Source organism: Parasteatoda tepidariorum, chromosome 8, assembly GCF_043381705.1.
Source record: "Parasteatoda tepidariorum isolate YZ-2023 chromosome 8, CAS_Ptep_4.0, whole genome shotgun sequence".
NCBI lineage: Eukaryota > Metazoa > Arthropoda > Arachnida > Araneae > Theridiidae > Parasteatoda > Parasteatoda tepidariorum.
Genome location: NC_092211.1, coordinates 24,395,997 through 24,468,085, shown reverse-complemented (window position 1 = coordinate 24,468,085; position 72,089 = coordinate 24,395,997). Strand labels below are relative to the sequence as shown.

General features: G+C 28.6%; 1 protein-coding gene across 1 annotated transcript; it reads right to left on the bottom strand.

Moving 5' to 3' along the window:
• Positions 1-21,475: 21,475 nt before the first annotated feature.
• LOC107455059 (SANT and BTB domain regulator of class switch recombination) lies at positions 21,476-51,335 on the bottom strand. Its single transcript, XM_043039310.2, has 14 exons — positions 51,235-51,335; positions 49,314-49,437; positions 46,535-46,601; positions 43,727-43,953; positions 41,002-41,155; positions 40,861-40,926; positions 39,473-39,622; positions 37,398-37,442; positions 37,024-37,309; positions 35,028-35,246; positions 31,702-31,771; positions 26,616-26,691; positions 23,521-23,594; positions 21,476-23,412 (listed from the first exon to the last, which is right to left on the bottom strand). The coding sequence occupies exons 2-14, from the start codon at positions 49,435-49,437 to the stop codon at positions 23,306-23,308; spliced, it is 1,665 nt and encodes a 554-aa protein (XP_042895244.1). The 5' UTR covers positions 51,235-51,335; the 3' UTR covers positions 21,476-23,305.
• Between the last annotated feature and the right edge of the window lie 20,754 nt (positions 51,336-72,089).

Here is a 72,089-nt window from a genome sequence, read left to right as displayed (position 1 = left end):
TTTTTACGAAACTGTATCACAATATTAAAATTCTGATACCACCATTGTTTATACCATCTTTGTTGTACATTTTAAAAAATTACCTAAATATTTAAAGCTTATTGAAATTAAAATATTTAGTATATATAGTAGTTTTCAGTATTTAGGAATTGAATTTTTTTTTCTTTTTTTTNTTTTTTTATTTTTTTTTTTTTTTTTTTTTTTTTTTTTTACAAAATTTTATTTTTATTTATTGGGGTTTTCCGCAATTTGATTCTTCTAACTTATAATTTTTTTCAAAATGACTTAGTGCGCTGTGCTTAGCTTAGTATAGTTGAATAATTTATCAATGATTTCGTGTCTTGGAACTTTTATTTATTAAATTATCAAGCCATGAGACGCATGCGAAAATATTATAAAATATTTAGAGGGTGCTTCCCAGCTTTAATGCATAAAATTTAAATAAAAATTAAATTTAAAGTGTGTTAATTACTTAAAAACTAAAAGAAAAAAAGAGAAATTATTAAATTATACATACATACAGAAATTATTATAATAACTTAGTCGAAGATTTTATTCCGTTCGTTTGGGAATTTTAAGAGCTTAAAAATGATAATTTTCCTTTAATAACTATTATAAATAACCTTTTTTGTATTGCTCTGAAGATTTTGTTATCAAGAAAAAGATTAAATAGATTTATGAGGATTAATTGATTGTATGTTTAGCCTTAAAATTTTCGAAGCACAGAATAAAACAATTTGATTAAAATTGACGAAAAAAGCTTGCTCCTTTGCAATAATTATCATTATCTTAACTACAAAAAATATATTTTTTATACTAAGCACTGCAAAACAATATGATTCGCGTAATCATTTGCTTTACATTCCACAAATCCGAGTAGTTGTAAGTTACGTTTCACTAAGCCTATTACATCCCACTATTGCCATCTTTCTAATATGATATACGCTTGAAACTAAATGCATTAATCAGATTATGGTTATAATCTAGATTAAGCGGCTATCCACAATATCTAGAAGAAAAAAAAATCGAAAAATCCGCAGCTTTTACCACATTAATCACTTCACTGCATAAAAATTATAAGGATCTGGTCCTGCCACCCCTCTCAAGGACGACTTCCCCCCTTTTATTCATACTATTATGAGTGCCAGGTTAAGCGTTATGAGTCTCTGTGAACTTTAATAGATATTGCGTACTTTTACCGGGGTAAAAAAGTAGCCCCAGTTCATGAACTATTGTTTGCGTGCTATCTTATTCAAAAATCAAGTGGGGGTACTTATGATTAATGTTGGCTTTAAATTTTTAAGACTATCTGCAAAAAATATCGTAAAATTAAAATTTAAAAATAAAATCAGCAATTTTTATTCCGTGAAATTTATGCAAATATTTAATGATCACGCCAAAATGTAATAAATGACCCTTTTCTCTACAATGTCGCCTCTGAGGCACCATTAACAGTCACCGCTGTAATAATTTATACGTTAATAATTATCAACCACATTATTTTAAGAATTTTATAAGAAATATTGTATTTTATACACTATCCTACAGAAGAAACACAGTTTTAATTTTCTTTTTTCAATTTCTCAAGAAATACTTAAAGTACTATTTTGTAAATTTAGAAGTTTTTAGTTCATGCGATTTTTCATATTTTGCAATAAAATTTTAAGCTCTCAGATGCTTGAGGGATCGACAATAAATTAAGAAAGAAAATAAGTATTTTTGAACACCCTATTGCCAAAAAAATGAGCAATAAGCTTGTAACTTGTATCAATTACTTTTGTTGTTCACAAACACGTTTTATATAGAATATTCCCCAGTTGAAATTCTAAGAAACTAAATTTAATTATTAATAACTTTAAAAAAGGAACAAAAAAATTTACAAATATTATTTCCATTGAATTAATTAAAAAATTTAACCTTTTGATTATTAAATCTAAAATTCCAAAGAAATTGAGACAAAACATTAAAATATAGAAATATTTCGAATCTCAATTAAATTTTTTTTAAATTTATTCTCGAACTATTATTTACATTTGAAATGCATGATTTTTATTTTAAAATTTTAAACCATATATTTAATTCTGTTATAAAATTTAAAGTGTTTGCTACATTATAATAAATTGAATTATATCGAAATTATTTTTTTCCTTTTCGATGCATGCTAAACCGTGATCATATCATTTAAACTATTCTTATATCATGTAACTTCAATCATACGATTTAACTTCCATCATTCTTCTCATTGAATTTGATTACTTATTAATTTACTTCATTTTTTAAGAATAATTCTCTGAAACTAATTATTTAAAAATTCTTTTTTGAGTGATATAGTTATAATTTGGAATGGGACCAATCAATTTATTTGATAGCCTGAAAACCAAAATTTTCCATTTAACAATTCCAAGCGATTTTACCAAAAAGTATCATTGCTTCCTTTTCATGAGAAAGATACGGAACAACTCAGAAGAATAAATTTAAATGAGGTCGGCACCACCGTAACCTAATCCATCATAATCGCTGTCGCTTTTTATTTCCATATCGCGTTTTATAATCTTTATTAATCGCAGCGCCATCTGTTCTGAGTAAACGGTTCATTATATAACGAACCTACACCTCGTCAAAAATCAAGTTGGGGGGAAAAGATTTTCGAAATCATAATTAAAAAGTATAGAAAACTTCCAGCGCCATCAGCAGTATGCATGTAAGATGAAAAATAATTCCAGATGAATAAAAGAAATCTGTATGTTTAAGGCATAGCACCTTTGGCAAGCTATATTATGTATGCTTTTTCAGATAAATAAAGGAAAGCTGTATACTTATGCTATATTATTTATGCTGTCTTTTTCAGATGAATAAAAGAAATCTGTAAGTTTATTGCATATTTTCATTCCTATGCTATATTTTCCAGATGAATAAAAGAAATCTATATGTTTAACGCATAACTTCATTATATTATTTATTCATATTAAATATGCTGTCTTTTCTAGATGAATACAAGAAATCTGTAAGTTTAATGCATAATTTCATTCGTGTGCTACATTAGGTATATGTCTTTTCCAGATGAATAAAAGAAATCTGTAAGTTTATTGCATAATTTCATTCGTATGCTATCCTTTCCAGATGAATAAAAGAAAGCTATAAGTTTAACGCATAACTTCATTCGTCTGCTATATTAGGTATGCTGTTTTTTCCAGATGAATACAAGAAAGCTGTAAGTTTAATGCATAATTTCATTCGTGTGCTATGTTAGGTATATGTCTTTTCTAGATGAATGCAAGAAATCTGCAAATTTAGTGCATAATTTTATTCATAACCTATAATATATGATGTCTTTCCTAGATGAATAAAAGAAATCTGTAAGTTTATTGCATAATTTCACTCGTATGCTATCTTTTCCAGATGAATAACAGAAAACTATAAGTTTAACGCATAACTTCATTCGTATGCTATATTAGGTATGCTGTTTTTTCTAGATGAATACAAGAAATCTGTAAGTTCAATGCATAATTTCATTCGTAGCTGTCTTTTCGAAAGGAATTTCTGAATAAATAGTATACAAAATATATAGATATTATGTCTATACATTGTTTAAGAACATATGTTGTAGCTTATTTTAACAACACTGGTTAGTGTTTTCTTGCAGCTATTTGCTACAATACATTAAAAAAAAAAAGAAGAAGAAAAAGCTCAATGTTCTGAATATTTTCCATGGTAGATATTTTTTTAAATATTTAAGTTATAAAAAAAAACCTTATTGCCTGAAAAACTTGTTCATAGAAAATAAATCGAAAGCGCACAAAGGATGTACAAAATCGGATAAATTATTATAGTTTCTCCGTATTTTTAAAACTATATCTATATCTATTAAAGGATAAAAAGTTTAAGAATTAATTAACTATATAAAAGAAATAATAACGCTCTTTTTTATAAAATTCAAAGCTAGTGTTTTTCAAAAAATGTATCAGTTGGATCATATTGGTTTCGTAATTAAATAAAGAATATAATATCAGCAATTTTTACTTAATACTCAATATAATGGATTTAAATTTATTATCAGATACAAAAAGTGTAAAATTTTTCATCCGGGTTGCAGCTTAATTTTTTTTACAACAGATATAAACATAATGTTACACAAAAATTTGAAAAATACTTTTATTTGCTTCATAACTATTTTTTCATAAAAATTTGAGAAGCCACTTAAAAAATAATTAATTTTATTTTATATCATTATTTTTGTACTTTTTAGTTAATTTAAACATTTCTTTCCAATCTATTTCAATAAAAAAAACTTGTTTTTTATTCATTAAAATACACCTAGCATTAAATTACATAATTTTTGTACCTCAAAAGAATGCTGAGAAATTTGCAAAGATAATGTTGGCTAAGTCGCTACAAACAACGAATATTAATTTCTACTCATTTTATTAATGAACATTATTTTAAAGTTTCACGTAACAATTACTAAGCGCATTTTTTATGGCTCCCTTTTTTTATTAATAAAACGCTCATTTTAATAAAAATTTCTAGAATATCTTATGACACACAAAAACTGATTCCATTTTATTAGAAGAATTGTTTTATTACTTGAAAATTAGTCACAAAAAATATAACTACTACAAAGATAGCTGTGATGCTTCCTTTAATAGTTAAAGTGTAATTTCTACGTTGAAAACTGAATAGTTTCTGGTATTGCTGTTTTAAATTTTTTTTTACATTTTGTTTCCTTTAGCGAAAATTTCTTAAAATAATCAAACAATTGCTAGTGCCACAGTACAATGTGTTACAATTTGTCATTTTCAGGGGAAAATTTCAACATAAAAAAATATCCATCATACAGCCTGTTCTTAAATTTTGTTTTACTCTTTTTAAAACTTCGGTACCAGCAATGTTTATTATCCATTATACAGCCTGTTCTTAAATTGTGTGTTACACTACTTAAAACTTCGGTACCAGCAATGTTTATTGTCCATTATACAGCCAGTTCTTAAATTTTGTGTCACACTACTTAAAACTTCGGTACCAGCAATGTTTATTATCCATTATACAGCCTGTTCTTAAATTTTGTTTTACACTACTTAAAACTTCGGTATCAGCAATGTTTATTATTATTTATAAATATTTTGGTGGTGGCTCAGGCGATAGATTGTTCACCTCCCAAAGAGGTGAACCAGGTTCAAAACCCAGCGATGGCTGGTTGATACGAATTCTGCTCTTGGCTTGCACCGACCACAGGCTGACGTAAAATATATTCAATGGTAGATGGATCATGGGGTTAGAATATCCTTGTCATCGTACTAGTCGTGGTGATTCTTCCTCTTCACGTTACGCAAATGAGGGTTACTTACATCAAAAAGTCCTCCTTGAAGGCCATAGTTTGTTCTAATGCTTGATCCAGTAAGCTACCTTGTCATCTGAAGTAGGTTCAAAATTACAAGGCTACCGAATTGAATATGCCGGTTATTAAATGCCGGTTATTCAATGCCGGTTATTAAATAAAATTAAAAAGAAAAATGCCTTGCACTTTCTTTCGCCAGGTGAAAAGCTCTATATTATTATTATTATTATTATTATTAATGATAAAAAGAGGCCGGGATAGCTTGGTCGGTACTGCGCTGGGCCCATGTCCGAGAGTTCGAACCCCGCCGGCCGAAGACTCCCCGTGTAGTAAAGTGACTGATGCACGCTAAATCTGTCAAGTCGCAAAAGTCCTCCATGTTCCCATAACAAATCAATACCTCTGGGTGTACTGGATTGGAGATCGATCGTTCTCTGATTCAGGTCAAAATTACGATCTGTGGATGTATGAATGGGTTCGCCCTATAAACGGGTGCGACGTATTGTGTGGCAGAAGTCGAATTCTTGGCCATAGATGGCGCTACTAAAAAACAAGAAACTCACACTCGGTTTCACCCCGCAGGCTTGCCCGTGTGGCAAGTGGCATTAGAAACAACAACAATGATGAATAACTGCTAGTTTCTAACAATAGGTTATCCTTTGTTTCGATAGAATAAGATTTCTATGTTGAAAATACGAACAATATCTGGTATCTCAGTTTTCATCATTGTTTTACCTTTAGCTAAGCGGAAATCTCTATACCCTATCTCTAATAAATAAATAAACAATAGCCATCTTGTTTTGTCAGACAAAAGTTTTACAATTAAAAATTTCGAGATTTGGAAGGTGCTCCATAGTTTGTATAACACAGGTTGTGTAAGTAAAATAGAATAAAAAGATTCAAAAATTAATTAGGTAGAATTAATAAATGTAATTCTACCTAAGACATGTAAAATGTAGAACAAGAGTTATTTACAACCTACAGAAATTTTGTCGAGGACTCATTGGGAAGCAGAAAACAGTAATTAGTGAAAAAGACCCCTTAATTTTAAAAATTAAACTATCTCAATACATGTCTAAACGTAGTCTATATTCATATATATCTCTATATGTAGTCTAAATATAATAATAATATATAATTTCAAAATATAATAATAATATATAATCTCAACATATAATAATAATATATAATCTCAACATATGTTATTGTTAATTTTGGTAACTAATATAAAACTATACATTTATAATAACTACACTATGTGCACGTTAACGACGTTATTTTGTTTAAAATATTCTTCGTGTTCACAATTTCTTTTTTTTTACGTATTATTTTTCAAACGATTTTATTTAAATTAGCAGTTTTTCTAAATAAATATCCAAGCACAAAATTTGAGATTTTTGCTACGATTCCTTAAAAATTTATATAACATTAGGAGTCGTAAGAAAATAGAAGTAAGACTTAATAACACAAAAAATCAAAACAAGTTATGCGCAAAGAATTATTCAGTAAATTTTTGTTGCTTCAATTTTTTTTTAAATTTATAATCTATAATATTTTCCGGTAAAATTGCCTGGTAATTCTGGTAAAATTACCGTACAGTATGTAAATGACATCTTCGGCAAAATAGTAATAAATATTCTAGCATTACAAGCCAAAATATACAATATTTAAACCATTTGTTTGGTAATTTTTTCGTTTAAATAATAACGGTCCCCTGGAAATTGGATTTCAAAGTTTTAGTTCTTATTACCAAACAATTAGTGAAAATATCGAACGGAAAAGTAAATTTAACAGAATTTTTTTTTTATTCTGTGCTCTATGGTATAGTAATTAAATTACCTAGTTTTACTTCAGCCAGTAAATTGTAACACACATATAATAAAAAGCTATTTTATTGTTAATTTCTCCGAAATAATTCCCAAAGCACTGTGGTAAAAATTATCGAGCTTCTTGATTTTCCCATCGATTCAAAAAACACGGTAAATTTTACCATACTCTGGCAATTTTGACCATTACTTTTTGCTCAGTAACGGAATATATCCAGAACTTGTTACAATATTGAAAATATCCTTTAGAGAAAATTTGGAGTAGTATGAGCAATTTAATGCAATAACAAAATTGAATTTTAAAAAAAAAAGCAATACAAAAAAAAGCGATGAAAGTTATAGATACGAATGGTTTCTTCAGAGAAATTCGATTATTGATAAAAACAATCGTCTGTGACTGTCGGACATTTCGAGTCAAACTATGCGGAAGACCCCTCTACTCGTATTGCTATTGAGATAATGAAGAGCAGAATCCCGATCCTCAAGGGGGTTAGGGGACACCTGAATCGAACAACTAACGAACCTATTTGAAGCCCTAAATTACCACATCTCCTATGCATATCTTCCGTTTCTGAAAATCGTCTGCTTTCCCTCGCGCTTTTACTACTAAAACATTGATTTCATGATAATGATTAAGTTTCCTTGAAAAGGCGGGGATTTTACGAAACCGTAGTCTTAAAAAAAAAGAGAGAATTTGAGAATTGATGACGTTTAAAGGCTTTTTATATTTTAAATTGGATCTACTTTTATAGAAATTGGTATTTTCATTGCTTCCTAGAATATACATTATTTTTGCTTTAATATTTTAAACATAAATTAACCTTTTATCTCAGAATTTAAAATGGAAAGAAAAAAAAATTATATTTTGATTTTAATTTTCTTCCGATTTCAGTTTATTTTTTTCTTCTTTCTGTTTTTGATCTTGCTTAGCCAATAGATATAGTAAATACAAAATTTTTGCGTAAAAACAAATCAAATTATGAAAATAATGTATAGGAAATTCGACTTAATAGTTGAACACATTGGAAAACGATGTCATGTACTGCAAAAAAAAAAAGACGAAAACCAGATTAGGTTCGAACATGTGGATCGGCAAGCTTTGTGAATCAACAGTAATATTTTATAAAATAAAAATAAAATTGCATTACCTGCAGTTCTTTTCGTGGATAATATGTTGTTCATATTAATTGAGAATAACGAAAAATAATAGAATTCCTTAATATAAAACTAAAAAAATTAAAGATTATATTAAGTTAAACAACAATTTTATGCAGAAACAATGCTTTTTGTATAATTAACAATCAATTTTTTTAAATAGCTGAATTGACATTGCGAGAATTTACAATGGTTTTAAGGCAACAGCTTCTTATAACAAAAGTATGTTACAAAATGGTCAATTCATTAGTAACCAAAATTTTTATTTAGAAACCAGAGTTCAGCGAAGAATACAGCAATCGATTACAACTGTAATTGATAAAAGGCAATTACTGCAATGTAATAAATTACTTGTTATAGCGATTACAATTAATTAAGATTACAAGTTATCATGAGCATGAGAGGTCATGATCACTTGTAATCACATCAAGAAATAGTAATTACAAGTAATTAAAATATATGATTACAGGCATTCATAATTACATATAATCGTGATTATTACCAATCTAGTATCCGATTACAGTATGAATTGCAATAATCAGATATACGCATGATAGAAAATACAAAAAAAAAGATTGTCCTTAAAGTGTATTTATATACAATGTACGCAAGTATAAACAATGCATGGATGTACAAAAGCATGTAGAAAAGAAACATACAACATAAATGTATATAAAATACATATATGTGAACATGTAATGTACAGTAGTTGTACTAAATAGATGCATTGCTGATATCCATTCAGATATTCTGAGAAAATACACGTGTACAACAAGCCTTTATGAATATACGATACATGCATGTCCAATGTATGTCAAAAATTTTTGCACACAATTTTAAAATTCGTTTATCCAAAGATAATAATTCCATACAAAAAATAAGTTTTAGTATAGATTTATAATTTTATTTAATTGTCAAAAGAAATTTTATTTGAAAGGTATACAAGTTTTAAATCATTTTAAATAATGTAATTTTACATGGCAAAATATGAAATTTGGGCGAAACCAGACGAACCTGAGTGATCGAATTTTAAATATACGATTTCTTTAAAATTCGATTTCTCAGTAACTATTCAACCAATTTTGCATTGTCTGTAAATTTGTCCGAATGTATGAGGTTATTATCAGACCAAGAATATAGCGTGGTGTGATATCGGATTTTTTGTTCATACATTTATTACTTAACACTTTAAAAATGTACAAAATAAATGAACTAACTGATTTTTAAGGCTAGAATCAGAACGAGATTATAGTCCTAGTATATCGAGATGTCCTTATCCGATTCTTACTTATTTATTTTTTTAACACCTTAAACCTATTCAAAATATATAAACTTGTCTCTAAACTTGATGAACTTAAGAGGTTATTATTAGAGTAATAGTGTCAGACAACGACATAGATTATCTATATACATCATCGAATTTGGAATTCGAATTTTGGAATATCGAATTTGGAATTTATACAATTGATTTATAAAAAACTTTAAAACTATGCAAAATAATAAATAAACTTGTCTATAAACTTGGCAAATTTTTAACGGAACTATCAATCAGACCGAGAATATTGCTAGATGTGGTAAACCATTTGCCTACATCTGAACATGTTTCTAATCCTTCTTATGTGAAATAAATAAACTTTTGTGTAAATTTGCCCTGATTTAATAGGTTGTTATAAGACCAAGAATATATATTTCACTACAGTGAAATATGATATCGGATTTTTAATCGATACATTTGATTTATTATTTCACTTTAAAAATGTACAAAATAAATGATCTTGACGATTTTTAAGGTTAGAATCAGAGTAAGACTTTAGTCAGATTCAACACCTTAAAACTGTTCGAAATAAATAAACTTGTCTAAACTTGCTTATTTTTTTGAAGCTACTATTAGAACAACTAGATAGATTATCAAACAACTAGATAAATTATCAAATATTTTATAATGATTATATTTTATCATTTATAGAATTATTAATTTATAGAATTATTAATTTATAGAATTATTAATTTATAGAATTATTGATTTATAGAATTATTGATTTATAGAATTATTAATCTATAGAATTATTGATTTATAGAATTATTAATTTATAGTTAATAATAGAATTATTGATTTATAATTAATAATAGAATTATTGATTTATAGAATTATTAATTTATAATTAATAATAGAATTATTGATTTATAGAATTATTAATTTATCATTAATAATAGAATTACAGAATTGATTTGTAAAAGACTATTAATTCAATTTATAGATTTGATTTGTAAAATACTTTAAAACTGTGCAAAGAAGTAATAAAGTTGCCCGAATGTTAAGGTTACTATCAATCAGACCGCAAGTATTTGTCAGATGTCGTGATAAACCATTTGCCTATACCTCATCTGAACATGTTTTTCTCGTGCTTTCAATGAAATAATATAGTACAATAGATTTACCACACTAAGCATAAAAACGAAGGAACTTTAAAACTTCGAAATACAATAGAATTATGGGTGCCGGCGAAGAGTGTTCTTTTCAAAGTTCTCTTTACAGACTCCAAAAGCGGAAAACGATTGGGAGGGAATCGAAGAAAAAGTGACATGCATGAAATAAATAAATAAAATAGCGAAGTTGTTCGCAAAAGCGCATATAGTAATTCAGTAGTTAGAGAATTACATTCAATTTTGTTCCTTTCGCTGTTTGGCTTTCTGTTGAATTTGGCGAGGAAAGAAAGTCGCCAAGAGTGTAGAATTTCAAACGATTTACTCGGGTTACTGGAGTGGATGGCAAAAGAAACTGGATCCTGGAGAAATTTTTTTTTTTTCCTTTCTTCGTCCTCCTTCAAAATTTTTGAAAGAGGAGAACCTGTAAGAAAGGGGATCGCCGTAACATCTTCTCCTGTTTAATTTTCTGTTTAGTGTACGTTTTTAGAAATATTAAAGATTCCTAATTAAAAAATCCTAGTTGTTTTAAAGGTAAAATCCTAACGTCATAAGATTCGTTTTTAACAAGAAAGCTCAATTTCTTAATGATAGTGATAATGTTTAGATATTGTTTTATAGATTAATAGTTTTTAATTAGATTAATATTAATGCAAAAATTACAGGGCATTTAGATTAATTCTCAGTAAATACTCTAAGTAATGTTGATTTTATAACATAGTTTATTAATTTAAGTTCATTATGTTTGCTTATGATTTTAAAAATAAAATCCATTATGTAAGCGGTTTTCTTCTTCATCTCCTCCCCATCCTCTCTCTTTTTTCTTTTCTTTTTTTTTTTTAAATAACATACTGCAATAGAATGAACAATTTGATTTTTGGGAAAAGAAATAGATTAACTTTTTAAACAAAAAATCCTCAAAGGATTTTTGAGGAATAACAGATTACTCAGTTTACAATAAAATCATGAAAATAAGTGTATTGTTAATGACACTAAATTTTGATTAAGGGTTAAAACTGTGTATAAGCAATTGAAACGTTAAAATATTTTATTCTTCAGAAAAAAATTTTATTCTTTAAAAAAGAAAAATCCAAAATCTTACAAATTTTTTCGAAAATAATACAAGATAAACATGATTGCAGTTATATTTTTTTCAGATATTTCTAAAAAACTAAGTAACTAAATAAAAATTTTAAATTCTGAAACGAGACTAAATTTTTTCCCCTTTCCTTTTTTAAAAAACAAAAACAAAAAAAGACAAGCATGGTTCTTGAAACCTAGAACAATCACAATTTTTTACAATCTTTAAAATTGTGCTCTATATTTCGCATTTACACTATAACTTTTTTTCTTCTTCTTCAAAACGGCAGAAGAATGTCAAGTCTTATAGAGGCGAGAAACGTGGCTGAAAATCTGAGTAATTTCAACGTCGCAATTGTGTGACATCTTAAAAAATGGTAACGCATAGTGAACAAATGGTACCGTGAAACTTACGTTTCGTGGAAATCAAAATTCGTAAGGAAATTCGTTGTTCAGAAAAATACTATTTACTTTAGAGCTGAGCTGAAACATTGTCTGAAAATTAGAGCTAAAATCTCAAGCCTTAAATGAAAATGGACGTAAACGTGAACTTTATTTAATCCATAAGTTTTCATCGTGANGAAAAGCTGGATTCAGTTCGCAAAAAACAAAGTATTGCAATTTGATCATATGTAACTAACTGTAGAGGGTTCACCTTAGAACATATCAAATTTTCATGCCATTTGAATGATTTTTCGCAGTAAATGAACATTTGAATTTAGAACTTTTTTTTGTAGATTTCAAAATTTTCGCAAACTTTTGACCGGTAGTGTATAAAATAAACACACAAAAAAGTTTTTTTACAACAATAATTATAAAAAAAATGACAATTTTGATTGCAAATTTTCAACTTCATGATATTTTTATGAAGAGAATTTTATATTCCTGGCCCCTATACTCTGTAAAGCTTTCAATTTTAATAATAATAATAATAAACCTAGAGATGATTAAGCTATGGTTTTAGCAATGATTCAACTATGAAATTCAAGTAACGATTTTGCAGTTCAAAGATGAAATAGAACTTCTAAAGGCGTTTTCTTCTAACGTCGAAAATCCCAGCATTATCCTAGTTTCTTTAAGGGATATGATAAATTTAGATTACTAATTCGCCATAATTTAAAAGCTATTCCTGTAGAAAAATTTGTTCCATGAACATTTTCTTGGTTTGTTTAAGAAAACGATTTAAAATTCAAAATTTTAAAACGATTTTAAAAATAAATCATTCATACAATCGTTTGTTCAAAACATTTTGCTACTTTTCTTTGTCTGCTTTCAATTTCAAATATTATTATTGCTATTTAATAAAATAAGGAATATCATGGATATAGTTTCGCGTTACAGAAATACATTATAATATAGAATTCTAGTAAAAAATTTAAATGCTGAACTTGTTATAACTCATTACGGGAAGTATAAATGCAGATATAAGCTGTTTAACTATTTAATTAAGTAACATTAAAGAAAGCTTTCATAGAGTAGTAAAAGAATCTTTCATTGAAAGGAACACGTCAAATAAAACATACGATAGTAATTTGAGCAAAAAAATAATATTAATTATTTGCATGAAAAATATGGAGTCAGTTAACAAATATTTTCGGATTAAAGAGAAATTGAAGCTCTTTGTAAGAAAATAAAAATTAAAATTCTCTTAACGATAATTCTTTTCGTAAGTAAACAAAAATTACCTTGATTTCATAACGAAACTTTTGTTTATGACCAAAGCTATTTATAAAATAAAAATCAATTATTCACTCTTTCATGATTTTTTTTTTTATTTTTAAAATCATACTATCTCGCCGACAAGGATGATAAATGAAATTACCTCAATACGTCGCTCACAAATTACACTTGAAATCGGACACCACTGATAACTAAAAAAAGGGCGAAAGCTCGCCATATATGGTCGCCAAGTCGCCAATAACACTTATTTAGCAATAGAGCAACGGAACTACTCCCGAAAAAGAAAAGGGGGGGGGAGAGAATAATAATAAAAAGTGAACAGAAATACGAAGGAAATAAAAATAATAACAACTAAAATAAAAAACTACATCGCTCGCGAGGCGCTTTGGAATTGCGTCTCGTCCGGACTATCCAGCTCTACAAAGGGAGAAGGGCACCCGGACTGTTATTAAACCGTCCAATCTCCGGTTTCCTAGAACCTGCAGTCATTACGGGATCAGGTTTCGTCGGAGGCCTAATCACTCCTGTTGCTCCTGATCTTCTCCTGTTACATTCGACGGGGATTTGTTTTCGAAAGGGGGCCGTATACCTTGTTACTTGACTCCTTTTAACGGTATCGCGCCCAGGTAGTAGATTAAATTTTGGGCCTAGGTTACAAGATATCTTGACTTTTTCGCTACGGCGATACCAAAAATCCGATTCACAGGTGTTTTGGGAGTCAGCATGAAAAACGGATTTAGATTTATCCAGATATGTGCGTTCAAATGGAGGGTGATCGTTTTAAAGAGGATAATTTTATTTGCTGGCGGAATCTATTTCAGAAAGAGGGAAATTCCTGAAAGTTATTGGCCCTAAAAAGTAACTTTATCTTCTTGCAATCAAAGTTTTAACTGTTTTTAAGGTATATTTCTTATAGTAAAATGATTTTTTATTTATTTATTTTTTTGGTTCCCGTATTCATATAAATAAATAAACATATATTCTTTTTCATCGTTCTAGATGTTATATTTGGATACTAAGTTAATAATTAGTTCTTAATAGTTTTTTAAATCTAATCATATAGTCAGAGCCGGATTATACCTTTCGTAGGCCCTAGGAACAGCCGTTTTTGGGCCCTCCCCTCCTTCCCCCACTCCTCCCCTCTTTTCAAAATATATGCTAAAATTTTCTTGCATATTAATAATGAAACAGATTTTCTNTCTATTGAATACGACATTTTGCGTAGTTTGGAATTCGACAGCATAATACAAGATTTCGTTGAATCCAAAAATCGCAAAAAAGTAATATATTAGATCATAAGATTCTGCAAAATAATTTATTACCGAAAAATATTATATTTTTATTTGTATCTTCATAATTTTGTGCAAAATACACTTGTTTTTAAAGCTAAATTACTTTTGTCAAAAAAATTTTTTTCTCCCAATTTTTTCGCAGGCCCCTGAATTTCGTAGGCCCTAGGCACGTGCCTAGTGTGCCTGTAGGTTAATCCGGCCCAGTATATAGTAAATGAATTTAACAAATTTGTTTACACTTAAGACGCATATAGATATGCGTTGAAATGAAGTTTCAGTACGATCGTGTTTAAGAGGATTATCTTTTTGGTAGAGAAATTTATTTCGAAAAGATGAAATTCCTAAAAGTTGTTAGCATGAAAAAGTATTGTTTTTTAAAATTGATTTTTCACTATTTTCAAGGAGTATTCAGTAGTGAAATTATTATTAGTAGTAAAATCTTTTTGTGCGTGTGTATGTATCTGTATGCAAGACCTGATTACTGTTTAGGCCCGATAGGCCTGTCGCTTTTGAATTCTGAGGGGCCTTCATTAGTATTTATTTTATTTTATATTATAACCGTCGTTAAACAGCCAACCCAATCCAGAAGACAAGGAAACTCCTGGATTAGTACCCGCAGAGGCATGATTTGTTATGGGAACATGGAGGACTTTGAGACTCGACAGATTTAACGTGTACCAGTCACCATTTACTACACGAAGAGACTTCGGCCAGCGGGGATCGAACCCACGACCTCTTTGACATGGACCCAGTGCCCTAGCAACCGTGCTATCCCGGCCCCTTTCAATAGTATATTTTATTTTATATTATAACCGTCGTTGAACAGCTGAACCAATTTTGGGTTTACGACTACTAATGTTCAACTCCGTAGCCTTGAAATTTTGAACCTAATCCAGAAGACAGGGGAACTCCTGGATCAGTACCGCCAGAGGTATTTGTTATGGGAACATGGAGGACTTTGTGACCCGACAGATTTAACATGCATCAGTCACCATTTATTACCGGTGAGGATTGAACCCACGACATTTTGGATATGGGCCCAGTGCCCTACCAACCAGGCTATCCCAGCCTCTCATTGGTATATAGTAAAAAATATTGCTGAAATATATATTTCGTAGTGTAAAAAATATTGCTATTTTCTACACTACGAAATCATGCACAAATTATTCCAATTTTCTTTTTTTTTTTTTAAATTTATTATATCTCGCACTTCTTATTGTCGTTACGTTATTACATTAAACTAAACATGTCTTTAGAGGTTCATCCCATCATGATAAATATTAACTATATTCAGCATCATTTGGGATAATACTCTTACTTGAGATCAACTCCTAATAGCCAAAAAGTATCATAATCAAAAATTTTCTAATTTTACTAATTTTAGGTTTTTTTTAATACTAAATTTAGGTATATAAGGGCATTTTGTGGATTAAAACTTATTTTCGAGCTGTAATTTATATGTTCCTCAAATAAGTTTTAGCATATTTTTCTTTTTTTTATCTTTTCAGAAATTATAAATAAAAATTTTCTTATATTTTGCAGTAGGGGACAAGAATGTCAATATTTCACGTGTTTAATTGATTTCATTTATCCCAGAATTGAATCTGTTCCCACAAAACATTTTATTTCTTGGAACAAGTTAGAAGCAATTTAACTACTGTTTTTTTTTTTTTTTTTTTTAACTGATTCCTTTATTTTATTGAGAGCGGTCGGATGGGTGAGGAAAAAGGGGTAAAATCTCGTTTACCATCATACTATTTATGCATTAAATCATGAAATTTCAGTAATTACAAGCAAAAAATGAAAAATAAATAAAAGGTGCAAAAAAATAAACTCTATCGAAATATGATCGAATTATACCTTAAAATATTTATAAATTTTGAATCGATAAATAAAAAGTACATTTTTAAAAAAAATTCGAGTGGGACGGAGACGTTAATTTGTTCGAAATAATTAACTTTGTAACTGCTTAAATTTGATTTTTGGGGAGAGGGGTCATTCTATTGTATCAATCGACTTTTGAAATTTCAGCTGCAGACGAAATTGTTTGACATCCTTAAAAAATTTGTTTTTAAGATAAAAAATATATTGCATTGAATTTTTGGATAGTTAAGACTAATTATACATTATTATTTTTTCAATCTAAAAACCATAATCATTACTTTACGATTAACTTATTTTAATACCGCATTCAGCATTTTAATTTAATATATTGTGTTACTAGCTTTAAAAATTCATGTCACTAAGTTATTCATGCATGGCAAACTATGAGAAGGCTCGCTTATTTTTAAGTACAAGTAACATGTAAACTTTCATCACCATATTCATTTTTATAAAGCAAGTGTTTCTTGCTCTCAAAAACAGGCACCCGATCTCAAGATTCTCAGACGTGAATGAGGAAAGCAAAAGCAACCTGAAAGAAATGTAATGATTCTAAAGAAAAATGGAAAATAAAAGTGAAAAACAAAATTCGTAAAACCGCGGTAGCCGAGATTGTAGCAAAGCATGAATACGTTGCCATTGCAACCTTGGCTACATCGGACAAAATAGACTCTCTTTAAAATTTTGACTAAAGGAACATCGGCCACCATTTCAGTTTTTAAGGACCTTAAAAACTCCGATTAAAAGGAGTCTATCGTATCAGAGATGTAAAGGTATTGATGGTGAAAATCGCAAAATAAGTTTGTGAGAAAAGGAATTAAGCAACAAAATTACAGTATGATAATTATAACAATAATTATTATCACATGTATCATCAATATTTGATGATATATGTAAACTGATTGTAATTTATGAACATGTGGAGCGACGTTTTACTTTGCGAAAATCCGTTCAGAATGTTTAGTAACATCAGGATGAGGATACTATAAGTAAATTATCTTTTTTCCAGAGAAAACCATGTAACTCACATATTTGGCAGAATGATGCGATTTCTGAAATGATGAATCATACAATATTCTTAAATATACTTTCATCAATGTTTTTAAAATGCCAATTAAAATTCACAAATTTTTTTAATTATGGAAAAAAGAAATATCATGGATTGTATAAAACTTCGTGAATGTGTATAATAGATATATAAAAAGAGTTATCTTTTCCAGATGCTCCACATTTTTTTTTCTTAGAAACCTTCTTGCTAAGAAGATTTAATCAAAGGTGTAAAGATGATTTGCTCTACAACTCTGTATACAGTTAAAAGATTTAAAATGAAATTTGGTTTTAGTATAAAATCTTTAGACTTAAAAAGGTTAAAAACAACGTAAAAACCACAAATAATGCCCCATGAAAAATTCTTGAGCTTAAAATCTAAAATATTGGAAAATCATAAATAATTTATTAATCCATTTAAATTCTATTATCAAATGAGATAAAAAAGAAAACAATATTTGCGTTTTGGTCAGAAATCAACTCCTCAAAAAAATGTCTGGTGCTTACAACTTGGTTGCTTAGCAACGGAGAAACACTAGGTAGTTCTTTCTTGGCGATCACATAGTTCGTTTGAGATTATCTTAAATTGCGCCTGCTGCTACGGCGATAATATTTGGCTATTTTTGGGATACTACCCCAAACATATTCAAAGCACCCAAATTTATGGCCCAATTTTTTCGAAATTTTGTCTACCCCTATATTTTTAGGGTCGGGAGTCCAAATATGTTTATTTAGAAGTTCGTTTTGCGTCTGATTTCGCAACTTAATTAATAGTTAGTGCTAATTAATTAGCATATTTGAGGTCCCCCCTTTGAACCATTTAGATTTGACACGTAGTACGTGGAAAAAGGATCTTTAGAACGAAAGTTATTCAGAGTGATATCTTTTTCATTGTGCGCGCAGTACATACACGCACATAAACATTCTGATTTATTTAAATCGGTAGTTTATATTTTACTTTAAGTGATTATAATAATATTCATATCAGTATAAAATATTTTCCTTTGGAGACACGACTAATTCAAATTGCATGGCGTGAAGCTGTAATTGTTTTTTTTTACTCTTTTTTAATGTTTTTATATTTTAAAAATATATAAAACAGGAGCTGCTAAATGCATTCGTTTTGAAGATAAAGATGAATATTTCAATAAAAGAGTGCTGTTTATCGCCATTTCTAGATGTATTTTGTAATTGTTTCTAATGCCACTTGCCAATACCAGCAAGTCTGTTTGGTGAAAGCAAGCAAATTTAAAGCAGAGGGTGCGTTTCTAGTTTTTCATTGGAGCCATCTATAACCAAGAATAAGACTCCAGCCAGACGCACGTCACAGCCCGTTTACAGAGTAGACCCATTCATCCACAGATCGCAATTTTCACCTGAACCAGAGGACGATCAATCTCCAATTCAGTACCGCCAGAGGTATTTGTTACGGGAACATGGAGGACTTTGTGACCGGACAGATTTAACATGCACCAGCCATCATTTACTACACAGGGAGTTTTCAGCCAGCGGGGATCGAACTTACGACCTCTTGGATATGGGCTCAACGCTCTATCAACCACGCTAAATATATTTTTTAAATACTATAATGACCATTTCCTAATTTATAAATTAATGTTAAAAAATAATTCACACAAAAAAAAATACACGAGTGTGTTTAAAAAAACTGAAATTATTGGAGTAACTGCGCAAATCCAGCTAAAATCATCTTAAAAAATATTAATTACATAAAAATGAACTAGCAAATGCTTAAAAACTGTGATATTTTTCTTTACTCCGAAGTAAAAAGAGTTTATTTTTTCCGGCATTAACTTGACGTACAAAACACTAATATTATCACAGGCATCCAAACCTGATTGATCCAGAAAAGCAATTATTTAATCAAAGTTTTTTTAAATCCATCGAAGTAGTTCTAATATTCATCCTCACTAGCGATTTAAAAAATTCTAAGTGTTTTTGTTTCTTCTTCGCTTAAATATCGCTTATTTGCAACCCCTAATGTGCATTATTTTTTGTCTTCATTTTTATGAAATGATATATTAAAGACTATCATTATGAAACAAACTGTATTGAAAATAAAAGTGAATAAATTAAGGGCCAAATTATAGTCTACATGTTTTATTTCTTTTTGTCTGAGAAATCTTAAAAAGGGAACCTACAACAGAATACTATTTACAGTTCAATTTGGTGGTTTAGGAGTAGAGCGTTAGCCTCCCAATCAGGTGTTGCAGGTTTTAGCATTTTCAGCAGTGGTAACTTATTTTGTAAATTGCAAATTTCAAACGATTAAAAAAAAAACTAACAAAATTTGGAAAAATACTAGAAGGTTCATTTACAAAATGAAGAATAATTTTAAGAAATAAGTCTGAAATAAAGTTATTTTTAGTATATTACCTATTCCTATTTATTAAATAAATAATAAAAATAATTATAATAATAATTATATATAAATAATTTAATAATTCCTATTTATTAAAAAAATAATAAAAACGCAAATAGATGCGTTTTTGATGGAAAAAGAGGCAATTGGCAGACAATTATTTAATCACTATTTCTTATATATAGTCGCCCTGCGGCACGAGGCGATCATCAATTTTGCCCCATTAAAAGGTATAGTTTTCTCAACAATCTAACACACACTGGTTCTTATTTCACTTCGTTTTTTTATATCTTGTTCAAACTTGTTTGTATTTCCCCTATTAATTTAATCACTTTTTTTGCTCTTTATGGCAAATGGGTTTGTCTCATGCTTTCTTCTGAGATTTTTTATTATGATACTTGGTTCCTGTTTACAGAACTAAAACTATATTAAGTCCATTTTTTTGCTTCATAATTTGTGCCTTGTTTACGATGTTCAACTTTATTTATAAATAGAATACTCTTTCTTCATATAAATACTAAAATATTTTACCTTCTTTTAATATAAAAATGAAAAAAAAATTAGCAGACTTACAGTGTTTAAGAAAAAAAAACAAGGTAAATTGCAAAATAATTTATTGCATTCGATACAGTATCACTGAAAATAAAAGTGTAAAGTTCTGGACAGGAGAAAATGAATATTTAAATAATAAATAAGGTTCAAATAAAAAATATCACAAAATATAAATATTAAAAAAAAGATATGGAAAAGATCATTCACATCATTTCAACGAATTACAAGTAAAAATTGAGCTTGATAAAAAAAACATCAAAAGATTACACGCTTATAACACATTTTCCCAATATATTTGGATGAGAAATAACATAAATTAATGCAATATAAATTAATATTAATAATATGAATTAATATTTATAATATAACAAATATTTATAATAGTAGTATTATAGATAAAAATTCACATAAATAATTCGTAGAGAGTTTTAAAAGAAAGTAAGAAAACTAGATAAAAATTAAACCCATCCAAAAAAAAGGCTTAGACTTTTCTGAACTAAAATAAAATTTCATAATATTTTTTAGATGTATAGTACACTAGATAAAAAAAAGGGACTACTTTGAATAACTTTTAATTTAATATTTAAAAAAGTCTATCTTGATTTCTAAGGAACCATTACATTTGGCCGATTTCGATCAAATTTTACATTCAGCCATGTAAAATTACATTCTTTAAAATGTTGTAAAAAATTGTAAGCCTTACAATTCAAATTTTTTTCGACCATTATTAAATAAATTTAAAAAAAAAAAAAACAATAAATAATTACACGAAGCTGAAATCTGACATAGTTTTGGAGCTAAGATTAAGAGGAGACTATATCACATGAGAAACTTTTCATCAGGTATCCTCTTATACCTCCATAAGTAATTTAAAATATAGAAAAGTGAATTACGGCAAACCTAGAGTGAGAAATGAAGTTTTAAATACAGAAAAGAAATTTTCACAACATTAAAATGGAAACAAATTATGAGAGGATAATTTAGGATTATGCAATGGGGAACATTCTCTTCTAGTAATTTGTTTACATTTTGATGTAAATTAATTTTCAGCAATTGAAACTTCCATGACTTTCTATAGTTTGCCTAAAGTAAAAACTCCCCATGCCATTCGCCTGGATATATGGCATTGACTATGGTAACCAGTTACAACTATTTTAAGTAGGGGTGTGGGGTGACAGGTTTTAGCTTGGGTCGGCGAGAGAAAAGGAAACTTTTTCTAAGGTCTACTGTGTTAGCCCTACTCAGACTTTGTGATGGGGGAGTTCTTACCATAGACAAACTATACATCATAGTTATAAAAGTGAAACAGAATTTATGATGAAAAATTGCTCTTTCTCTTAATATAGGGCAAGTCCACAGTTACCCACATCAAAATTAAACGGTCCATAATTCAACAAAAACATATGGGACTCAGATTTTCTGCCACTCGATGGTAGAGCAGATTGCTTGGAATGTATATCTTTGAACTTCAGTTGTCGCTCAAGGCAACATCATAATGTTTAGCCAGGAAAAGCGAAAATTTATGTAATTATTCTCGAAAGTATTATTCTCAACAATGAAAAGTTTCGCAAAGAATAACACGATGTAGCAGCATTCAATAACTCAATGGCTACACAATTATATCGCATTGTTTCATGGCAACTGGACTGATGAGAAAAAAAAAGCCTTTAAAACCTCAATTTTGGGTGATGAAAAACTAAGATAAATAGGAATGAAGTTTTGGAAGGGTATTTCTTCAGATTGTTAGATTTAAATTTGTTTAATTTTAAAGTCATGCAGAGTGTTTAAATTAAATAAATAGGAAGAAAAAACCTGTATAAACATTTATACAAAGATAAATGACATGCTTATACACAATATGGTAATAAAATTAATGCAGTAAACTAATGTTGAAATGAAAACAAACACAAAATGTAACTATAAATAAATTAATAAATAAAAGAGTCAAATAAATTGATGCTTTGGGCTTGAAAGACTCAATAAATATAGCTTATTTTTTCTAGTAGCTATTCAAATTCAACTTAAGGCACAAATCTGTCCAAGCTTCTGCCAGGTGAACTATGCCTTGATCTTACATTGCATTGCATCTTTTGCAATTCTAGCATTAGTAACTCAATCTGACAAGCATCTAAATATAAAAAATAAAGCATTGAACAATTAAAAAAAAGAGAGAAATGCAGCATATTCGCAAAGAATAGCACGATGTAGCAGTATTCTATAACTCAATGGCTACACGATTATATTTTACTGTTTTATGACAACTAGACTGAAGAAAAAAAAGGAAAGAATTTAAAACCTCAATTTTGAGTGGTAAAAAACTAAGATAAATATAAATGAAGCTTTGGCATGGTATTTCAACAGGTTGTCAGATTTTTAGATGCATGCAATTTTAAAATCATGCTGCGTGTTTAAATTGAATAATTAAAGAGAAAAAAAATACCCGTATAAATATTTATACAGAGATAAATAACACCCTTATACATAATATGCTAATAAAATTAGTGCAGTAAACTAATGTTGAAATGAAAATGGACTAACACAATATGTAACAATAAATAAATTACTAAATAAAACAGTCAAATAAATAGATGCTTTGGGCTCAAAAGACTCATTAAATATTGCTTATTTTTCCTAGAAGCTATTCAATTTCAACTTAAGGCACAAATCTGTCTAAGCTTCTGCCAGGTGAACTATGCCTTGATCTTACATTGCATTGCATCTTTTGCAATTCTAGCATTAGTAGCTCCATCTGACGAGTATCTAAATATAAAAAAACAAAAGATTGAGCAATTAAAAAAAGAGAGAAAGGTAGCAGATTAGTGAATAAATTTTTTTTCATAGCAAAAAGAAGAATACATAATTTTATACCATGTTCTCTGACTGCATCTTGATTGTGCCAAAGGGAGCCACCTGGCTTCCAGACTTGCTTTAGGTCTGGTGTTCTAAATCATTAATAAATACTATTAGCATCTCTTACATACAGGGCTGTTTATAATTAAAATAAGGTTACTAAGAGGCACATGTAATGCAATTATATAGTAGAAATGGCAGAAAATGTAACAAAAAATTTTAGTTTTAAAAACGTGAAGCTGGTAGAGGTTTTTTTTTTAAATTTTTCTTTTTTATTGCAAAAGCACTTGACTTTACATCATTGGCCCCCATGCATCGAAGATGCATGAGATTGGAGCATATAAGCTGGTAGAGGTAAAAGCTACAAAATTTCTCAAGAATTAAATTTTTAATAAAAAGGGCATGTGCCAAGTTTTTATGTAAAAAAAAAAAAATATGATCTTTATACTTTAAAAATAAAAGGATATTATTTTACAAAAACTGATTAAAAAGTTTGACCAAAAATAGATAATATATGGTGAAGATATATAAATAATATATGTTGAAGATTTAAAAAAAATTGCTTATGAAATAAAGCTGTATAACAATCACATTTTAAGAATTTAACCTTTCATTATTATGTAATAAAAAGAAGTTTGCTTTTTAATCTAAAAATTTAATACAAGCTAAATAAAACTTAACTTATCTGAGCTCTCATTCCATTAAAAAAATTTAACCTCAAATATTTCTTCAAATGAAATTATGACTTAATATTAACAAAAAAAAAAAAAAAAANAAAAAAAAAAAAAAAAATACTTTTCTTAACAGAAGAACAAATTTAAGGACAAAAACAAAGGAATTATTCTCTTGCCATCATCATAATGAAAAAAATAATTCGGTTGCTTAAGTTACAGAATTTTCCTTAGTCATTTATAACTTTTGAAATTTTACTTGTTCTGTCTATTTTTCAGTTTGAAAATTAAAAAAAAGATAAAAATCAATCAAAACACTGACAGTTTTCTCCCATGAAATTGGTCAATTATTATGCAAATTTTACACTGACTAATATTAAAATGCCAGGTTTTTTTTTTTTTTTTTAAAAAAAAATAATGCTAACAAACAGATGCTTGTTTGCAAATGGACAACCACTATCAAAAAATTTAAGAACAATAAAACAAAATTAACACAAAATTTAAACAACAAAACAGAACAAAAATTAAGAACAATTGGTCCCAGTGTTTGAGATAATATTAAGCACAACTTGTTACACCAAGCAACAAATGCTTTCAAGCAGATTCATTTTATCTATAAACCTCCAGTATTTTCTTAAAATTCATAAAATTAATGTATGTTTACTTTAGAGTATAGTAAATTCTTCTAATTCATACAGTTTCAAAAGCTTAGCTCGAGTTTGAGGCAATTAAACTGTAGCTTTTACATTTTCCCTCGAAAAAAAAAAAAGCCTTGAAAAATAACCTTAAAAGCTCAGTTTACATTCAATATTGGTTTCTAGCATCATTCAATAAAAACAATCTTAATCTTGAATAAAAAATTACAATTCAATAAATTATTTATTATGATTTCTTACACTGAAAAAAAAAATAGATTAATGATAAATGGAATGAATTTTTTTCCTTCAAGAAAATTCCCATTTGTGAAAGATTTTTTTTATTAATAAAGAAATGCTAGTTTAACTAGACATGAGTAATTATGTATGTCTTTTTTTATATAAATTATTTGACCTAGAGAAACACAAAAAAAAAAAAAATGAGGCTCCATTATAAAGTACAGTTGCTTTTACTTGTTCTTGTTTTGAAAAAATGCCAGAAATTAAATACACTGAAAATAATTGCTTGTAGTAAATCAATCTTAAAACTATGAATCACTCCCAGATCATGCACCTGGCAAATGCATTGGGGGGGGGGAGGTAACAAAAATGACTTTCACTTTTTTTTAAGAAAGAAATATCCGGAGATAGTTGTCAATAGATAAAGTAATACTTTTTTTTCTTCTTCCCAATTAAATGGTCCAAATCAAGTAAAAATTGAGAAAAAAAAATGTATTTGTCATTTATGGTAGATTAGTGGTAGACTAGATGGTGTGCCCTTGTCTTCTGGATTGGGCTAAAAATTACAAGGATACGGAGTTGAACATTAGTAGCTAAATTGGGTTAGCTGTTCAACGACGGTTATAAAATTATAATATAAATAGATGCTTCTGAGCCGTGCTGGCTCCGGGGATAGAGCTTTGGCCTCTCAATGAGGTGAACCAATTTCGAATCCCAGCGATGGCTAGCTGATATGAATTCTGCAACCGGCTAACACCAACCACAGTGCTGATGTAAAATATCCTCAGTGGTAGACTAGACAGTTAAGAGTCCCCTTGCTGTCAGACTAACCATGGGAGGTTTTCTTCTCAGTGTTACTCAAATGCGGGTAAATTCCATCAAAAAGTGTTCCATGAAGGCAAAATTTTTCCCAATACTTGATCCTGGAGCTCCCTTGTCTTCTGGATTGGGTTCAAAATTACACGGCTATGGAGTTGAACATTGCTAGTCGTAAACTCAAAATTGGGTCAACCGTTCGGAGACAGTTATAAAATAAAATAGATGCTTTTCTACTTTTTCGATGATGCATAATCATTAATCTAAAGTACAAATTTGTTTTGCTATTTTAGTCTCAATTGCATACATGAAAATATAGAACAGTATTTATCGCAAACCTAAAGTTAAATGAGAGCTTAACCTAAAATTGTTTTTTTATGAAAAGGATTTTCTTTTTTGACCACACCCCCTCATTTACACATTCTTCTTTTCAAAATGAAATAATTAAAGAAATTATTTGCAAACATTAGAAAATTTTCTGCACAATAGATGCAGGAATTTGATCTAAACAGTTATTATTAACATTATAAGAATAGCATTAATGATGGGACCATTGAAACAAGATGATACATGTAGGAAAATAAAAGATGCAGATAAGATGGGTCGAGATTCTACTGTATTGAAAATTACATAATTCTAAAATCTAAAAGGTGAAAAATTAATTTCATTAATATTTTGATTTAATAAACAATATATTTACACTAATTGATATTTGATTGAACAATAAAAAGCAATGTATAAAGAATTTTACCCATCAGTTTGTTCCAAAGCTGAGAGAAGAGGAGTGAAAACAGAAGGTTGTTTTTCTTCTTTTCTTGCAATTCCAACTAAAAGAGTATAACACTATGGTAAAAATCTAAACATAAGATTCAGGCTTTTATAGTTACCAATCATTTATAAAATAATAGAATAGATTATGAATTCTTTAGAAATTATAAAACACTGGTGAAATACTGAATAAATACTGCTATTCTGAATAAAGTAAATACGTTGACGGAATGTAGAGTTTATTGGTAAAACCACCTGAATTGGCTGTTGCGGTATTGTATACCACATATGAATATTTCCTCATAACGTGTAAAATACACATGTTAAATATGGGGCAATCAATATCATTATGTACCAATATGGTGTATTTTTGTTAAATTAATAACTTTTAATTAAAAATAATGGCCGTGATCATATAGTGCTTAGTACATAGCATTGTGATCCCAATAACCCAGGTTTGCATCCTGGTCACAGCACCATATTTTATGGTGAGGATATTAAGAATTATTGAAAAAGGTTATACATAAAATGGCCGAAAAGATAAAAAGGAAAAACATCAGCAAAAATAAGCTTTAAAATTTAGAACAATTAATTATAAAGTATAGTGTAGAAACAAAGCTAGTACCACCGGATCCGGCAGACACATCAGCTTAAAAAACAATAAATAAAAAACTAAACTCAGTGGCGCGACAGCCCATAGAGGTCCAAGGCCAACTATGCCCACCTCAGTTTTCTGGACCTTGGGCTCTGGGGTGCAGGAGCAGGTGTTCCGGTTAGGTGGTCAGCCAAACGCGGAACCCCGGGTGTTTAGTTCCCAAGCATGCTTGGTACTCATTTATCTACCCACTGAAGGGATGAAAAAAAACAATAAATAGTTAAGTTAAAAAAAATCTTTGTTACAGCAAAATGAAGGAGATTAAAAAATAATCACTGGAGAACATTTTTACAAATAAAAGAAAACATTTATTTTAAACTTAATTGTGAAAACAAAAACACACACCAACATATACAAAAACAAGGGAGTTAAATCAACTTAGTTGCCAGGTAAGTGAGAAGAAATCCAAGAGAAAAAAAATAAGTCATGAGAAAATTTACTGAAAATTTACACTGTGAAATAATGCCTTTCTTTTCCGTTAGCTTTATTGACGCAGAAATGAAAAATTGTTGCCTCGGGAAAATGACCGTGCATCCAATGAGTGTTTAAGACTGAATTTAAATAAGCCAAATTTAGCAAGAAAAGGGTAAAACTAATGCCAAAATTAGGTTTGCTGAACCGGTGACACAGGATTAAAAAGAACGTTCGAGGATCTTCGGTTTTTTACCGACAAAGGATTAAAGTTACCTGAAGGTCAGAGATGGACAGCAGATGTTAACATTCTTGGGGGAGCTGTTGACGGCTAAATTATAGTTAGTCTTAAACAGGTGATGAGAGAATTCTCATACACAAAAGAGTACACATTTATTCCCAGGAGAAAAAGATATTTGGTTTAAGATGGTAACAATACAAAGGCAACATCGAAATAAACCATTAACAAACAAGGAAATGACAGAGAAAGAAATTGTGAAATAAAATAAGAATATTGTTACCTTTTTTTAAAAAGAATTAAATTACAGATTAATCCACATTGATATTAACCATTCAAAATAAAATTAATATTCTAATATACAATTATTTAAATCATAAACAATTCTTTAAAATATTTTAACCTAATATTGTGGAAGCAATATATAAAACAAATAGTTTAGTTGATACACAAACTAATAATTCAACATTGATTACATTAAAGAGGCAGTAATTAAATCACAACCATTATTCTTAATTAAAAATTAATAAGTTAACAAAAATACACTATATTAAAGTACATAATGATAATGATTGCCACAAATTTAACATATGTATAATTTGTCAAGTTTATATGTAATAAAATATTTGTACGTTATAAACAAATATTCATATATGGTATACAATACCATAGCTATTTTGCACTAAACTTAAACAATATTACAAACTCAAGGATAAAAAGGCAATCAGTGCAATAACATAGCTGCCAACCTTAGGAATAAAAAATTATGAACACTATATGCGACAAAATTATACGCACCAATTACAAGAGTAAGACAAAAATTTAACTATTAAATAATAGTATTAATAGACATATATTTAAATATCTTATGTAAGTTAGTAAAACAAAACTATAAACACTATCTTTGGTGGGAAATTTATAATATTATATAATTAGGAATATTGGTATAATATTTTAAAAACAACCATTACCTTATATATAATTATTCTTCTTCAAATTATAAAACACAAGTAAATAATAATCATAAACAAATATTTCTGATGCAACTGTTTAAATACTACAACAAATTTTTTAAAAAAAATAATAATAGTTGTTTAAGATTCAATTTAGTGAAATGATCAGCAACAGCTATTGGAATAGTATTTTCCAATAAAAAGATACTAAAAATTACTTCTGCACAATAATCACAGGTAGCGCCCTAGCGGCGATACTGCAATTTTACAAAAATTCGGATTTTTTATAAAAATATCAGATTCGATTTGAAAATTAGGAACAAATCCGAAAAATTCTGAACAGTTGGCAGCTATGCAATAAACTAAGTTTAAAGGGGGAAAAAAAGGAAATATCTCTCAGTTAAATTGGGGTTATGAGTTTATTTACTATGGTAATTAACTGAAAAAACTACCACTTGAAGAGAATAAATGGAAAGGTGCAACAACCCTACATAGGAATATAGGGATTAACATAAAAGAACAAAAGTGCAAAAATTAACATAGGTCAACAAATCCCAGGTGCCAGGTCACACAGGAGAATCAATTTTTCAACATTATTATTATTCTGCATTAGTGTTATTGTGCCACTTATTTTTAAATTATTATAAATAGTAGGATCCATTAGGGGAAAAAAACGAAATTGATCCTGCCCTCTTTGCTGGAAAATTGTATCAATTGATTTTAACGCTAAAACTCAAAGGTAATATTAATGTATACATCCAATTTAATGTTTGAATTAAAGGAAGAAATAGTAATTTACCTATGATTTTAGTGTTTACTTCATAGTTTGTTTTATTAAATTATAGGAATTACAATTTAAAAGATTTATTTCTTTACAATTGGATTTTTAATTTAATACTTAACTCTTTTACTGCAAAATACACAGACATGATCACATATCACTAAAAATGGTCCAGCTTCTAGAATTATTGTGACTTTATTACATTTACTCCAAAATAAACACTAACTGCGAGAAGATTGCTTTTTATTTTTAGGTGAATGTAATAAAGTGGCAATTCTAGAAGCTGGTCTCTAAGAATTTTACCGGCTTTTAAAACTTTAAAAATTTTGTCAGTCAGGGTTATCAATTAGTATACAGAAATAAACATATAAATGTAAAGATGCAAAAGGGTGAAATACATATAAGGGATACAAACTTGAGATGAGACAAGCTCAGTCTAAAACTGATATCTGTTAACAAATTTGATAAAGTTTTCAGCTATTTTTCATACATTTTAAACTAAACAAATACATAAAAGCCTGTTTAAACTGGTTATCAAAAATAGCAAAATGGTAAAGTTAAAAAAAAAAATGAAAAAACATTGCACTTAAATTACATATTCATTTTAATACATTAAATAACATTATTCATTCTTTAATAATAAGTAACATTAAACTTAAAACTAATTAACTTAAAATTAATTAAAAACTATTATTAATATATTAAAATATTATTAACATTATTAATTTTTTGGAAATATAATGAGTAAAAGTAAAGTAGAAGCTATAGAGCAGCAAAACCATATATGCTCCTCACCCCTACGACTTGCACTTAAAATATGTAATGCAATGGATTTAGAGCAATGCAGCCAAAAGAATCAGAGTTGATGTGGAGTCATGAAGAAGTCAGATGCAAGGATTCATAATTTGGCAATCCCTATTCAGGGGTCTGTTTAGAAGAAATTTGGGTCCGTTAACGGACCCTTCACAAAATATCTTTTCATAAAAACAAACCATTCACAAAATATTTTAACTTAAAAACGGACCCTTCACAAAATAATTTTTCTTTTAATCGGACCCTTTACAAATTTGTTTATCTTCATTATAGTTTTGTTAATCGAATAAACCTTTCTCAGGGGGGAAAACAAGAAAGATGGATGTAAACGAATTAAGTTTTGTCTTCGGCAGACACTTCTTCCATTATTCTTCCAAAACGAATATTCTGCCAACAGAACTAAAGGCTAAATACCAAATATTTGTATGTTGCATCTCTAATTTAGAAGCAGCAATTGCTGTTTATTTTTGAAAATTTAATTTTTTTTATTATAATTTTACAGTGCTGAGCATAATCTTGTATCTACTTACAATTTAAAAACTCCTTGAAAATTTTTTTTGCAATAACCCTATTTGCACAAATTCATAAAAGCAGGATCCTGGTTGAAAGAATGTGACTTAATGTTTATTTTATATTCCCAAATTACGAGTAATTTTTTCACAATTTTACAGAAACAGAACCTTTTACAAAATGTCTGGACAGACCCCTGTTATTACATTTGCACAGTGCTCCGTAATCATTATACTTGCATATTTATTTATATTTTTTCCAAAATTGATTTTAAAATAGTAATGGTATACTCATTTGGCGTTATAAACAACTATTTAAGAGAAGAAAAAAAAAGGTTATGTTAATTCACTCAGACGAAAGCAGGATGAAAAACTCTAAAACCAATTGTATTGGAAGTCTTTTAAAAAAACACCATAAACTCCTTTTTGAATCTTCCAGCCATCAAACAGGTTTTGGTAATTTCAGTTCTGCTTTTACCATTACATTTTGTTAGACTTTTTTTCCATCTCTTTTAACACACATTAAACTTTCTGTACACACATTTTCTCCTTTTACTTCATTTTAGATAAGGATTTTAAAGATAGATATTAAGGGTGTTCCTTACAGAACACTCTGTATAAAATAGATTTAATTAAAAATTAAACACTTTTAATGGCAGAATTCTTTGTAGTTGAACCAAGAACTATATTAGTTACCAAATACACTCACCTGCAAGACTTTCAGCAGATCTATTCACAGAACCACTGCCATCTGAAGAAACACTTAGCTTTGACCCCACCTTAGAAAAGTAAAATGTTTATTGTTAAAATATAGTACAAAAATAAAGTGACCAACAAAAATATTACAAACAGTATTGATATTAAATTAAAATAATATGACTAAGTAAAAAGATTTATATCCTTCGATAAATGTTAAATTATTTGAACTTATTAAGTTAAAACAAATCATTCAGAAAAACATTCCCTAATAATTCTGAAAATTAGTTCAAATAATTTTATACTATATTATAATTTTTTTTTTGTCAATGCAACATAAAAAATTAAAACATAAAAATTCAAAGTTTTGAAAATATAAAAAATCACCTAAATTTTTTCTTTTAATTCCCCCTTCGAAAAGTAAATAAATAAGGGGAAAAAAAAACAGTCAAAAGAAAGAATTAAAATGAAATCAAAGCATACAATTAGATATAGTTTAAATTAGAGATGGGTCTTTATCAGCGTATCTGATATTTTGTACTTGTACAGTTGTCCCTATTTAATTGCATATTGAGTTATCCAATAACCTACTTAGGCAAATATAATTTAATTGGGCCATATTATTTATATGAAACTAATGTTAAGTTTCCTTGTTTAAATGAATATTTTTGGGTTGCTTAATTGTACAAAAAAGTGCTAAGACACACTGAAATGATTTTTTTTCCTTTTGAGAATTTTTTAACTCTAGAATAGAATTTTCAATTAATTAAGAAGATGAGATTAGAATAAATGGTTACTTCAATAGGATCTTCCTTCTCCAAACAGGTGTAAGGAGGTATATACTTAAAACATTTATTTTTAAAAAAAATTGTATACAGGTTTTTATTTTTAAACAATTCAAATGTATTTTTCTGGATAACTTCTGTTTAGTTGAAATCTCTGTGGAGCTAATATAATCTAAGTATTTATTTGATGTTTATGATTTTGAGATAATTGATTTTTTGCCTAAGTTATCAATTACTGCTGAAATGCATATAATTTAAGTATCACATTAATTTATTATTATTATATTCCTTTTTAAAATTATTTTATTCCTTGATTGTAATAGAAAATAATATGTTTTGTAGTTAAAAAATGAAGGAGAAGTAATGTGATTGAGAAGATTTGATGTTGTTTCCATCCTTGTTACAGAAAAGTTCTTCTAAAGTCCAGTTATATTAAACCAATTACTGCTTTAAGGAAAAATTTGAAAAAGTTGATCCTAGTGAGAAAAGTTAGTGAAATTTATAGGGGAAAAAAAGGTATAATCTCATGTTGCTTTGACGATTGAAATGTTTGGATGAACAGATTCCACTGAAACATGCCCCACAATGCCCCTTGGACTGGTACTATTTCGAAATTGATTTTAAGATGCATTATAAAGTATTTAATATTCTGTTGTTGAACAACAAACTGAAAGCTATGATTAATAATGTAGATACAAATTAGAATTAAATCACTTGCATATAAATATGTAAATTTAAAAAGTGATTAAGACAAGAGGCTCTAACAAGTTTATAATCACATGAAAAGCCATTGTTAAAGTAATAAATGATAATTTAAGATCATACCTGATTTGTTTATTTATCTGTAAATTATGTTTGATTAAATTAATTTGTCTTGAAGATAGGAAAGAAATGTAAAAGTCTCTTTATATAGCCATATTATTTAAAAATTTTGGATGAGGCTGGTTAAAATTTATTATTATTAAGGTGTTGATCCATTCCCCTCATTAAAGAAAATGCTTGTAAAATTCTTTTAGCAGGAATATGCATTTATATTATAATATACACAAATTATTATTATTGCATAGGTTACCGGCAAAATATGAAACGCCGGCATTCTATAAAATGCCTAGGCATTGTATATAATGCCGGATGTCTTTAGGCAAGGTATGAAAAAAACGTCCTGATGAGGTTATTATATAAATGATGTGTATTTCTCAAAAATAAAAATGTTATTCAAATCGCGTAAAGAAAAATGAAAGTCGTACAAAACATAATTTATGCCTTTCTTATTAAGGGAAACAAAATTTTAGTATAAAAAATTCACATTCAAGTCACAATTATTTTCAGTTTAGAAACAAATATTGCAAAAAATATCCATTTCATTATCTTTACTAGCATGGCCATAGGAGATTTTATACTTTGCTGGTTTCTCATTTGGCATTCTATAGAATGCCTAGGAAATGCGTGAAATATAAATCACTTCATACATTGCCGGCTAGTTTTAGGCATTACATACAATGTCGGATTTCAAATTTTGCCGGTAATATATACACTAAATCACTTAGTTCAAAGGGAAGTTATTAAATTTTTTCCCTTCCTACTCATGCCAAACTTGGGTAAGTGATAAAAGGTTAAAGGTAGTTTGCTCTCATGCTTTTTTTTAAATTTCATTAATGAATTTTAGTGGGTAATTTTTTAGAAGCCAAACTTTAATTTTAAATAGAGTTTTAAACGGGAGTACAAGACTAATATTGTTTTTAGGTACCAGTGTAAAATAATAAACTTAATTTTTTTAACTGTAAAATTTAAATTGACCATAGTACAGGGGATCTTTAAGATGGTGTCAAATCTTTCTGGCAGTTATACAGTAAACAAGGTTTTTTTGCCCTCTTATTATGATTGTTAATTGATTATTAAAATGAGCTTATTTTCTCATATCATCATATATACTTACCATTTTAAAGTAAAATTTTGCAACAACATAGCATTTAACACTGACTTATGCATTTCCCTTATAATTAAATAATAAATTTTTCTTACAGTTAAGTAATTTAAAAATAGAATTATAATGAAGAAAAAAAATCTTTAAAACTTGGTATAAAATTTAATAAGAACATGAATTAGCAATTCAATGAGTTAATACATAACAAATGAGATTTTAAATTGTGAAAATATGAAATTGTCAGTAAGTTGAACACTTGAAAAGCTTGGAACAATATAATAAGCCAAGTTTTTCTATTATTAAATATAGGCTTTTTAAAATCCCTCTTAGTAACTAGTTAAGCAGTAGTATGTCTCTGTCTAGTGCTGCCATTCAATGCTCCATAATTATTAAGGAATAATTTGATGCAAAACAGCCTTTTGAAAAAATGTGGCTTATTACTGTATTGTTTAAAGCCTTTAATATATAACAACTTTCAAAGTAAAATGGAGCAATATAACTTTTACAACAATTTTCTACAAATGACAAATTTTCGTAAAAAAAAATATTCTTTAAAATAATAACAACTGAAAAAATATTCTTAAAGATTAATACAAATTCATACTTCTCAGCAGATGCAAAGATACCTACCTTTTTCAATTCAGCACTGTTAGGTTTTAATGCCTTCAACCATTGAATCAATGCCCTTTCACTGTGACAAGGTGTAATCCGATCCAAACCAATGTTTTCATTTGGTATGGGCTTGGTTGATTGGGGAAGGCAAATTAAATCAAAATATGTCAGCATGTCTTGGAATACGTCAGAAGATCTTTTAGATGCATTGACAGTATGATTGCGAAATGCACAGCCCTAAATTGAAAAAAAATATATATTTATGAAATGAAATGTATGATCTAAATCAGGTAATGAACATTGAAACAATATGCAAAGACATCGCCAGAGAAGTATTTTAAGAGTTCAACTCTACTTTTGTTTCTGAAGAGACTATTGATGAATAATAATTGAACTTTTATTGAATAATTACATTTTTTTTTAAATATTAAAACTCAAAACCATATTTGTCCTGCAATTGGTAGAAAATATATTTAATAAGGATCTTAGGATACAGAAAATGCTCCTTATTCAGTGGCTCGCTAAATGTGAATTAATGTTAGCTACCAAACTTTAAAACATGGAAAAACCATTTATGTGAATTGTATCTAGAAAATTTTTATTGAGAAGTTTACGATGATTGTTAAGCTTAACAAACTTTTGTTCAATTTAACTTCACCTGTAAAATACTTAACGCATTAAATGTTAAAATTGTATTTTTTATAGCTTCAAAAAACTTTCAAGATTTTATAATAACTATACAGCAGGTAAGTGCAACAGTCAGTGCTTTACGTTGAACTTTTTTTCAAATTACTACATTGTAATCACTATGGATAATGTACTACGTGTTTTGTTTTTAAAACTATTTTCTACTATTTCTGATACTACAGTCGAACCTGTTTATCTCGAATCTCACGGGAAAGGTGAAAAATTCGAGATAAAGAGGTTTCGAGTTATACAGGTACTATAAAAAAATTAACTTTAATTTCGAAATTCTATTAAAAGTGCTTTGTTTTTAGTAGAAAAATATAGACATTACATTAAATTAATTATACCACATACATCTTGTGATATCCCACTGTCCAAACAATAATTTCTCCGAGCCTTAGATTCATACAAAAGAACGTCTTTACTTCACAGCCACTTTGTGCAAATTCTTACATATCTTTATTCACTATCACTACACTTGATCACTGCGCCATCACAACATGAAGGCATGATACATCTATTTACATAACAGTTTTTTAACATACATTCAACACTGAAAATAATTTTTCCAAGACTTTTGACTGATAACCTTATTTGTTTTGATTATCCTTAGAAAATTCCTCACAGATCGTTTTCTATAGTTCACTTTAAAACTCTTAATTATCCTTTGATTCATCGGTTGCAATTTTGAGGTCAAAATGAATTTCTTTCTTATCGATGTTGAAAAGCTAAGCCCTCGTGGTCACTACTCATTAACCTCTCACTTACTGCCACAATCATTGTATTCCTTTCCAGTTAAAGAAGTGCAGGGATAGTGATTGAAATTCCAAGTAATACCCCCAACCTGTTCATCCCCACTTCCTGCGGATTAACGAAATTCATCTCTGTCTACGAGTTCTATTCATAAGGAAAGTTTTGATATTTGTGCTCTATCATTAAAAATTCGAGAAACAGAGGTTTTGAAAAATAAATTTCGATATAAACACGGAAAATATATTGATTTTAGGCAGTAAATGTAGGGAATTTTAAAAATTTGGAGATATAGAGGTTCAAGATAAACAGGTTCAACTGTATTTCATTCTTTCATTTCTCTTGTTCAATCTGGGGAAAGTGAAGAAGAAAAAAATGGCACTCTAAAATATCAGTACATTATCAAGCAATACAAAATATCAATACAAATTTCTCATATTAGTAGAAATATTTTCATGAAGATTTAAAATGGCATACTTGAAAAATACAAGATTTACGGTAACATAATATCTGGTGCATAAGATTATTGGGGTTTTACTGTATATGAATCTGAAGAAGAGATCATAATAATACTTACAGATAAAAGAAATAAAGGGTCTATTGGATCAAATTTATAAGCTTTAGCTCCACAACAAGAAAAGGTACCAGGTTTGTGCACATTCTCAGCTTGATCAGTTGAAGGGAATGTAATTGTTTCTTTATGGTAAGGACACCTGTTAAAGTCACAACAAGAAAAGTGAATGCCACAGGTAACACATTGCAAACTGTTAATTAGTCCCCAGACACGCCAGTAAATTTTTCTCCAAGACTGGCAAGCTTGATATTGATCTTCTAAATACCGGTCCACATTCCAAGTCATTTCTCTATTTATAAAACAAACACCAATTATTTTATAATTTAAATTAATTTACATTGTTTTAATTTTATCCATCCAAAAATTTTAAATTTTACCTTTTATGGGTATAAATTAATTCTCCTCTTGGACCTATGGTAGCTCTGAAATAAAAATTTTCAGAATGAGTCTTTCAATTAAAGCTTTGATATATCTTTAAAATGGGATTTCAATTTAATCCATCGGTTTATGTTATTTAATTAATAATTTTTAATATTACTTTATATATAATAAATCAACTCATATCAAGTAACAAAAAAAGTTGCGGGCGGTCTTTTATGAATTTATTTCAAAATTCAATAAATATCTTAATGAAACCAGAAATTAATACCTAACAGCTTTAAACAAACAAATATTAAATTAAAATTTAATAAAAAAATTAAGTTAGCTAACATTTTTAAGTAGTATTCTAGACTACCATTGTGAATATCTAAAAATTTCAAAAACTATAATGAAGAAATGGTTAATTGTAGAAATGTAAATATAATTAATTAAAGGGTATACATTTCTAAAGTAAATTAACCAAACCTTAATTGCATGCCTCAATTTTTAATTATTTTACTTGCTTTTGTCAGCCTTGCTAGATATTATTCTTAAAAGTCATGACACTCACTGAAACAGTAAAAAAAAACTAAGATTCTTTTGCCGAAAAAAATCTTTTTGTAACAAACATTTTCAGATTAATTTATACATTAAATTTCAGATAATAACCATTTCATTTCAACCACTGAAAAAGTTGAGTGTTATAATAAAATTTAAGTGCTTGAAAATAAAATTTAACATCATAATAAAACTTAATTTCAACAATTGGGCACTTGCATTGCAAGAAAAGATCACAGATACCCAAACATGTGACCTATGGCATTAACTGATTGTAAAAAGCGAAATGGCATGTTAAAGTTGAACAAGTTTTTCCACATAAGTTAGAATTCTTTTCCGTGTCTTTTACTTAACTAAGATTTATTATTTTTTAATGAATTTTATTGTAAACGAGATATATTTCGTTTTTTACACCTGGCAACTCCGATGCATAATTAGTGCTGTTTATATTCTACATGGCTTCATGCCTGTCTTTGTGTTAAGTAAGAAATATGCAGTGAAAGAATTGAAATCTTTGTAAAATAATCATCATGTAAGAACATGGAATATGTCACTTAAGAGAATTGCTACTTGACGGGCTTGGTATACACGAAATAGAATTGAAAGAACATTTGTTAACGTAAACAAATGCCACGTTTCAACAACCAATCAGGATTCAGATACCATCACTACGTCACTAGCAGGTATCACATTATTATAAACAAAAATGAAAAACTTAACTTACAATGATCAGGTTTGAGATTTTTATAGTGTTGAATACTCAACATTTTCTCATTATGTTTTTAATCAGTTTAAGAACTAACACTATATAACTAAGATGTTACAGGATTTTTATATTGATAAACAATTAAGATGAATTTAAGTTCTTCAAATGATATTACTTTAAATCTTGATAATCTTAAAATTTTAATTTCAAAAAATTTTAAAGGAAAAAGAAGAAATGAAATACTGTTTGATAAATCAAATATATTTCCTGTGAAAATTAGTTAAGCTACATATGTGGAAACATTTTATATTATGAAGTTCTTCTAAGAATAATAGCCAGGAAATTCTTTCAACAGAAAAAAAATATTTTGAATTTAAAATTTTTCATAAGTTTCCTTAAAAATTTTAACTCCAAGATTGAACTAAAATGGTGCAAGCAATAATACATAAAATCCATATGTTTAATTTGAACGAAATAATTATTACTTAACTGTAACAAATAATGACAATAGCAAATTAAAATTCAAAAGTATTTACACAAAATAAGCAATGAAAATATAGGAATATAATATTATAAAACTAATTTAAATGAAAGTTGTTACAATTTAAAAAAGACATTAACTTAAAAAATTATTAAATAATTGATATTCTTTATAAAATAAATTAAAACTGGTTTGACAGCCTTGTTGATTTGAATTAAATTGTTAAAAAAATACAGGTTGCATGATTTTTAAATTAGCTCTAAGACAATTGCTATTTTCAAAGAAGAAAATTCCACATACATAAAACTTCTACAGATTAAAACATTACAAATAGGGATATAGCTCACTTTTTCGATTTACATGGAACATATCCTTGTAATTTTGTTGCGAAGACTTGCTCACATAAACTGCACTTCATCAATTTTGGAATGATTCTTTGGTTTGGAAGTTTAGCTTCTGGTTTCAATAACCGATCTAACAGAATTTTATATAATTTCCTGAAAATACAAATATGAAGGATAAAACTAAAACTACTTTTTATAAAAATATGCAAAGAAATCCAGCTTTTTCCATGATATAATAAATACTTTGTGCAAATTACTATGCAATACATAAAACATCTACAAATAGAGAATTTTAAGAATTATTTATAACCAATAATAGAAAATACGAAAGTTCTTTTACACTAACAACGCATTTAAATTCACTAACAATATTTACTGTTCGCAGATGACTGTAAATGAGCTTGAATATGAAAAATACCTATTGTGTTTATTATAAAATATATTGAAATTTATTTGGGATTGATGGATAGTTATAACAATAGTTAAAAAAAATAATTATATCTGTTCCAATTTTGAAACATGGAAAATATTTAAAAAAGAGGTAGGAAAAGTTCAGGAGATTTTTAAAAAGAAAAGTTTTAAACTGTGTACTTTACATGAATTTATTTTTTTCTATTAAGTTATGTTTGAGGTTTACTTTATTATTTAGTAACATTACTCGTTTTAAATTCTGAAATAAACAATGATCAGAGTAAAAAATTATAATAATAATAATAAATCAAACAATTTATAGAGAATTAGGGCCAGGATAGCCTGGTTGGCAGGGGGCAGAACTCGTGTTCCCGAGAACGGGAGTTTGAATCCAGCCGGCCAAAGACTCTCTGTGTAGTAAATAATGACCGATACACGTTAAATCTGTTGGGTCACCAAGTCCTCCATGTTCCCATATGAAATTATACTTTTGGGGGTACTAAATTGAAGATTGATAATTCCCTGGTTCAGATCAAAATTATGATCTGTGGATGAATGAATGAATTCGCCATGTAAACGGGAGTGACGTGCGGGTGTGTCAGAAGTCGAATTCCTGGTCATAGACGGTGTCAGTAGAAAACAAGAACAATCGCACCCCTTGCCTTGTTGGCATATGATAACAACAACATTTATAGAGAATTATCTATAACTATATTTAATCTAGGAGCATTATCAATTAAACCATAAGACTTTGAGAAAGTGACAAAATTTAGTTGTTTACTGGATTTTCCAATGGAGTTGGAATATAAGGGTATTATAGCCTTCCCTCCACAACACATGATTTAATTTTTCAAAACATAATTTAGTTATTGGTTAATATTAGAGCATAGTAAATTTATTCAAATCAGTTTGAATTACATTTATAAGGTCAACAAAAAATATATTTATCATGAGCCTTATTATTCAATGTGATGACTTACTCTTTTATCTTACCACCAGGATCCTTTAAAGATTCCACTTCTCTGTGATTAAACAGCAATGCTAAACTGGAATAAAATTTAAAGATTAACTTGGGTTTAATCTGAAACTTTAAAAAAAATACATATAAAATATCTGTTTACCGAGTCAAAAGGTCATCATTCAAAGCACCGATTGGGCAATTATTTTCAATAACACTATTCATATGCCTGTGACAATAGTTCAAACACTCATCAACTAAAGTTGACATCTGTAGAAAATCTGCTGAAACAAGAAGGTGGATGGCATACTTTGGATCTACAAATAAAAAAGCAGTTTAGGGTATTTTATTAATAAGTTCATACAATATTATATTTAATCAAGGGCAAAAAGCATTTTAGAAATGTATACAATGCTAAGAAATGTAGCGTCAAGCTTTTACTGGAGGTGCACAAGTGAGTAGAGCTTATAAATTTAAAATGAATCAGCGAAGGTACACAGGTTTCATGGATTGTAGCGGCAGTGCAGATGAGTTTCATGGTGCTGGACAGATTTGAGAACAGAAATGGAGGAAATAGATGAGTATGAGGATGAAAGAGGCACTTGGAAGCACAAACGTAATTTCGCTGGATACACGGTAGCATAACAGTAGTGGTCCGAAGGTAGCACACGACAAGTATCGTTGTTTTTTTTTTCATAGTTTGTAGTGTAGTGTGCTACTTAAAAAATTGCATAGTGCATGCATTGCATCTTTACTGCATTGCATAGTGCAATAAAGAAAAACTGTTGTTCGCAGTGATTTCTGGTAACTATTTTATATCAAATAATTATCGAACATAATTATCAAATAATACATAATTTTTCACTTTCCACACTTTCAATTGTGAATATGCACTCATCAAACATTGATACTATTTCAATAGAAGGAAACATATTTTTTCTGTAATTTTCGATACAGCACTTTATGTCTTAGAGGTAACGAAATAGCATTAAACCTTAACCAAATTGAAAATATCTGATAAATTCCCAGCTTTTCATAAATTAAATATTTCCTGTCAAGAAAAGGATAAAAAGTTAAAGGTTAAAAGAATAAATTCATAAAAAATGGTTCAAAATAACAAACTGACTCATGTAAAAATGAATAAATATTTCTAAATATTTCTTCTAAGCCAATAATAATCTTAATTAAACATTTGTATTAGCATTGAGAAACATTTGAAACAAAAAATAACTGGGCATAAACTAGTAATCAAAATTTTAAAAGTAAAATTTGATTTGAAGAATTATTACAAATGAAAAGCATAACTAAGCAATAAGCATTTTTGTTATCTAAAAAATCCCCTAATAGTTTTAAGCTGCACTAATGATATTCAACTTAAATATGAATCAGATAAAAATTTAATTGTTATACAGCCTGTCATTTCAAGTCAATTACTAATAGATACTTATGCAAGGATAGATTTGTTCAACTTCAGAAATACTTGTTGTGTAACAATTATGAAGAAATAAAAACATAAATAGCAAGGAAAATAAACCTGAAAATAACCACTCACCATCCCCTATCTGGCGAGTCAAGGAAAAAAAGTGGCTCCTTAAATTAAATAAGCAACCAATCATTTATTCCCATTTTTTTTTTTAAATTTTTGAAAATTGATTAATGATAAAAAAAAATATCAATGTAAAAAAGAGACTCTAGAAAATAGAATTTTCATTAAAATGTCCGATGTCTCCATTCAAAATATTGATCCTTCTTATTCCATCAATTTGTGATGGAATTCCATCAATTTGTTCTTTTTTAATTATTCACATATTTCAAATTGTAATGTATACATTTAATGCATCTTACACTCCGAAATATTTTTAAATAAAGTTTTTTAAAGTCAGTATGGTTAACTAAATTTTGTCACATATTTATATTACAGTATACTTTCAATATCTCAAAGTTTAAGGGACGCTAAAAATTTTTTTCGAGATAACAAGTTCAGAACTAAATATGTTCTAAAAAGTAGAAAAATATATTCAAAAATATTACTCTAGAAAGTAGTCATGAAACATATGAATAAGTATTAATACATATGTATGTAACGACAGTTGACTATAAGTCTAAACACAACAGGAATAATTTTATTTTTGAAACAAAGACAAAAATAATTATGCATTAAATAGAAAACAATTAGCGTACAATAAAATTAGACTGTGATGTAAACAAAAAAAAACCATTTTCTGTTTCAAAAAAAGAAAAGACATAACAAGGTTTTGAGAAGAAACTTTTTGACATAGGAATTCAAATTGACAGAATGCTAGAGGAAAAATACATTTTTGACAGAACAAGGTTTTTGAGATAACGAAGTTTGAGATATCAAGAGTATACAGTATTTTTATTGTTGAATTAACTTTTTATGGCTGCACATTATTTAGTATGAACTTCTAATAAATTCATATTATCCAATATGAACTTTTTTAAAATATAATTTAATCTAAGCAAAAAACAGTTTGCCAAAAAATATGATTAAATGAAAAGGATCTATTGGCTACAAAGTCACTAGAGTTTACTGGCCACTGGTTAACTTAAATTTTCAGGTCTAATGGAAAAGCTGCAAATCAATATTTGCTGAGATAAGGATTAAAATATACATGCAGACCAAAACTAAAAATGATTGTTTTTTTTAAAGTTTTCATTAAAAATAATAATCGAAATAATAAATTTACAGTATTAATAAGAATCATACAAAACTGTGTGATTGGTATGAACTGTCTCTCCAAATTCAATTCTTGATAAGTATGCATTTGACCCCTGGGTTGCAGGTTATGCATCTCCACTTCAGGCTGATTTCCAAATAACACACAAATCATGTGCTGGCATTAACTAACATAAGTAGTTGTACTTACCAAATTTAAATTTTTTACTTCCAGGCCCCGAGTCTGATAGAATGTAGTCCATTATTTTTCTAAAAACCACAATATCACAGTGGACAGATATGGTCAACTCTCCTTCGGGCTCACTGTCTAAACAGTCTTTGAAATAAGGCATGCGGCTGATGAGAATGTCATAAGGACATGAGAATTTTTCCTCCAGGTTTTTGCAATCATCAATCACTCGGATGCAAATTTCTTTTCTATAAAGAAAAAGACAAATTATTTCATAAGCATGAAACAAAAGTTGCAAAAAAAAATCTTGCTAGTAAGGTAAAAAACAACACCATAGCTGCCAACAATAGAAATCAAAAATTAGGAACACTATATGCGAAAAAATTATACGCACCAATTACGAGAGTAAGACAAAAATTTAACTATTAAATAATAACATTAATAGAGATATGTTTAAATACCTTATATAAATTAGTAAAAAAAAATATATATAAACGCTATCTTTTGTGGGAAATTTATAATATTAATATTTTATAATTAGGAATATCAGTATAATAGTTTAAAAACAACCATTACCCTTTAATATATAATTCTTCTTCTACAAACAGGGTGCGTAGCCAAATCTTTGAATCAAAAATAAGCACTTTTTAAAAACTTTTCAAGGACTTTACAAAAATTTTCAAGCACTCAAAAAATTCATATTCAATGAATGATATTATTGAAAAACAAAAACTTTTTATAAACAGTTTTATCGTTAAAAAAACCCAAAAAGAAACGGGCGTAAATCGAAACAATCAGTACTTTCCCACATCACCGAGTGAATTCAACTTGACCCTGAACTCAGAACAAAAGTACCCGTACCCCCTACGTCAAAAAAAGTGTTAGAAGTAAAATAAAATAAACAAGAATAAAATTAAAATAAATTAAAAAGAAAAACATTTCATAAGAATCTGATATTCTCTATCCGAATTGGAGCACTCGGGTTTCGGTTTCAAATGTGCGCGCATGCGCAAGTCATAACGTGGGTACAACATGAAGTCCGCGTGAATGATTACGTAGCAAACTCCCCATTTTTTCGTGAAATGCATGGGATCCACCAGATATCACTGAAGGGAGAAAGAAAAAATTATTCAGAAAAAAAGCACTTTTTTAAAAACGCCAGCTGAAAAAAGCACCTTTAAAAGCTTTTAAAAACGAAATCCCCAAAAAAGCACCTTTAAGTACTTTTTACAAACGATACGCACCCTGTACAAATTATAAAACACAGGTAAATATTAAACTACATCATAAACAAATATTTCTGATGCAAGTGTTTAAATACTACAATACATTGTTTAAAAAATAATAATAAGTTGTTTAAGATTCAATTTAGTGAAATGATTAGCAACGGCTATTGGAATAGTATTTTCCAATAAAAAGCTACTAAAAATTACTTCAGCACAATAATCACATGAAGCGCGATTGCGGTGATCAGAACAAGGGATTGGTTTAAAACGAAAAATACTGCAATTTTATGAAAATTCGGATTTTTTATAAAAATATCAGATTTTCAATTTTGATTTAAAAATTAGGAACAAATCTGAAAAATTCTGGACAGTTCACAGATTGCACAAAATGTGTAATAAATACTTGCAGCTTTTTGTACACAGAAGAACTTCTTTGGTATCCTAGATCCTTTGACAAATGTTTATAAATAGGGTTAAGGAATCAGTAACTAAAAGAGTTCTCTAGTTCGGTCCTTTTGTCACTAGCCAGATCATGGGTTATAAGATTTTTATTAAATACTTCAAAAATTTTGAAACTAAAGCAATTAACATGATATTACAGCACTTATATTTTTGCAAGCTAATTAAAAAAATAAATGATCTTAAACTTGATAATTCTTAATTATGTTTTATTAATCAGGGCAAAATTTACCTATTTCCCATTGGTACAGTATTTCATAAAAAGTTTAAAAAAAAACCATTAAAATAAAATTAGAAGAATAATTAACTACGGAGAATGTAAAAAACATTCATAAATCATATTGCCGTAAGCTATTTTTTTAACTGCCCTGTTTCTGCTGCAGTGATAATTGTAAAAAAAGAAGAAAAAAAAAAGAGAGAAACCTTAAAAGTTAATTTTAGGAAGAAAAAAAAACAGATCAAAATATCAGCTTAAGACAATAAACAAAGTATTATTAAAAATTTCCCACAATGATAAAGAAAAGCATGTACAAAATTAAACTATGGATGCATTAAGAAATACTTCATTGTTCAACTGTTAAGGATGTCATAAATCCAGCATTCTTTTTCCAATTTTATTTCTCTTCAGCAGAAAAAAACTTGCAACTCAACTAGAAATGTTTAAGCTGAACCTTTCTTCACTGATGTATATAAATAGCAAAGAAAAATAAAAATGTCTCTTTTCTACCCATTACTGTGAAAAAACAAATCAGATAATCTTTTTATATTCAGCTGACTGTGATCTTTCACTGGCTTGGATAAACTAATTATTACATACTGATCAAAGTCAGATTTTAATTGTTTTAGCCCACTGTTAATTTTGAGCCCTGCATGTAAAAAGTATAATGTTAAATCAAATTTTACACTAGGTATCTTTTTTTAAAGTTATGGTAATTTTACAATTAATCAATTTACTTATAGCAACAACTAATAATAAAAGAGCTACTAGTGATTTAGAATAAATTTCTTAAATTATAGACTAGAAAAAAGAAGAAAAAAGCAATAAAACTATAAAGTGCATTACCATCTAGGTTTCTTTTGACAACAGATGTTTCAACTAAATTTTTATTAAAAATAACTAAAAATAAATAAATGCAAGACCTACTTTCCACTTAATATTGAACTATCTCCCGATCCTCCAGCAGCTGAACTACTTGCTTCTGCATTTTTACCTAAAATATTAAATGTTCCTAATTTATTATTTTATTTGCGAGATAATTTGTTAGATTTATGACATCTATTTATCAAATTCACATACATAAGGTATAAATATAATGAAAAATATAAAGTAGAATTTAATTAGGTTGAGAAATACTTTGCATAATTGAATTATAAAAGCAACATAATTTTTTTTATCTATTTTTATCAGTAAACCCTGAAATACTTGTTTTCGTTTAAAATAAATAATGATAATGGTATACTATTTTCTAAGTAATGAAACATTTATTTGTCACACACATAAAATCATGAATTCTAAGCAGTTACGCAGTACAGAGTTTTATTTAAAAGACCTCACATATATAGCAAATTGTTGTTGTAGTTCATTTACGTCGCACTAGAGCTGCCCAATGTGCTATTGGCCACGGTCTGGGAAACATCCCTGAGGATGATCAGAAGACATGCCATCACAATTTTGATCCTCTGCAGAGGGGGTGGTACCCCCACTTCGGTAGCCTGATGACCTGCACATGATTTTGACACTTTACGGTAGAACAGTTTAACGAGGATCAATACTGCACACCCTTGGTCCCCATGCAGACTGATCTAAGTGTACACCCATCCGCACACAGCCAGTGATGCTTGACTTCGGTGATCTGCTCGGAACTGTGTCTTAACGATCAGTCCACTGCGGGACACATATATAGCAAAAGTATGACAGCATGTAATCAGTGTACGCATTTAACAGTGGTCGATTAGTCCACCAACTGAAGTTTGACTTGAAGAACCATAAAATTATAAGTGGTCATATACTGTATCAACAATTGGTGTAAAGGAATGGTACCGGACTAACAATCGATCTAAAGGAATGGTATTCTTTTTTTAATTTTCAGTTTTATATTTATAACTGTTTTTTATACAGAATAACATATTTCATCATAATTGTGACATTGCGTATTCTCTATCTTGTAATTATTCATTAAGCTTTTATTTTTAAGTCTAATAGCTCAAGTAAGCAGATCAATGGATATGTGTATGGATTAGTAATTATTAATAGGTACTGCTTTTATGGACTATTGACTGAAACTTATTTCTCTGCTCCTGATATAATTGAAATTGATGGAGGGGAGAAGGAGAAAATAAGTAAGAAAAATAAATAAATAATAAATAAATTAATATCAACTTTGGTGAACAGAAGTATTTGGACTAAACTTGCAAGACCATATTTAAAAATCTTTAAGAGAAACATTTTTTCTCTTCTTAAATATAAAAGATATAACAATTTTAAAAAAATGAATAAAAATGTTACCTAACAATCTAAAAATCAAATTAATCATTCAAGTAAAATATAAATAACTCATTATATAATAAATATAAAGTAGTTTCAAATTGCATATTATATTTTATAATAATAAATCTAGTATTCTTAGTGAGAGAAAAATATTTTCTAAATAAGGCAATTAAGTTTACTTTGCTACGTTTTACAAAGGCTATAGTTTCTAGAATAAAAATTGATTTATTATGTAAGTAGACCTTCTGTTTTTTTAACATTATAATGGTTTACTGTGAGTGAAATGTTTGACTCTTGAGTTTTTACTTGTTAAAAATGAAACTTTTATTGCCTAGGTAAAAAATGCAATATTAAATGCAAAAAAATTTTTTTTCAGTCAGGAATAAAAATTTTTCTCAACTTAGTTTTATTTCTTCTGTCTTTCTCTTTTATAGTTTTAATTTGCGGACATGGTTGTAAACAAAAATACAGAACTCAATGATAAAAAGTTTTATTAAATGCACTTATGATATTAAATGGATCATTAATAAAGTGATATAGTTTTTTTTATCATTTTATGAATTTCTTTCTGTGATAAAAAGAGTTAAAATTTTTTGGATCTACCAAGGGACACATTTAGGAAACTATGTTAAGACTCAAATATTTAAATTTGCTTAGATTTATTTTTCACTAGACATATTTGTCAAAAAATAAAAGTAATATCGGCAGAGCCGGATTATACCTTTCGTAGGCCCTAGGCACAGAGCCGGATTATACCTTTCGTGGGCCCTAGGCATAGCCGTTTTTGGGCCCTCCCCTCCTTCCCCCACTCCTCCCCTTTTTCAAAATATATGCTAAAATTTTCTTACATATTTTCTTTACATTTTTATTAATATAGATTTAAATTTACAAATTTGTTTATCGAACTATATCTGCAATACCGACATACTGCCGATATTGCAGTTGATATCGATAATACCNGCTTTTTTGCACATACACACAAACATAAGTTATTTTTTTAATATTAATTGAAAAGTTTTCAATTGATTATATTATTTAAAAAAATTTTTTTTTAATTTAATTTGAATAATAATTTTTTTTTTACAAAAAAAAATTTATTTTATATTTTGAATTAAAACGTGATTTAGTACTAGATATATTTGTTATTGCTAGAGGGGGGAGGGCACCAAAATATTTTCAGTGCTTAGGGCCTCAAGAGGTCTTAATCCGGCCCTGGTTAAGACTCAAATATTTAAATTTGCTTAGATTTATCTTTCACATTATTATTTGTCAAAAAATAAAAGTAATTTTGATCGTTTTTAATTACTTTTATCATTATGTCAGACTTTACGTCCAAGTTAATAAGCTCGTTTGTATTCTTTGCCATTTTGATTTTTTAAAGACAACACTAATAATGAAAAAATGATGACAAACAAAACATTACACCAAAAATTACCTGTTTTAGACTCCCCGCTTTTATGACCAGTGCTCCTTGCACTAGAGGGCTTTGCACTTTTTTTAGGATTACGAGCAGAATGTTTCACAGTTTTTTTAGCGGGAGCACTTGTTGATGATGACATCTAATTTGTAAAAAAAAAAAGATTACCAATACATCCTTTGAAAACATTCCTTCATTATCAACAAAATAAATTATAGCTCCATTGAATTTACTTAATAATTTATTATTTGATTTTCTCAAAGGCTAACTCATCACATACATTTCCTACTACCAAAGTTTGAAATCTGAGATTTTTTAGAACACTTAGGCACTTAATGAAATGTCAAACACTGGCAGGCAAAGTAAAGAAATAAACATTTCACACATTGCCTAGGGATTCAACAGAACACTAAATGATAAACTGACAGCCTACGAAACTCATCAGGCATTCTATAAAACATCTAGGTTTGTTTCATGCACTGCAGGTAATGTAATGATTAGACCTCATTATTCCTAGATTCTTTCAAAAATTGATTTGTTATTTTAAGAAATAAGCTATATTTTAAATGAGCTACATTTAAACAATAACTCTCATCTTAATCATACAGTATATAATACTCAATAGAATTTCTAAAGTATACTTTTCCTACTTCAAACTTTACTTAAAAATTCCAGGCATTTAATAAAATGAAGATTTTTTTGTTGGTACTTGGATGGAAAAAGTTGATAAATTTTAGCCAATAGTTCACGAGAAACCAAATCGTCATAGAAAAGGGGGACCAACTCGAAGGGTATATTTCCACTTCGCGATCTGCAACAGCAACTACAATCACCAATTTTTTAAAACAGGAAAAATTAAAAAAAGAACATATATAGATGGGGATGGTTATGAGTTTTACCCTTCGAATTTGTCCCTTTCTGTGATTTTTTTTAGGTTCTCGGAGGCTGCTGCTCGGAAGTTGCCAAGACTTGGCGATTATTCTACCCCAGATCACAATCTGAAAATCTCGCTGAACTCGCAACCACCCTTTTGGATGGGGATTTAAATATTTAGATCTGTGGCAGAATGATCACCAAGTCTTGTCAACTTCCAGGCAGGATTCCGCAAGAAACTAAAAAAACATCACAGAAAGGGACCAGCTCGAAAGGTACAAGTCGTAGCCAACCCCGGGCAAACATCTACACATTTTTTTAAAGAATTTCGCAAGTTTAAAATCTATTTGACACCTTGGTGATTGTAGTTGGCATCACGATATGAAAATATACCCCATGATCTGTAGCATGCCCCGTGATCATGGGGTATATTTCCGTATCGTGATGCCAACTACAATCACCGAAGTGCAGAATAGATTTTGAACTTGTAAATTCTTTAAAAAACACATGTAGATGTTTGCACGGAGGTGACTACGAGTGATACTGTTTGAGTTGGTCCCTTTCTGTGATGTTTTTTTTACTTCAGTTTCTTGCAGGCTGCTACCCAGAAGTTGTCAAGACTTGGCGATTATTCTGTCGCAGATCACGATACGGAAACCATTCCAGATCACGATACGAAAATTACCCCTTTTGGGTAAACCACTTAAAATTCTTCGAAAGTTAAAAAAATAAAACTTTGGCGCCTTTGCGAAAGTAGTTGACAAGAAAAGGTGCAGATACAGGAATATTCTCCTCACAAAATGCCTATGTAAATAAAGTGCTACTTTTATCATAGAGCCGGTAACGTTTAGAACTATTACTTATAATTATTGAAGAAGATTGTATGTTAACATAACATGACATAATATTTTGATATAATTTATGACTATTTAAAACATTCTTAGATAAAAAGCCTCGTAATTGATTAGCTTTAACTCTTAGTTTCACATTTCTATCTTGAAATGAAATCTAGGGTATTGGTAGGAACTCTAAAGACTATTTTAAAATTTTTTAAGGAGATTATTACAATGGTACTAAGAATAACAGCAGGTAATCAAAAACACAAGGTACATAAAGAATTGTAACTAGTAACATAAAATTTTAAAATGGAAACTATCAATCAATTCGTAAACAATCAATTAACCAATCAGATTATGGATGTTGTTGCCACCTTAAAAATTTATTTATAAATGTTTTGAGGTTATGTGCGATTTCAAACTTTTACGCTTTACTTAATTCAATCAATAGCGATCACCAGTGAGAGAAAACCTTATTAGTGAATTCTTGCAACACCAATCAAAATTCGATTCGATATCATTACTCATTTTCCCTTATCAGTGGTATGAATTACGTGTATTAAGTGCAGTATGAATGGTGCTTTGAAGATACTGCACTCGTTGAATGTTATTCCCGCATGTCCGATGAAAATCGATCAAGAAGGAACATTTAAATAAATAGTTCGAGGAAGAATATGTTTATTTATTTATAAAATATGCTTATTTGACTTTTAAGTCCTTAGGCTTCTTGTTATCCAATATTTTCTCAAGGGATAGCCTCCCAATGAAGTGAATCTCAGCAGTAGCTGGTTGATACGAGTGCTGCTGCCGGCTCGCACCGACCACAAAGTTGACGTAAAATATGCTCAGTGGTTGATGGATCAGGTGCCCTGACCTGACGGTTCAGGAGTTTAGACCTGAGTGCCAGAAATTTATTGTTTTAAAATTAAATTTTGAATTTTTATTTTTAAACTAGAATATGAAACTCTCATTTGCGTATAGATGGCAGCACTAAAGAACTGCTTGACGCAAAAAAAGTAGTATTTCCCATCTCTCAGGATAGATGCTGGCTCAGCTGCTTGGAAAATGTGCGTTCATAAGGTGTTTTCACATTTATTCAGATTAGAAATATTCTTACATATCATTCATATTTTCTAATAATCTATAAGATTATTAGTTATTATTAGAATTGATTAGAATCAAATTAGGATTTAAAATCTTCAAGGTTAATTCTCTAATTTTCTGCAAAATTTAGCTTAAAAAGCCGATCAATTAACTTATGGGTTTCTTTACACTTTTACGTCCACATAAAATCTTCGAAAAGAATTTTTAAAAATTTTTGTAAAATATAGGCTTAAGAGCTAGAAAAATACCTTCAGAGTTTATTTTCTTTAGAGTGCTTTCGAAATAAGCACAGATACAAATTTTCTCTGTATTTTCCTTTTCTGTACTTATAAACACATATAGATGTAAAGATATATTGTATTGAAAGATATTTCTTTGATATGCTACTTTTTACATCGATTTTTTGCTACGTTAAATGCACCAAAAATATGTATTTTTATATATCGTAGAAATAGTTCAATTTTAATATCATCAGTTTTAGTGTAATCTAATAAAGAATGTTTAAACTTTTCATTCATATTATTTACATCTCCATTTTTTTCCCTGTGAGACAAGTAAAATTATTATGTATGCCAAAGAAAAACACATTTATTTTTCAAATGCATACATAAGTCTTGTTTAATCCAAAAAATATTTGAATACTAATTTCATTTTTTTCTTTTTGTTAATTTAAAATCTCTGTGATATGTCTGTAAAAAGTCTGCAGATATTTTAAAGCAAAAGTAAAATTTTTAAAATATCTTAATTTTTTTGTAGAAACTCTTATAGAAAATGTTTTTTCTTGGAAAATTCTTAAACTATTTTTTCGTGGAGAACCTGCCACCTGACAGGGGAAAATATAAGTGCATAATTTATATCTGTAACCTATCATCCAACTTTCTTTTTTTTAATATATAAAATTCAAAATTGTTGATATTATATAATTTTTACAACATGTTGCTTTTGTTACTTATGCCTCTTGCCAATACCAGCTATCATGCTTGAAATCTTGCTAATTTGTTAAGCAAACGGTGCGTATTTTAGTGGTGCCATCTATTGGTAAGAACAGGATTTCACCCACTCACACGTCACAGATCGTTTTGTAGGGAGGACTCCTTCCAACACCTTTCATCCATCGTAATTTTGACCTGACCCAGAAAAGAACCATCTTCAATTCAGTACCCCCACAGGTTTTGATTTGTTATGGGGACTTGGTGATCCTGGCAGATTCAACGTGCACCAGTTACCATTTAATACACGGTAATTCAACAGCCAACGGGGTTCGAACTTATATTCTCACGAACACGAGAGCAACGACCTACCAACGAGGCTGCCCCCGACATTTAATGCTATTTTTGTTAATAAATGCTCGGATTGATTATCAATATTCGAAACAATTATTACTCATTTCCAAAGTTTTTAGTGTCCTTTTGAAATTATGGTGATTGTGAAAATACAAGAGGACGAGAAATATTTTGGTCATAGTTAAAACCTATTATTTTTTTATCGCAATACATCGCAAATTTATTTTGGAAACTGTTGAAATGCTCTTTGGAAACCAAAAAATGGACATTCCTGCTGAATTCTGCTCTAGCACACAAAGCAAAAAACACTTAAGAAAGGTAAAAAGCACATTTTCTTGACTTTCTTACATTAAAAAAAAGTCCATTACTTTATTAATCATACTTTGATTTTATGAATTTTTCCGTTTAGTCAATTTGAAAACAAGGATTTGTGCTAAACCTCACATGATTTGCCTACCTAGAAAATTCTTCGAGCAATAAATCGTACAAAATAATGGACGGTGTGTTGCGGCACATAGCAGGAAATTTGTGACAGATTCACAGCTCTGCATTAAGATCAAAACTGGTCTACTTTTAAAATTTGTAAGGATTTTACAGTTTTGTGATGTTTTTATGTTTAGCTGAAAATTTGGTTGCTGTATTTTAATAAGATTTAAAATTATGATTTTGTTTCTTGTAATTAAGTTCTTATTTTTAAAATACAGTTCAAGTTCTAAAATCAGTATGATTTGCTGTCCTTTTAACGTTTTATTTTTCTTACAATTACATTTAACGGGAAAAAAAATATGCGACTCGGCTGTAATAAGAAGAAACAGGGCTGTCAGTGGCGCACCTAATATAGGGTTTTTGGTTAGCCTCTCCCCCTTAAAAACCGCAAGCGAGGTGTTTTTCTTTATTATTAATTCGATTATCTGAAATTCATCAATGCAAAAAAATTATGATCTTGAAACTAATTTGAGAAGGAAAGTAAGATATTCTTTCTTATTGAGTAAATAATTTTCAAACAAAAATTATTATGAAACAGTATGAAATGGACATAAGACTTAAAATTTAATGATGAAATTTTTTTTTCTTTTTTACCAAATCTAGTTTTGTATTTTAACAATGTAAATTAATAAAAATTTTTTTAATTGCGTAATAAAAGTTTTTTTTGATGAAAAATATAAAAATATCTATGCTACAATGTTATTTAAAATAGTTAAGTGCTCAAAATTCCTTAAAATATCAAACTAAGATTATTAATTTTAAACCCCCCTAGAATGAATGACTGAAACATATTAATTGGGTATAATATGAAAAAAACACAACTACTTCGATTTAGTAGGAACAACATATGACGCAATGCTAAACGAATGGAATTTAGTTGTTGTTTATTTAGTTATTGTTATTAGTAGTTGTTGTTNTGATTGGAATTATCTTTCGATTTACGAATTTTATATTTATGTGCAAAAATTTTTCAGTTTGATTAATTTCTCGAAATATAGCAAATTGCGCATAAAGTAAAATTACCCTCAAAAGTTCCAATTTTTAGAACTATTAGTACCATATTTCTAAGATTGCGGCTACCCCATATATTTTATGGGTAAGGAATCCAAATCCGTCCAAAGGAAAAAGTATGTTTATTTAGAGAGAGTAAATTTTTGTAGTCTGATTTGGTAACTAAAAATTTCGTCAGCACAGATTAATCTGCATATTTGAGGTCCCCCCTTTGAACCATTGAGTCCTATTATGAGAAAATCCGATTAAATTAAAAAATTATTGAGAATGCTTTTTTTTTTTTTTTTNTTTTTTCTTTTTTTAAGAGATGACATTTTCTGACGAGAATGATCTAAGTCACGTGGTAGAAAGACCTGGAAAAATGGACATAAGACTTAAAATTAAATGATGAAATATTTTTTTCTTTTTTACCAAATTTAGTTTTGTATTTTGACAATGAAAATTAATAATTATTTTATTAATTGCGTAATAAAAATTTTTTTTGATGAAAAATATAAAAATATCTATGCTGCAATGTTATTTAAAATAGTTAAGTGCTCAAAATTCCTGAAAAAAAACAAACCAAGATTATTAATTTTAAACCCCCCTAGAATGAATGACTAAAACATATTAATTACATTTTAAAATTTTTGGATCAGAAAGTAATACAAATTACATTTAAAATTTTAATACTATCGACTGGTACAGCAGATTTATTTTGGTTTTGCAGACAAAAGTTCAATCTTATTTTTCGATTCAATGGTGTTTTTTTTAAATTTTTTATTTTATTTCTTTATTAAATGTTATTTTTATTGGTGATTTAATATCAATAAGCAAAAATTGTTGAAATCAAGAGTCTTCTTCATTTTAATTCTTCTGTTACAGAAGTTTTCTTTTTTAAATTAATTAATTTAAAATCTTCTTTTTCTTTTATGTATTACTAAATTCAAAGTTTCAGTTAATAAGTTTTCTGTTTTTTCTCTTAATAGTTCAATTATTTCTCCAGTTTTATAGTATTAGACATTCTTACCTTCTGAAATCTGAATAACCTATACGATACAACATTTGAGTATAAATATTTTATTTCGCATTCTTTTTCTTTATTTAATTAATAAATTCAAAGTTACAGTTAACATGTTTCTAGTTTATTCCTTCAGTATTACAGTTATTACTCCATATTTTTAGTATTAGACATTCGTAATTTTTAAAACTTGAAAACCCATATGATAAAAGATTTGAGCATAAATATTTTATTTCACACTCTTTTTTTTTAGGAATTAATAAGTTCAAAACTTCAATTAACTAGTTTTTGGTTTAATTTAAATAGTATAGTAATTTCTCCACCTTTTTAGTATTAGACATTTTTACCTTTTAAAACTTCAAATTCTATACGATGCAGCATTTGAGTACAAATATTTTATTTCGCATGCTGCCTATAAAGTTTAGAATTTTTTAACGGTGTTGCAGATCAATACAGATGTTTCTGCCTCTGTTTACCTGAGTAGAAAAAATCACTAATTAAACTAAATGTGTTGAGCCCAATTTAAAAATAGGTCTATTATATAATAGACGTAATTAAAAAAAAAATGCAAATCAGTTTTATCGTGCATATGGTCGATATTCTCGAGTTTCTTACAAGAATATGAAGAGGTAACAAGGATTATAAAAGACAATTTTAAAGTAAACATAAAGAATTAAAACTATTAAGAAAATAAAAATGAAATTACACTGTAAAAACGGTTTCTTAAAATAGAGCAAAAATTAATCAAAATAGCTCTGTAGCAATTATAGTTGAATTTTAAAACCCCATGTACATATAAGCACAGTGATTTGCTCTAAACAGCTTATATTCAATTTTAAGCAAAATGCACTGTCTCAAAACTGACCCACCGTGTACTCATTTTGAGTAATTTGTTGTTTAAACGAGTATGGGCCAAATCCCAAAAATGAGCTTGTTACTATACTCAATAATGAGTACTACGTGGAGTTTTCAAAGTCGTCTATATTTGTTTCGGAGCTATTTTGACACATTTTTGATTAATTTCGTAGAAACTGCTTTTTAAAATGTAGACATGCAAGATTTGTCGATTTCCAAAACACAACAAGCTAGCTATGCTCTCGTAATCACATGTCATATTAATCATATTTCTGAACCAACTAAAAGAAAGCTAACTCTTTTTTTTACAAAATCACATTCCAAACATTCATTGATATGTCAACCTAATTAAGTTACTGTGTCTTAACCCACCCGTGTGGGTGGGTTAAAACACGTGCGCAGCCAAACATTCTCTCTTCTCATTCATCCATGGCAAATCCACTGGCAAAAGTTCTAAAAATAAGGAAATCTATATCGAATTTCTTTTTCATTGAAGAAATTCAAATGAACCAAGAAAAAACAAAAATTCTAAATGCCACGTTCAAAATCTATATAAAAAAATAAACTTTATGAACGAAAAACTAGAAAACAATGAATGAGCGTGTAACTCAGGTGGTGCGCGAGTCCGTTGGATCACATTTCAAGGCGGTTGAAGCCTGAAGGAAATGTTCGGGTGGGCTAGCTCGTCAAAGTTCAACCAGGCGTTAAAGATACTTTGATAGCGTTGCTGTTGGCCTGGACCAGTCATCCTCAGTAAAACGTCAATTGTCTTTCAAGACAGTTCACCCAATAGATCAATAATCGTTTTATCGTATTGATCTACCAGGAAAATCGGAACAGAGTCGAAAACGATAGCTATGAGCAACAATTCTGAAAGCAGGGGTTGGGAAAGATTTTATTTATTTATTTTTAAAGAGGTAAAGTTTATTGAAAAGTAAATAATTTTTTTCACTCTCCTTTTACTGCTGTGGGAAGTTCCTCAAAATAAGTCAATTCTGAATATATACATTTTCTAAGAGAAATACGTTAAAATTGGCTTGCAAAGATTAAAAATTTTGAACTTAAATAGTGCTTACAAGAATCGATATACACATCTAGAATATTTTCTAGTTTGTTCCAAAAACTGTATCCTTTTCGTCAATTTCAAATTTTATATTTTTATAAAATATTGCTCTTGCTGTAGAATTTCTAATTCATAGAATTATAAATTATACATTATTGTCATTTGTAGAATAATTGTTCTAAGAAGTAGATTTATATTAACCTGTAAATTTTACGCAGTTTCGAAGCTATTTTGACACAATGAAGAATATTTTATGTATAATAGCTAGAATATATTGCAGTTTGTTCCAGAAACTGTATCCTTTTCTTACCTTTCAAACATTATATATTTTTTGTAATATATTACTTTTGCTGTAGAATTTCTAATTCATAGAACTGAAAATTTTACGTTATTGCATTATTGTAAATTGTAGAATAATTGTTCTAAGAAATAAATTTATATAAGCTTACAAATTTTACACAACTTATGAAGTTCTGCTGCACAGAAAAAATAGATACCTGATAAAATAGATATAAAAATAGATCATATTTTTTTTAATAAAATATTAATTTTGTTGTGGAATAGTTTCTCTAGTAGAATAGTCACCACAAGATAAACGTCAATATTAGCATGAACATTTTTCACAATTTACAAAATATTGCTGCACCAGAATTGATATCCACATCTTGAATAATTTGTAAAAAAACAGTATTCTTCTCTTCCTTGTCGAATATTTCATTTTTATAAAATATTGCTCTTTCTGTAGAATTTCTCTTGCAGAATAATAGTTCTAAGAAATATGTTTGTATTAGCTTGCAAATTTTATACAACTTATGAAATACTGCTGCACAAGAAATGGTTATCTGTATCTAGGATACTCTGTAGTTTGTTAAAACTACAGAGTTGTAGTTGGCAGTTTGTTTAAGAATTAATTTTTTTTCTTATCAAATATTATATTTTCATAAAATATCACTTATGTTGTGGAATGAGTTCCTATTGAAATAGTCACCATAAGATGTAATGTACCATAAGATGCAGAAAATAAAAAAGGACCACCCAGAATAACTTTTGATCTAAAGATCGCATTTTCACGTTCTAGGACTCAATCTTAATGGTTCGCGGAGGTGACCTCAAATATGACAATGAATTTGTGCATACGATATTTTCAGTTGATAAATTAGACCCAAAAACGTACTTCATGAATAAACATACAGTTATTTTCTTTTTCGGCGGATACGGATTTTTTACCGCCAAAATATAGTGTAGCCGCAATCTGGGAAATATGGTCCCAATAGTATGGTCAGGTTATGGATCCAGAGTTTAGACCCCTTGATGTTAATTTTCTTTGTGCGTATTTCACCATATCTCAAGAACTTTCTCAGCGAAATGAAAATACCACTTTTTTAAAATTCGATTTCAAAGGGAAAGGCCATTTAAAATTGCATTCCTTAAAGTGATACAATTGCGTGCAAAAATTTTCCATTTTGTTTAAAAAGTTTTCGCGACATTGTGAAATAGGTACTACAAAGTAAAATTAACATTAAGGGGTTCAAGCTCTGAACTGCTCTCCTGTCTAAATTATTGGACCATATTTCCCAGATAGTTGCTACCTTTTATATTTTGGTGATCTGAAATCCGAATCCGTCGAAAAAAAAAATGTTTATTAAAAGAAAGTACCTACGATATCGTAACTGAAAATATCGTCTGAACTATTTATTTAGCATTGTTGAGGTGACCCCCTCGAACCATTAAGATTGAGTCCTAGAACGTGAAGATTCGATATTTAAATCAAAAGTTATTAAGGGTGTGGTCCGCTTATTTTTTGCGCACTGTACGTCAATATTAGCTTGAAAATTTTACACAATTTAGAAAATATTCTTGTACCGAAATAAATATCCACAACTAGAATAATTTAAATAAAAAACAATTGAATCAATGCCAATATTCTGTATTACAACATGGCTCTATATCTCATCTTAATATTGACCCATAATATGCTAACTGGACCACGTATTATATTACCGGATGCTAGTGTATTCTAACAGAGGAAATGACTATAGGCTTATTAGGGGGCCCACAATGTGGTCCTATAGCTTAATGACTTAAAATTAATTAATAATCACACTGAAAAAGGCTTCTATTATAGGAAGATGCACTATCAAAATACGAAGGAATATAATATTCCGGAGTTTATATTGGCAATATTCAATAAACTGTTGTCTACTCTTAACTGGTTGCTGTGCTTAATAACTTAAAATTAATTAATAGGTGCATTGAGAAATGTTTCAATTGTAGGAAGATGTGCCATTGAAATATAATAGAATATTTAACTCCGCAGTTTATATTGGTATCATTCAATTAACTACAGTAAAGTCAGAACTAAATGTAAGATATGACAAAGTTACATGCTTAATTTACATGAAATTTCTGCCTTATAACTTGAAATTAATTCATTGGCACACTAAAGCAGTTTCTATTGTCTTAACACGTGCCATCAGAATATCAAAGAATGTTTAATTCCGCTTTTTATCTTGGCATTAATTAACAAACTGTTCAAAAGTCTTAATTTGATTTAAAGTTTTAAAAAGGTATATATTTTATTACTCTACAATTCTGCCTAACAACTGAAAATTATTTAACACTGAAAAAGTCATTGTCGGAAGATATACCATGGAAAGTGAGAGCGATTGACTTTGCTTAGTGCTAACAAAATCGTTAAATGCTTTATCCGGATAGCAAAAAAATGCACATTTAAGTTCATTTTCGATTTCAAATCGGGAAGTTAGTCAAATCACTTACTTCCNATATATCAATCAATTCATATAAAAATCGGTTTCTTAATACAATAACAATTTTCCGATGAATTCTCCCCTTTTCGCCCTTTATAAAACTCCTACTTATTTTCCTATGGTAGTGCATTGTAAAATCTGAAAGAGGAACATATTATTGAAAAAAGTTTTCTGTCAATTCCATAGTATAAAATTTAGCAATTTTTAAGTGTATGTTGTGTATGTTAAAGCTTATTTAGGTTATAATTCTGCATAATAACTTAAAATTAATTAACAGGTACACTAAAACAGCTTCTATGATTGGAACATGTGCCATCGGAATATGAAGGAATATTTAACTCCGCAGTTTATATTGGGATGATTCAACAAACTGTTATCAAATTTGAACTGATTGTTATGCTTAATGACTTAAAATTAATTAATAGTCACACTGAAAAAGGCTTCTATTATAGGAAGATGCTCTATCAAAATACGAAAGAATATAATATTCCGGAGTTTATCTTGGCAATATTCAATAAACTGTTGTCTAGTCCTAACAGGTTGCTGTGCTTAATTACTTAAAATTAATTAATAGGTGCATTGAGAAAGATTCAACTGTAGGAAGATGTGCCATTGAGATATAATGGAATATTTAACACCGCAGTTCACATTGGCATCATTCAACAAACTGTTACAAAGTCTAAACTGGATGTTTTTGCTTAATGACTTAAAATTAATTAATAGTCACACTAAAAAAGACTTCTATTATAGGAAGACATACTATCAAAATGCGAAAGAATATAATATTCCGAAGTTTATATTGGCAATATTCAATAAACTGTTGTTTAGTCTTAACTGGTTGCTGTGCTTAATTACTTAAAATTAATTAATAGTCACACTGAAAAAGGCTTCTATTATAGGAAGATGCACTATCAAAATACGAAAGAATATAATATTCCGGAGTTTATATTGGCAATATTCAATAAACTGTTGTCTAGTGTTAACTGGTTGCTGTGCTTAATTACTTAAAATTAATTAATAGGTGCATTGAAAAATGTTTCAGTTGTAGGAAGATGTATGATCGGAAAATGAAATAATATTTAATTCCACAGTTTATGGAATTATTTAATTAACTGTTACAAAGTCTGAACTGGGTGTAATGCTTACAGACTTAAAATTAATTAATAGGCGCATTGAGAAAGGTTTCTATCGTAGCATAACAATATGAAAGACTGTTTATTTTTGCTGTTTATATTGACATTGTTCAAACTGTTTTTAAATCCGGATATTAGGTTTAATGATTTAAATTAATTAAGAGGCATTCTGAAAAAAGTATCTATTCTAGGTTGATGGACAAAATATGAAAGAATATTTCACTTCAATAATTATAGTTAATTACAATTTATATTTTTCCGCAGTTTATATTGGTATCATTCAATTAACTATGGTAAAGTCAGAACTAAATGTAAGATATGACTAAGTTACATGCTTAATTTACATTAAATTTCTGCCTTATCACTTAAAATCAATTAATTGGCACACTAAAGCTGTTTCTATTGTCTTAACACGTGCCATCGGAATATCAAAGAATGTTTAATTTCGCTTTTTATCTTGGCACTAATTAACAAACTGATTTTATGTCTTAAAAAGGTATATGTTTTGTTGCCCTACAATTCTGCCTAATAACTTAAAATTAATTAACACTGAACAAGTCATTGTCGGAAGATATACCATGGAAAGTGAGACGATTGACGCGATCATGACTTTGCTTGGTGCTAACAAAATCGTTAAATGCTTTATCCGGATAGCAAAAAATACACATTTAAGTTCATTTTCGATTTCAAATGGGGAAGTTAGTCAAATCACTTACTTCCTGCAAAAGAATAGCGGTTTTTAACCTACTTAAATTGCTTCCCACGGAGAAAAAGAACAGAAAATAAAAACTTCTAAAATCAAACGTTTCAAATATGATTACTACGGATGTGAATTTCAGTGAAATCTGTAACCATTATCTTAATATTCGAATTGAATGCGGAAAATTAAACCTGCAGTGTTTTACTTACAATTTCTTAAGCTTCTATGCCATATGTTCGTGGAAAAAAAAGAAAAAAAAGCGCGAATGAAGGAATAGAATAACGCATTTTCAGTGACACTAAATTCAAATGTAAGAATAAATGATTATAAGTAGGAGCAAAAAGATATTATAAAAAGTTATCACGCAAACCATCTGTCTTAAGAAGAACTCACAGTTATCATCAGTTTCTTTTTATCTTAATAAAAATCTTTAGTCTCGACAGATGGCGCTTTTAATCTGTTGCGAAAATTCGCAGTTCGCAATGCCGTAAGTTACATTTCAAGTTATGATGTTTCGATTGAAAGAGATTGCAATCAGAAAGTTCTCGATGTTTTTCGGTGACATAATTGTTGATTCATCAAGAAATATAATTAGCTATCATCAGTTTATTCCATTTCTTTCACGCAAGCTGTTTGAAAGTTGATAATTCGCACATGAGCCGTCGTAAATTATGATTTGGAGGAATGAATTGGAAAATGATGAATCGCTTTTCATGTTGTTTTACTAGAGTAATTGGAAGAGAATGAAAAGACTCATTAACAAATGTGTATGTATAAGGAATTCCTTGGAGTTTCTGGCCTTTCATGGAGATGACATTACACTCTTTAAGACTAAAAAATGCTTGTTAAATACACATACAAATAAAATGTTTTTCTACACGTGATGCTCCTTTCAAGAAGTCTTAAGTTAAAACATTTTTAAACAAAGAATGTATGTGTTAAGATTTGATTGAAATTTTTTTTTATTATTAGCGTTTGAAATGTGTATTAATTTTTCGATGCTTTTATTTTTATGAATATAGGAATTAAAAATAAAATAACTTTTCAGATTTTAATATTTTATTCTATGTTTTTAAGCACAGATTTTGAAGTGATGGATTTGATTGATAATTCGTAAATGTCATCAGTGTTTATCTTTTTTATATATTTTTTTTTCAGTATATATTTTTTTTAAATCTTTTTTTTAAATTTCTGCATTATAACGTTTTAATATGTATATACATTTTGTTGGATCATAAAGTCGAACTTCATCGTTGGTGTTGAAAGTGCTTATATTTTCCTTATACCTGTGTCAGTCGGACACCAATAACACCTAACACTAACAGGTATCTAAAAATCCTTTTTTTTATTCCTTACTAGCTGAATATCCGTTCTCCGCACGGTTTGAATTAGAAAAAAGTAAAGAATCAATAAACCAGTACTGAGAGACATTTCGAAATCGTACTCCAAACTGAAAGGCATATACCGACACAATTTAAGAGTTAAGTGGAAGAACCGGGTAAGTGACATTCTTAGGTGAATTAATGAATCAGAGAAAATAACGTAAAGTGGTTTCATCAATATGAGTATTTTTTAATGTAACAAAACTATTTTTACCTTTAATTTACATAACTAATCCACATTAGTTTTTAATATGATTATATGATTTTCATTTCAAATTAGGCAGTGTAAAATAAAATAAAGCAAAGAATTATTGGTTCCACCTTCTAATAAATTGGTAATAAAATAGTTCGGATACAGATTTTTTCCTCATTTTGAAAATGTCACTTACCTGGTTCATCCAATAAATTCTTATTCCTAATTTATAGCAATTATTTCATTTTTTTAAATTTTATATTATTTGTTGACCTTTTCGGTAAATTTGCATTATTAAAATAAGCAAAACTATTTTTTCTCATTCCATTAGAAAAATGATAAAATGTATTTAGCATCACTTGGCATGGTGATATTGCTCGCGGCCAACTCATGAGAAGGAAAATTCACCACTATCAAGTAAATTTTCTCCGGTATAGAATTCTTATTAGAACTTGATAAGAACTTAGGATCATGACTATTTCTCGATCTATTTGACCTTTAATTTACTACAATGACTTACTATCATGAGTTGTTAAAATATTTGTAAATAGTGGTGGGAAAAAAGTTCATTTAATTCTAATTCATTAAAATATTAATACACAATCTTTGCTACCACTGGAAAAATTATTATCTGAAACTACGAAAAACCCAAATTCTTATAAAAACTGCACCAATTATCATAATACCAGTATTACATATTACCGTCATTAGTATACATTTATGTAGCGTCATCTGCGAATATCGATTTTCTGCAATTTCCCATTAACCTTTTATCCATTAAAATTTCTTTTTAGCACACAGCTTACTTTATTTTATTTCCATTAATGCATATTATCAATATCAATTAAGCATTAGTATCAGTAATATTACTGCGATTTTTTACGGTTCCCCAAAACGAATAAATATCTTTACTCCATTAAGTTTGCTTTTTATTACAGTGGTTATTTTTTTAAATTTCAATTAATATATACTAGGAGGCTTCGCCCCCTGCTCGCTGGTGCTCGCNCATTGTCGTCAATAATAGTATGGCGATTTCTTATGGTTCTTCTAGACGACTCCTTCACTCCAATACTTTCGCTTTCAAGTACGTAGCTTAATTCTTTTATTTCAATATGCATGGATTACTTAAATTAATTAAGCATCATTGTCTTCAATAATAATATGGAGTTGAATTCCTTGCCAACTGAAAACCAGTAGTGGAATTCCAAGCGTAACAGAGGGGAAATCACACGGGTATTTTGGCATAAAAATGTATAAATATATTCGAAAACAAAAAATTGTGCAATAATATGCTACTTTAAGGTGCAATGTTTAATTAAATGGCATGATATTTCCCTGTAACTATTTGTCAAATTTGCAAAATGTCCCCTCTGTTACATAGCATTTTTTGAAGTTAATAAAAATGTGTAAGCAATTTAAAAAGTCTTTAATTTAATTTACCTTGAAATCTGATAATTTAAAAAAAGTTACAAATAATTTTTAGGATGTTCCAAATCACAGAATATAGCGGAAATAACAGTGCTTCTCAAAAATGTGGGATTTTCTTTGTCCCCTCTGTTACGGACGCTTTTAATTACCTGATAATTAAATTATGAGGCTCTTTTATTATTTTGTGCAATTAAATTAAACATTGCACCTTAAAGTAGCATATTATTACACAATTTTTTGTTTTCACATATATTTAATATAATTGTTTAGGATAAAATACCTGTGTGATTTCCCCTCTGTTACGCTTGGAATTATATTTGAGATTTTTTAAGTTCCACCTAAACGAATTAGTACCATTTTCTCATTAACTTTACCTTTGAATACATAAATATTAATTACCATTGATTTAAAATAAATCATCAGCAATATCACTCAATCACTCTAATGAAATAAATATTACGGTAAAAACTGAGGTATAATATTGTTTGGTAAAAATGGATTTTACTCTAAAATGGATTCTATGAATGATACACCCAAAGTGCCGGTACTTTTTACCGTAATTTGATTGTATTGTGATTTTTCTAAGTGTATATAGATGTGTTTCTAAAAGATACATATTTATTGGGGCTATATATCTCGAGTTGTACTCATAATCCTTTATTCGAATGTTTACATAATAATTACTATTTGTATAATCATTATCACCCCAAATATCGAAAGAAGAATTTATTAAAATTACTATTAATTAGATCTTCTTAGAATATGTTTAATTATATCTTTATAAAATATTATTAATTATATAATTTAAAATATTGCTAATTATATCTTTTTAATAGGGTATTACTGCAAATGATAGGCCACTGTCTTGTATGATTTAGCATCTTGAAATAGAGAATTAAGAGCTCGATTTTGAAGATTCAAAAAATTTTATTATGATTTATGAGATTCAAAAGAATATTATTTTGTTTTGTGGTGAAGAACAGAATATTAATTTATTTTGCCGAATACATAAAAGTGGAAAAGTATAACTAAAAAACTATTTTTTAATATTTTTCATGCATTCAGAAACTGATATTTTTTTCAAAACAAAAGTTTACGAAAATACCATAAATCAAGTTGTTCTATTATATTTGTTTAGTTATCTTTTTATGTAGTGAACAAACTCATTATTTGGATGTGTGCAAGCTCTATTCGATTTTCTATTGACAATATTGTCATTGTTCCTGAGAAAATTAAATTAGGGAACTAAATATGTCAATGTTTTACAATGAAATGAAATATAATGATCAGTAATAAAAAAGTAATTAGCCATTTCATTTTCTTCACATTACGATTTGTTGAGGGTCGGGCGGAGCATGAACTTAAAACTACAAGTTTATNTTAGCCATATGATGCTCACTACGTGCTCTTGCGCGCCGAATCCAATCAATTAAAAATGAAAACTGTTGCCAGGTCATCATCGGTTATTGAGCGCATTATCAAATATCATCGGTTTTATTGATACATACATACATACGTACGTATTAGCGTTTTATATAATATAGATTACCAACATTAATTAAGCATCATTGTCGTCAATAATAGTATGGCGATTTCTTATGGTTCTTCTAGACGACTCCTTCACTCCAATACTTTCGCTTTCAAGTACATAGCTTAATTCTTTTATTTCAATATGCATATATTACCTGAATTAATTAAGCATCATTGGCATCAATCATAATTAAGCATCATTGGCAGAGTTTTTAAGTTTTTCCCAGACGAATTAGTACCTTTTTTCTCATTAATTTTTACCTTTGAAAACATAAATATTATTTTTCTGTTTAATTACCATTGATTTAAAATAAATCATCAGTAATATCACTGAATCACTCTAATTAAATAAATATTGCGGTAGAAACTATGGTATAATATTGTTCGGCAAAAATGGATTTTACTCTCAAATGGATTCTACGGATGATGCACCCAAAGTGCCGGTACTTTATACCGCAATTTGATTGCACTGTGATTTTTCTAAGTGTACATAGATGCGTTTCAAGAAGATACAGATTTATTGGGGCTATACATCTCGAGTTGTACTCATAATCCTTTAAATCCATAGTCGAATGTTTGTATGATAACTATTTTTATAATTACTATCAACACAAATATCGAAAGAAGAATTTATTAAAATTATTATTAATTATATCTTTTTTAAAATATTATTAATTAAATCTTCATAAAATATGATCAATTATATGTTTTGAAATATTATTAGTCATATCTTTTTAATAGGGTATTACTGCAAATGATAGGCTACTGATTTAGCATTTTGAAATAGAGAATTAAGAGCTCGATTTTCTAGATTCAAAAAATGTTATTATGAAGCGAATGAATGTTATTGTGATATATGAGATTCAAAAGAATATTATTTTGTATTATGGTGAAGAACAGAATATTAATTTATTCTGCCGGATATATAAAAATGGAAAAGTATAACTTAAAAACCATATTTTTTATGCATTCAGAAACTGATGTCTTTTTTTACACAAAAGTTTACGAAAATGCCATAAATCAAGTTGTTCTATTATATTTGTTTAGTTATCTTTTTATGTAGTGAACAAACTCATTATTTGGATGTGTGCAAGCTCTATTCGATTTTCTATTGACAATATTGTCATTGTTCCTGAGAAAATTAAATTAGGGAACTAAATATGTCAATGTTTTACAATGAAATGAAATATAATGATCAGTAATAAAAAAGTAATTAGCCATTTCATTTTCTTCACATTACGATTTGTTGAGGGTCGGGCGGAGCATGAACTTAAAACTACAAGTTTATGTGTATGTAGGTTTGGAGATAAGCTTGTGATTAAGCTATTCAATAAATCATACCCACTAGTTAGTTATGCCACTTTCTATGATTGATAATTCATGATTTTTCTTCCCAGAATGCAATCTCAATCATAGGAATTCGAGACGGTTATTCAAAGGTAAGAAGCATGAAACCGAGCACCCGGTCAATTAACACTAGAGAGGGCGGATCCTTTAATTACAGTAAAAAGTGGACTCGATGATTATCAATCATAAGAAGCAAATGAAAACTATCTTCGGCTGCCATCTTAGGTTGAATCCTTATTACAAACGTGACAGATATCACCCCCTGCCGTTGCAAACAGTTCTTGCTCTCTCGCTTTGCTTTCAGGGCGCATGCTCTAAGTGTGATTTGGAATTTTTCTGATCACAATTTGTGCTGATTTTATTTGCTGAAATGAAAATAGTCATCCTCATCATATAATATAATTCCTTATTATATTATATTATTCATTATTTATCATATTATTCCGCAATATTGTACATATGTATGCTACAGCAGTGTAAGAAATGCCAGCATTCTATAGAAGACCTAAGCATTTTTAGATTATTTAAGCATTCTAAAAAAGGGCACATGCTCAAATGCCTAAACATTCTACAGAATGACAAAATCGCAAAGTGAAAAAAAGGTCTTTATGAGATTATTAATTTAAATGACATTCATTTCTAAAACTTACAAATGTTATTTTGAAAAAATAAGGAAAGACTACCGTTAAAAATGCCTGTTATATATGTCAATGGCAATGTATGAAGCACTACCATTCTATAGAATAATTCAACAGACTCGAATGAATTTCCTACTTCGCCGTTTTGTAATTCGGTATTTCTAATGCATATTGTAAAAAGTTTAATTGCTTTATACTTTTTGGCCAATTTTCGGCATTTTATACAATGCCTGGGTATTCTATGAAATATTGGAATTTAAATTTGCTGGTAATATATACATTATATTCCATATGTATTGAAAAACATCAAGACAATACACGCACAGAATAATATACTTATATATATGTATATTATTCTGTGCGAATTCGTGGCCAATTTTCGGCATTCTATAAAAAGCGTGGTTATTTTATAAAATATCGGAATTAGAACTTCTCTGGTAAAATATACATTATGTTCCACACACATGCATTGAATAAAATTGAAACAATACACGCACAGAATAATGTACATGTATATGTGTATATTATTCTGTGTGAATTTCTGGCAAATTCTCGGCATTCTATAAAATGCTGGGTATTCTATAAAATGTCGGAATTTGAACTTTGCTGGTAATATATACAATATATTCCATATATGTATTGAAAAACATTAAAACAATACACGCACAGAATAATATACATGTATATGAATATAAAATTCATATTCCATTGATGAATAGTTTAATTAGAACGAAATATATATGGATTTGTTAAGTTAGAATCAGACAAAAATATATAACGTAACTGACGAAAACAGCAAAGATAAGACGAAGTTAGGCCTATTTTACTTGAACAGTGATATTATTAAACACAAACATTATTGTCATACGCATGATTAATGGAAATATTATTAGACATAGGGTTTCCAGAATTACTTAATTACCTATTAGTTATTTTGTTATTTTCTGAAGTAAAAAATTCAATTAAATATTAATAGAATTCGTATATTCACCAGCATTTTGAAAAGGTTTATAAATTCTAATTAGTGGAATGACTGATTCTAAAGAACGAAACAAGCATCAAAAGTTTAAAGGAAAATTTAAGTGACATTTTGGAAAATTTCAAAATTATCTGCAAAATGTCATCAGAAAACTATAAACAAAATATCTTTTTCAGTTAAAACGCTTGATTTAAAAATTTGGGTGAATAAATTAATGTTTAAATTCTGCAATTTACTATACCGTGTTAAAAAAAAAATCACTTCTATGAAGTACTTGATGATTTAGCATACAACTGAAGACTGAGCGAGACATTTAACGTACTAAAAAATAGAATTTCCTCATTAGCATCAATTATATAACTGAAACTTTAGACGATTCTATTTTATCACATATTTGAAAGACAACATCAGTGATGTTTGCTGGCTTAAAACTCTCATCAATAAAAAAGGGAGGTTATTGCACGTTCGATAACATTTAATTATTGTTTATTCTACGTCACCAAATTAGTATTTATAAAATTCAATCACGTGTTTGTCTATAAATGTGTTTATAATTGTATTTTTACAACATCTTTATGCAAAACTAAATAATTTAAAATCAATGATAATTTAACTAAAAATATAAGTTATGTACTATTAAGCAAAATTTATGAATAAAGAGTACTAATTCGTTAAGAGAAAGGTAAAAATCGCCACATTAATATTGCGCCTATGAGGCTTCATTTATTTTTGTAAAAGGTGCTAACTGAAATAAAAAAATGAGCTTCGTACTAAAGTGCAAGATTAATGGAGAAACAGTACAAACCCGTTTAGGAGAACACGCAAAAAACACCATGCTATTATTGACGCCAATGGTGCTTAATAAATTTTAGTAATAGGCAATACTGATATTATGGTAATTGGCGCAGTCTTAATTATTATAGAATAAATTAATAATTAATATAGTTGGTGCCTAATAAAATTACACCATTACTGAGTAGTTTAATTATGGTACTGAGGAAAGAGGTTTTTACGGGCTCTCGACAGGCTGCTCGCACCTCGAATCGCTTGATAGTGATAAATTTTTATTATCATTGCTCATGAGCTGGCCTCAAGCAACAGTGTCATGTGAAATGATAATAAATGAAATTAATTCTTTTTGATTCGATGAACTACTGTCTGTTGCTTTTTCTAATAACTTAGAGCCAAAAGTGAGGAGAAAAATGTTATAAAAAAAACTAGAATTATTTTAGCTTTATAAATTGTGTTGGTACAAGTCTTTCATTTTATGTATGGTATCTTAGTGTTTTGTTCGAAACTGATTTATTGATTGCTTACTTTTTTCCCCACCTTATACGAAGAACGGGCATTTAGCTAATTATTTTTATAAACAAATAATAAGAAAAAAAAACTTTAAAAGTTAAGCAACATTTTTCAGTACATAATTTCTACACATTTCTTTTTTAAATAATGTTGAAAGTAAAGTTTTCTTAAACTTAAGCATTATGGAAAAATAGCCTAGAAAGAAAAATGCACCCATTTTTTAAAAACGATTTAATAACTTTCGCATTTTTTTAAAAGTCGTTTTCTAATTATTAAGCTTCATTTCTTTTCTTTTTAAAATCAGTGCACAAACTTGAAACAGGAAATAATTTTTCCTCTACAGTTTTTAAGCTGGAAATTTTGATAATCAGTTTCAGCATAGATCATAGTAAAGCATTGATGCAAATTTGGATACACTTTGGTGTTAGTAAAAGAGGCTATGGATACTTAATGTGTCTCGATAGTGATCTTTAAAAATTTATTTTTCGCCAAGTCGAATGAGTACGATCAAGTATTTTAGTTATCATTTTATAAAGATGTTTTCAATTAATCTTATTTTAGTATTTTCAATGTGAAAAGCAGAACGTTTATTTATTCTTTGTGTTTTAGTCAAACAGAAAAGGAACATCTGAATAATTAAAGCGGGTAGAACTTTCAAAAGACCAGTTTGTCATCTCATATCACAAAATGGTTGATGATTCTCACCTATCATATGCCCCCTTTTGAGGCTTCCTCATAACCAGCTGCAAAAGATGAAATGTTAAAAGGGCAGAATAAATGGAATTATTTATATTATATGGGCATAAAAAAAATGGGATGTTACTTGGGTGACTGTGGGAGTAACAAACGTAGTAAGAATCGTCTGCTTCTTCCGTTCAGAGTT

What these genes read in the sequence shown, in the direction of transcription:
- LOC107455059 (XM_043039310.2), bottom strand. Translation starts at nt 49,437, where the DNA reads ATGTCATCATCAACAAGTGCTCCCGCTAAAAAAACTGTGAAACATTCT. An exon ending in AAGCGGGGAGTCTAAAACAG is followed by an intron (nt 46,602 to 49,313) that starts GTAATTTTTGGT and finishes TTAATATTTTAG; the next exon opens with GTAAAAATGCAGAAGCAAGT. An exon ending in AAGTAAAAAATTTAAATTTG is followed by an intron (nt 41,156 to 43,726) that starts GTAAGTACAACT and finishes TTTTATTTGTAG; the next exon opens with ATCCAAAGTATGCCATCCAC.